General features: G+C 54.8%; 18 protein-coding genes across 18 annotated transcripts; 9 read left to right on the forward strand and 9 right to left on the reverse strand.

Annotated features, from left to right (window-relative positions):
* Positions 1–920: 920 nt before the first annotated feature.
* Positions 921–1675, reverse strand: BO70DRAFT_366475 (uncharacterized protein). The gene has a single exon (XM_025544342.1). It carries the CDS (start codon positions 1228–1230, stop codon positions 1012–1014), a length of 219 nt encoding a protein of 72 aa, XP_025394781.1. The 5' UTR covers positions 1231–1675; the 3' UTR covers positions 921–1011.
* On the forward strand, positions 1504–4153 carry BO70DRAFT_172300 (SH3 domain protein). Its single transcript, XM_025538380.1, has one exon. The coding sequence runs from the start codon at positions 1841–1843 to the stop codon at positions 3866–3868; it is 2028 nt and encodes a 675-aa protein (XP_025394782.1). The 5' UTR covers positions 1504–1840; the 3' UTR covers positions 3869–4153.
* A 637-nt stretch (positions 4154–4790) lies between these two features.
* On the reverse strand, positions 4791–7588 carry BO70DRAFT_390617 (OPT family oligopeptide transporter). The gene is made up of 2 exons (XM_025546168.1): positions 6583–7588; positions 4791–6531 (listed from the first exon to the last, which is right to left on the reverse strand). The coding sequence occupies exons 1-2, from the start codon at positions 7423–7425 to the stop codon at positions 4993–4995; spliced, it is 2382 nt and encodes a 793-aa protein (XP_025394783.1). The 5' UTR covers positions 7426–7588; the 3' UTR covers positions 4791–4992.
* Positions 7589–7622: 34 nt separating this feature from the next.
* Positions 7623–8934, reverse strand: BO70DRAFT_433102 (D-isomer specific 2-hydroxyacid dehydrogenase family protein). Its single transcript, XM_025548385.1, has 2 exons — positions 8401–8934; positions 7623–8345 (listed from the first exon to the last, which is right to left on the reverse strand). Exons 1-2 carry the CDS (start codon positions 8918–8920, stop codon positions 7834–7836), a joined length of 1032 nt encoding a protein of 343 aa, XP_025394784.1. The 5' UTR covers positions 8921–8934; the 3' UTR covers positions 7623–7833.
* Positions 8935–9165: 231 nt separating this feature from the next.
* Positions 9166–11349, reverse strand: BO70DRAFT_390618 (putative phenol 2-monooxygenase; the record flags this gene model as incomplete). Its single annotated transcript, XM_025546169.1, has 6 exons — positions 9166–10128; positions 10185–10411; positions 10464–10498; positions 10551–11008; positions 11059–11272; positions 11318–11349. 6 exons carry the CDS (start codon positions 11347–11349, stop codon positions 9166–9168), a joined length of 1929 nt encoding a protein of 642 aa, XP_025394785.1.
* A 1612-nt stretch (positions 11350–12961) lies between these two features.
* Positions 12962–14366, forward strand: BO70DRAFT_383080 (uncharacterized protein). Its single transcript, XM_025545566.1, has 2 exons — positions 12962–13133; positions 13204–14366. The coding sequence occupies exons 1-2, from the start codon at positions 13122–13124 to the stop codon at positions 14227–14229; spliced, it is 1038 nt and encodes a 345-aa protein (XP_025394786.1). The 5' UTR covers positions 12962–13121; the 3' UTR covers positions 14230–14366.
* Positions 14367–14577: 211 nt separating this feature from the next.
* Positions 14578–19199, reverse strand: BO70DRAFT_383081 (WD repeat protein). The gene is made up of 7 exons (XM_025545567.1): positions 19099–19199; positions 18825–19013; positions 16479–18746; positions 15989–16432; positions 15685–15931; positions 15383–15633; positions 14578–15317 (listed from the first exon to the last, which is right to left on the reverse strand). Exons 1-7 carry the CDS (start codon positions 19177–19179, stop codon positions 14778–14780), a joined length of 4020 nt encoding a protein of 1339 aa, XP_025394787.1. The 5' UTR covers positions 19180–19199; the 3' UTR covers positions 14578–14777.
* A 384-nt stretch (positions 19200–19583) lies between these two features.
* BO70DRAFT_270571 (uncharacterized protein) lies at positions 19584–20960 on the reverse strand (the record flags this gene model as incomplete). The annotated part of the gene is made up of 1 exon (XM_025538962.1): positions 19584–20960. A coding segment is annotated over one exon (1377 nt), but the record flags the coding sequence as incomplete, so codon positions are not given.
* Positions 20961–21598: 638 nt separating this feature from the next.
* Positions 21599–21928, forward strand: BO70DRAFT_366481 (uncharacterized protein). Its single transcript, XM_025544343.1, has one exon. The coding sequence runs from the start codon at positions 21666–21668 to the stop codon at positions 21903–21905; it is 240 nt and encodes a 79-aa protein (XP_025394789.1). The 5' UTR covers positions 21599–21665; the 3' UTR covers positions 21906–21928.
* A 272-nt stretch (positions 21929–22200) lies between these two features.
* On the reverse strand, positions 22201–25864 carry BO70DRAFT_345778 (Sfi1 family protein; the record flags this gene model as incomplete). Its single annotated transcript, XM_025541511.1, has 2 exons — positions 22201–25709; positions 25801–25864. The coding sequence occupies 2 exons, from the start codon at positions 25862–25864 to the stop codon at positions 22471–22473; spliced, it is 3303 nt and encodes a 1100-aa protein (XP_025394790.1). The 3' UTR covers positions 22201–22470.
* A 367-nt stretch (positions 25865–26231) lies between these two features.
* On the forward strand, positions 26232–26630 carry BO70DRAFT_366483 (uncharacterized protein). The gene is made up of 2 exons (XM_025544344.1): positions 26232–26321; positions 26388–26630. Exons 1-2 carry the CDS (start codon positions 26256–26258, stop codon positions 26580–26582), a joined length of 261 nt encoding a protein of 86 aa, XP_025394791.1. The 5' UTR covers positions 26232–26255; the 3' UTR covers positions 26583–26630.
* Positions 26631–26710: 80 nt separating this feature from the next.
* BO70DRAFT_324104 (isoleucine--tRNA ligase ILS1) lies at positions 26711–30215 on the reverse strand. The gene is made up of 2 exons (XM_025540607.1): positions 29726–30215; positions 26711–29602 (listed from the first exon to the last, which is right to left on the reverse strand). Exons 1-2 carry the CDS (start codon positions 30152–30154, stop codon positions 26798–26800), a joined length of 3234 nt encoding a protein of 1077 aa, XP_025394792.1. The 5' UTR covers positions 30155–30215; the 3' UTR covers positions 26711–26797.
* A 9640-nt stretch (positions 30216–39855) lies between these two features.
* On the forward strand, positions 39856–45364 carry BO70DRAFT_324111 (pentafunctional protein ARO1). The gene is made up of 3 exons (XM_025540608.1): positions 39856–39891; positions 40070–44890; positions 44949–45364. The coding sequence occupies exons 2-3, from the start codon at positions 40214–40216 to the stop codon at positions 45045–45047; spliced, it is 4776 nt and encodes a 1591-aa protein (XP_025394793.1). The 5' UTR covers positions 39856–39891; positions 40070–40213; the 3' UTR covers positions 45048–45364.
* A 7467-nt stretch (positions 45365–52831) lies between these two features.
* On the forward strand, positions 52832–55063 carry BO70DRAFT_301581 (stress-regulated transcription factor RPN4; the record flags this gene model as incomplete). The annotated part of the gene is made up of 1 exon (XM_025539714.1): positions 52832–55063. The coding sequence occupies one exon, from the start codon at positions 52832–52834 to the stop codon at positions 55061–55063; it is 2232 nt and encodes a 743-aa protein (XP_025394794.1).
* A 115-nt stretch (positions 55064–55178) lies between these two features.
* BO70DRAFT_172435 (uncharacterized protein) lies at positions 55179–55807 on the forward strand. Its single transcript, XM_025538381.1, has 2 exons — positions 55179–55278; positions 55326–55807. The coding sequence occupies exon 2, from the start codon at positions 55341–55343 to the stop codon at positions 55644–55646; it is 306 nt and encodes a 101-aa protein (XP_025394795.1). The 5' UTR covers positions 55179–55278; positions 55326–55340; the 3' UTR covers positions 55647–55807.
* Positions 55808–56417: 610 nt separating this feature from the next.
* On the forward strand, positions 56418–57488 carry BO70DRAFT_419133 (uncharacterized protein; the record flags this gene model as incomplete). Its single annotated transcript, XM_025547468.1, has 6 exons — positions 56418–56763; positions 56892–56893; positions 57077–57152; positions 57206–57237; positions 57351–57355; positions 57469–57488. The coding sequence occupies exons 1-6, from the start codon at positions 56542–56544 to the stop codon at positions 57486–57488; spliced, it is 357 nt and encodes a 118-aa protein (XP_025394796.1). The 5' UTR covers positions 56418–56541.
* Positions 57489–62446: 4958 nt separating this feature from the next.
* On the reverse strand, positions 62447–62804 carry BO70DRAFT_301646 (histone H4; the record flags this gene model as incomplete). Its single annotated transcript, XM_025539716.1, has 2 exons — positions 62447–62472; positions 62531–62804. Coding segments are annotated over 2 exons (300 nt in total), but the record flags the coding sequence as incomplete, so codon positions are not given.
* Positions 62805–63746: 942 nt separating this feature from the next.
* On the forward strand, positions 63747–64329 carry hhtA (histone H3; the record flags this gene model as incomplete). The annotated part of the gene is made up of 3 exons (XM_025546951.1): positions 63747–63771; positions 63879–63986; positions 64052–64329. 3 exons carry the CDS (start codon positions 63747–63749, stop codon positions 64327–64329), a joined length of 411 nt encoding a protein of 136 aa, XP_025394798.1.
* Between the last annotated feature and the right edge of the window lie 1738 nt (positions 64330–66067).

Here is a 66067-nt window from a genome sequence, read left to right on the forward strand (position 1 = left end):
GCCGCGAAAATGCGATCTACGTAGGTGGTCGGCACGTCTTCACCGCTTGCAGGCAAGTCTATAAGAGCTCGCCCCGGCAGGCATTGGGCGTTTCAGCCCCTCGACGGTCTGAACTTCCGGACATCCTCGTATCCAAGTCTGGGAGCCGCCGACGGTCCGTTACCGACCGACCGACAGGATGGACTGGGGTCTAGCCTCGGCAGCGCGTTTCATCATCACGAACCTATAGAAGATCCTCTGCGACTGGAGGATGACTGACACGTATAAATAGCAGCATGGATGTGGACTGATGTTCATAAGCTGGAACCAGACAGCTAGTTAGCGTTCTCTCTGGGCTGGACCTCTGGAGCCGAACGGAGGCCCCATGGTTCAAAAATGAGACGGTCGTCAAAATGCGGACCGAACGAATCCGTAGTAGTGCTTGCTACTTGTCGCTAGGCGTGAACGCTGTCCTAGACTCCTAGGAGCTTAAGACGTAGTAAAAGCATCATCGTATCCTCGTTGTTTCATCATCGCAGGTCTCCATGCGCGCATGGGGTGGCTGCATGCATGGTGAGGCTAGGTGGATGGTGGTGGTGTTGCACGGGGGGGAGGACAGGCATCGGAAGGCGGAAGGCATTTCCATTTGTTGGGTGGCGCTAGGAAGGCCGGAGGCCAGAGAGGGGCTTGGCTAATTAATGGGTGCTCGCTCCAGGACCACCCCATGGGCGAAGATCGCATTCAACCACCGGCGCACAACCCATGCGTATGCGTCCAGGAATCCCACCCGGAGGGAGTCTAATGCTTGGGTTGGACCACCCGCCGGTAGATATCTAGTCTGCGGCGCAAGTACCTCCCTTAGAAGGCGTAAGTATCTCGCCTTGGAGACACACTACTATGAAGGAGATGTCGCCAACTCCGGTAAGGTTTGCGTTTGGCGAGTCAAGCCTGCAAGTCCATTGGATTGAGGGGCATCGCAGAAAGATGCTTACCATACGCACCGGAGCAGGTGATGGAGGGGTTCCTGTCCATTCATCCAGCCTGGCCTGTGATCACTCTCCTCGTGTACGCGCTGACCGTCACAAAACCAGGCACCGTATCAGACCCCCACCAATCAGCCCGGAGTGGTCCCTGAGCTGGGTGGGGCTCCCCGAGTGATCCCCCCCTCAGTCGGTTAGTACGGTCCCGGCCATACCTGGCGATACCGGCGACTGATTGGCGGGACCCCGCTGATTTAGCCTTTGAACTCATTTCGTTTACCTGTGGTTCCTTCCACAGGGCCCGACGGTAATTACCCGTACGGGCAGCGATATACACCTGCGACTAACTGGTTAGGAGTTCCAACTTCTTGTCTTTTGGTCCCCTGGGTGGTACCAGCTGCTCTTCCTCCACAAGGAGTCACTGGGGCCTTTTCCTCCTCCTCCTCCTCCTCCTCTACTTCCTTCCATACGCTCTTTTCAACTTCGCGGCCCGGAAGCTCGCTGTCCTTCTTTTACTCATCTTCCTCGGGCGTGGCCCTGCTGTCTGACCATATCTGGGGTTACTCAGGTTTCCTTTCTTTCATCTCCCACTTTCTTTAACGCGCTCGCACTGCTAGGTTGACTCCAGTGCGCGCTTGCTTTGCTTCATTCCGGCTTCTTTTAGCAAACAAAGAAGAGAAATATCTCATCCACCGGCATTTGAAGACTTTGTTACGATAGGATCATCATATATTCTTATAAACTCTTTCATACTGTCTGGACTTCCATGCTTGTTTTTTTCCTTGTCTGCCTGAGCGTGCAGATCTGCGAGGTACTGTGGCGTTCATAATCTCAACTTCAAAGGTCACAGAAGGCTCGCCAGCCTCCCAACGACTTGCAAAATGGTGCACGCACATGCTCACCAAGACCATGGGGCTCACCTGGAGGCACGCGGTGATGGCGATGTGACGGTGGTTTATGTGACAATGACTCCGGATTTCGATGGGCCGATCGGAGGCTATGTAACCGGGGACCAGACATCCTCAACATCTTCAAGTACCAAGCGCAAGACAGCGGGTGTCGGCGCTGCAGTTCAACAGACACGGTCCTCGTCAGATGACACCGAAGCGACAACAACCGCGGCAGCAGCGATAACTACCGCGGAGACAGATACCACTGCCACTGGGGCTGCTGAGACGGAACAGACCACCCAGGCGTCAGAGACAGACCAAGAAACCGCATCGCCGGCGAGAACTACTTTCCTGACCAGCACCTCGTCCGCATCCTCTCTAGAAAACACCGACTTAGCAAATACCGCCGTCTCTGCATCCTCTGCCTCATCTTCCGCGTCGGCATCCCCAAGCGCGGTGGTTGGCTCCGAGGGGCTGTCTGGAGGCGCAAAGGCAGGAATTGCGATAGGCGTGCTCTTGGGACTTGGTGTGGTCGCCGGAGTGATTTTCCTCCTGATGCGCAAGAAGAAGCAGCAGCAGGAGAAAGAGAGACTTGCGGAGATTGAAGCCGAGAATGAGAAGTTCACCATCCCAGAGGACACCGCGCCACCACCGCCTCCTCCAAAGCCCATTCCAAAGGCTCCTTCTACTCCCCCTCAACTGAACATCCGCCCCGTCACTCAGTTTGCGCCTTTTGCGTCGGACTTTGGCTTCAGGGACAGTGTCTCTCGCTTCTCTACGGTTGGTGCCGGCGCGGCCGTTGCTTCAGGTGCAGTTGGTACACGCAGTCTGACCGGAAATTCGTCGTCGCCGCCAGCTACCCCAGAGTCAACTATATTCAGCAAAGATCCGTTCAGTGACCCAGTCAATCCATTTGGTGGTTCACCTGGGGGAGGCTCTCCTACGACAGGAATAGCTCATCGGCCTGTATCCGTTTCTGAAAGCTCCCATGCGACTACGGCTGCTGAGGCAGTGGCTGCTGGAGCTGTAGCCGGAGCTGGTCTTGCAGCTGTTGCCGAAGAGGCCTCAGGTTCAGAGGCGTCTGAGAAGGAGTCACCAAATCGTCCGGAAACCTCCATGTCACACGTGCCTTCCGAGCGTCGACCTTCGAGTATCAGTAATTTGAGCCACATTGGTTCCGAGATGGGGGCCATTCCAACAGCTGCTGCCGTTGCTACTGCCGTTCCAATCGTTGCATCTGCAGGGCCCGGTCCGGCACCATCCAACGTGCATCGTGTGCATATGGACTTCACCCCTTCGATGTCGGATGAGTTGGAACTCCATGCTGGTGATCTCGTTCGGCTACTGCACGAGTATGACGACGGATGGGCTCTTTGCGTTCGACTCGGCCAGTCGCAACAGGGCGTTGTCCCCCGCTCCTGTCTCTCTTCCCGGCCTCTGAAACCGCGCACTGGCCCGCCTCCAAGCGCTGGTCCCAAACTACGCGGGCCGCCAATTATGGGTCCAAACGGCCCTATGCCGGCAGGACCCACGACGCAGGCACCGCGCTTCTATCCTCCGGATATTCGGCCACTTTCGCCTGCGCGCCCGATGTCCCCAGCTCGTTCCATGTCTCCAGCACCGGCACCGCGCTTTTATCCACAGGAGATTCGACCACTCTCGCCCGCACGTCCCATGTCTCCCGGTCATCCTGGCTACGCCGGCCAACGCCCTATATCGCCGGCAACATTCTTCCCCGACGTTCCACGGTCACTTTCTCCCGGACCAGGTCCCAACCCAATGATCCCTAGATCCATGAGCCCTGGACCTCATGGGCCCCCAGGATTTCAGAGACCAGAACCGTCAGCAAGCCAGCGTGCACCTAACAACAGCAGTGGTGGCCCTGTTGCGCAGAACCCTCGAATAACAGGACCAAGCCCTCTGGGAGGTCCCGGGCGGCCGCAGCAAACAGCCAGGCTTTCCCTATTTCCTGCAGCAGCACCAGCAAAAGCCGAGATGCATACTCCCAGACAGCCATGAGCCCTGACATGAGATGCTATCAGCTGGCACAGACGTCAATTTACGGTCCACTCCCATGATACGTCCCGGATGAATCCTTCAAATCACCATAGGCTTATGTTGAATGCACATATCACACTTGCTTACGTCCTCCATTTATCTGATTAACGCTACCCTTTCCCACCTTCAGGAAGATATTCCATTTTACCAACCAACCTTCCAGACCTCCATCTCTGGTCTCATTCTTTGTCTACACTACTGTCACTGTCCCCTTTCCGTTCATGTGAATGACCCACCCATATACCACTTGATCTTGATTGAATTTCTGTCCCGTTTCTTGATACCTAAGACTTACTTCTTCTTCTTCTTCTTCTTCTTCTTCTTCTTCTTCTTCTTCTTCTTCTTCTTCTTCTTCTTCTTCTTCTTCTTCTTCTTCTTCTTCTAATCCTTTTTTTTCTTCTTCTGTTCATCTTATCTTCCTCCTTTCTCTTCTTCTGTTGCCAGCAACACCATTGTAACATAGCTGCGCTCAAGCCTTGACCACACCGTCACTTTCTTTCCTCCTCCTAGAGAAAAGAGGCTCCCAGATCATGTCTGTCACTGCCATTTACTTGATCATTTTGTGTATGTACGTGTCAAGGTCTTCTCTTTTCTTTTCCCCCACATTTGATTGGTATGGCATGTTTTTATGCGAGACTACCTACCTACCTACCTATCAAGAGTTAGTTAGTGGTAATGTCTTTTCTACTTCTATGTATTATTATTACTATTGTTAATTGATTAATGTATGTATGTTCACTATTACATGGTATCCAGGAAGGAGTTTGACCAAGTCTGGATGATTCGATGGTGAATTTAGAAGGAATATAATCCGTCTTTGATATACTACTAGTGATAGCAAGGTACTATGGGTAACGCTGTAGTTGATAGTACCTCGATGTAACTTTTATTTTATCATTCATGAATGGTAGTAGAATACTCTTGAATGTAGGGTTGAGGTGGGGTTGGAGTGATTTAATCCAGACACACTGGGATTTATCCCTCTCTCCTGAACAGATATATATACATGTGGGTATGTTATGCAAGTATTCATTGATGATCAGCCAATCATCAGTTGAGGCAAGTCTAATAATACTGAATCCTATTTAAAGGTGCGGAACACCTCCACTAGCAAGAAGGAGATTGACGATGCTGATGATTCCCTCGCCGAGAATTAATCCGGAAGCGAGAACCACGACCGTAGAAGAGGCCACGTCGGCGTCTTTGGCGGCGGCGGGTTGTCCGGAGGACGATCCAGCGAGTTGATCTCTCGCCTCAGAGCCAGGTATGTTCTGCTGAGCATGGGGGTCAGTTGCGGCGTGGGTGTGGGTGTGTCTGCGGGACCACCACCAGGCGATGAGGCCGCCAATGGCTCGGGCCAATGTGAAGGATGGGACGTTGAAGATGCCCACGGCGACGGCGATACCGCCGGGGATAAAGTCGCGCCAGGGGTGGGAGACGTCGCGACGGCCGCCGTTGGCGATGGGGGAGGCGGCGACAATGCGCAGGATAGTCACGGCGACGAAAACCAGGCCTGCGACCAGGGAAGCTTGCCATGCCATCGGGGGAAGACCTTGACCGGTGACGAGACGGGCGGTGAAGATCCACACGTAGGCTGTCGGGGTTTGGAACATGGGGCCGGGGACTTCGTAGACGCGCACGTACATCTTGTAGACGGCGGTGGAGAGGACGGCGCCGACGAGACTGCCGATCATTTGGCCGTAGAATTGGGCTTTGGGGCTGGCGCCGAGCAGGTGGCCGGTTTTCAGGTCCTGCATCATGTCGCCGGCTTGGAGGGCGCCGGATTCGGACACCGCACCGGCGAGGAGGTTGGTGACAAGCGCGGTGCGGCGGGAGAAGTGCGAGGCCGGGGTGGCGAGGGAGAAGAGCAGCTGGGTTAGCTTGCTGATGCCGGAGACGGGGTTCAGGTCTGTTTCGCCTAGCGCGCGGACGCCCATGATTGAGAGGAGGACGGCGAGGAGGGTGGCGAGGCTGGAGAGGAGAGGGGACATGATGTCGCCGAAGACCACGTGCATGCAGACGACGTTGAGGAGGAGGGTCAGGGGGAGTAAGATGATCACGGTCCGGGAGGAGATCAGCTGGGAGGGAGGCGCATCGTCATCTTCGACACCGGCCGTGCTGGGTCGCCCGGTGGAGGGGGCGGAGTGGCTTGGAATGGATGACTCTTCGGTGATGGGACTGAGGACGGAATAGTTGATGTACGACTGGCTGTGGGGAGGCGTGGATCCTCTCGGGAGCATCCGACGCCCGATGTGAGTCCGGAGAAGTCGGTCTTGCAGCTTGAGGACAAGGGGTACGAGGGGCCTCAGCACCAGCCAGCCAAGGCTGACGAGAGAGTCGGCCAGCATGATGGCCAGTGAGATCCATACAATCCATGCTTTACTTCCATCCTCCCAGCTGTCCACCGGCCCAGGGGCCCATCCACGCGCTTTGGCAAGTGGCGAGAGTATCCCCCAGCCGAGAACGGCTCCAAAGAGCATGTGCATACAGGTCGAGGGACCCATGATGATGCCTTGGCCGACATAGGCGGGCGACGGATTGAGGGTCCATAACCAATTTTTCGCGAGGTAGAGACCCAGGATCGGGATATCACGAACCTGCGGGACGAAATAGGAGAAGAGAGTCTGCAATAACGACATCAGCTTAAGCTCAAATGACTAGGAACGGTGCCTCACATAAACCCCGGAAACCGCGAAGGCGCCCACCAGGAGACGCATCTTCGATCTCCAGTCCTTTTGGTTATCAACGGAGTCATCAGAGCTATTCTGTTTAAGCAGAAACGCACTTTCCCCAGATTCTACAGGCGCTTCGTATTCTTCCTGACGCTGCTGAACGTCCTCGACGTCATCCACCCTGGGCTTCGCCTTCTCATCGCCGGATCCGCTCCCATGCAGCACCTTCAACATCAGTGCCGATGCCGTGCCGCTCGGGAACTTCAGCTTCTCCCGAACAATCACCTCCCGCCTCAAAGGGACGGCGAACACGACCCCAAACAGACACACACCCAGACTCCAGAGCACCAACTTCCAGAAGTTTAGCTTCAGAGGCCCACCCTCTCCTGAGCCGCCGTCACCAGACGGGCCATCCTCCCCATCCCTGATGAGGAACTCCAGGGCGGGGATGACTCCGACAAAGCCGCATCCCAACGGCATGGTGCCCACTGCGCCCGCCACCGTTTGTATGAGGACGTTCTCGACGGGGGTGAACGGGTAGGAGAGGTGCTTGGATAGGACCTTGAAAACCGAGAAGCCGATCAGGGCGGAGGGCATGGCCATGGTGCTGATCCATCCTGTCTGCAGGCCGAAGTAGGTGTTGGAGAAGGTGATGAGGGCGCCGACGAGCAGGCCGACGAGCAAGGATCGCGCGGTGAAGCTCTGGGGGGCGGGAGCAGTGTTGTGAAGACCATCGTGGCAAGCCCATCGTCCATTTCCGTCAACGGAGGACCTGGGCGATAGGCGGTCCTGTTGACGGCTGTTGTCGGGGGCATTATCTGCCATGGTGATTGATTGGTAATTCATCGAGGACCGACAACCGCGGGTTGTTCGGGAGGTCTACCCAGCAAGAGGGGACCGGTCTCCTGTCAATGAAGTTAGGGGAGGAAAGGGTCAACGATCCATCACGGAGATGAGGAGGAGGGAAGAAGTGGGGGAGATAAGAGGGGAGAATTGGTGGTTGTTGTTGATCGGAAGGAGATGATAGATAGATAGCGGTGGAGGCATCGCCGATGATGCGATTGATGATTAATGCTCAGGCTGTCAGGCTGTCAGGCTGTCAGGCTACCATCACCCGGCGCACTGGATCGCGGCTGAGTCAGCCGCGATAACAACGACCATTTCAATTCCAAGGATTCAGTCGAACATTCCTCTCGATACAATCATTATTAATCTAATCTATTCATTGGCATTCATGCATTAATGACTGGCTCATCAGACCACCGCATTCATCCGTTCTCCAACACACCACTTCTCCACCGTCTGCTTGAACATCCGCTCGCTGTTGATGAGCGTCCGCTGGGTGTACCAAGCCAAGTGCGGCGACAGAACCAGGTTGAGATCCTCGGTCCCCTCGGCCAGCAATGGGGAGTTCTCGGGTCCAGCAGGCTCCTTCAGGAATACATCCGTTGCCGCACCGGTGATCTGGTTTTCTTGCAATGCCTTGACAAGTGCCTCCTCGTCTACCACGCCGCCTCGCGAGACGTTCACCAGAACCGCATGCGGAGACATGGCTTCGAACTCGGCCGTCGAGAGGAGATTGCGCGTAGTAGGCGCCAGAGGGACCGCCAGGAACAGCACCGTACTCTGCTTGATGACCGTTTCAAATGGAAGTCTCTCCTGATTGCCGTTCGGATGGCCCAGCGCGCTCGGATCCTCGGGCTGCTTGCGCTCGGCAACGATAACCTTCATTCCCAGCCCGCGGGCCAGACTAGCGATCCGTTTCCCTAATTCTTGGGTCAGTCGGGTAACCGGCGACCATGGACACAACACAACACTTACCGACAGCGCCATTTCCGATAATCCCCGCCACTTCCTCCTGGCAAGTCATAGGCGGGGTGCCGTCGTGGGCGCGGCAATCAAACATCAAGGTCCGCCTCCGGGGCCACTCGCCCGCCCTGATCAGCGTGTGCAAGCGCAGGACCCTGCGCCGGGCGGCGAAGTAGAGTCCGAGGGCATGCTCCGAGACAGCCTCGGTATTGACGGCAGGACAGTTGCTCACAGCGATGCCCCTTTTCCGGCATGCCTCGAGGTCGATGCAATCGGTACCCGCGGCGACAACCATAATCAGTCGGAGGTAGGGGGTGACTTCGGGGGATAGCGTCTCTGCATCTAAGCGGAGGGCGCCTATGACCACGATCGTGGCGTCGTGGATGCGGGCATGGAGATCGGACAGCGCCGTTTGGCCGTAGATGGTTCTTTTGCATGTGTGAGGAGGTGGGAGTTCGAACTCGGGGGTGTTGATGAAATCGCCTTGCAGGGCCACGAGGTGATGCTCAGTGGGAGAAGGTGGGGGCGCCATGATCGCATTCCAACCACGAGAGATCTGGATGCAATGGGGAAAAGAGGAGGAAAGCCGACTATTTATAGGGCATCTTCTTCACCCCGCGGCGCGCCTTATCCATGACACCGACCCACTCCCTCATTCACTCAGGGCACACTAAAAACGCCCTCCCGATAAGCCGATCCTCGGATCTTGCGCGATTGCCGATAGACACAGTGCCGTTCTAAAGGAAGCTACAGGATCCGATATAAGCTAGCATCTATCTACAGCAAAGAGCGCGGGCGAACCTCTTGAAGAACCCTTTCAAAGTACTGGGTCAAACCGGCCACGTCTTCGATCTCTCCCATCCATCCGATGTACTGATCCGGTCGCAGGGCGACGATGGCCCCTCTCGACTTGTCCACCCCCCAAACCTCATACGCGTTGCCGACACACTGAGGCTCCCAAAAGCATTTGCTGTCGCTCCACACCTTACTATAATCCCAGCCCTGCTCCTCGTCGAACTGATGCACGGCCGGAGGGAAATCGCTCAGTTCGACCTCCAACCATGGCGCTGTATGGATGGCCTTGACCTCGATGATCGAGTCGAGCTTACTTTTGGGCGGCGTGAAGCGCATGAGAAGCTCCGTCAGCTTCTCGCCCAGAGACGAAACGCGATTCTTCTGGTCCTTCAGCCGCATATCGCCGGCCAGAATCAGGATCCGAAAGCGACCGTCACTCTCCAGGAGGCGCGTGGTCCAGCTCGGTCGACCACCGGCCTGGTTCCTCACAATGGCCGGGAGGAATCTCTCTCCCGCCACCAGGTGCTTGGCCATTGCTGTGCTGCCCTTGTGTACCAAACAGCTTTTCCCGTAGAACGAGGCGTGTCCCTCCGTGAAGAGTTCCGTTTCGCGGAAAAGACTGGACATGGCCGCCGAATTATCCTCGGGGGCCGAAGATGTATCGACTGCCTTCTGCTTCTGCTCCTCTTGTAAGAAGAAAGCAGACCATCTGCGATCAAAATCAATGAGCATTTTGGCGAGCTGATGACGCTCGGACGCGTAGGTGTCGAGAATGGAGGGATGCGCCACTCCGCGCACGGCCAGGGCTACTTTCCATCCGAGATTGAAGCCGTCCTGGAAACTCACGTTCATTCCCAGTCCGACTTTCGGGGAGTGGGTGTGCACTGCGTCTCCGGCCAAGTATACGCGGCCCTTGTTGACCGACTGTGCCAATCTCCGACCGACCTATTCAACCATGTCAGACATCAGTCACCCGCATAAGGATAGGGGCGATCACGTACTTGATATACGGTCCACCAGTGACATATCTTGAAGTCAAAGGAGAATGGCGAGAGGATCTTCTTCACTCTATTACGGAGCGTGTCCAATGTCACGGCCGAGCGATCGAATGTGGCCGAAACCTCGTCTTCTTGCAGCGGGACATACAAGCGCACAACGTTCCCTTCACGAGGAATGATGAGTAGATGTCCATTCCGGCTGTCCAGCGACGTTGTGCGTCGGATGTCAGCTGTGGCTAGAAGTCAGTCGACATGCTTTTCAGAGCGAAAGGATGAACTGACGGAAGTCGGTAATAGGGACCATGTCCACCACACCCCTGGTATATACAGGTTAACCACCAGTTAAGGATTATGGTTCAGGGGGACTACCATATGTGGTCTGTGTTCGATCCCTCAAAGGGAATGTTCAACTGTTTTCTCGTCCAGCTATGGGCCCCGTCACAGCCGATGAGGTATTTGGCCCGGACTGTCTCAACCGTCCCGACCGGGTGTTTGCGTTTCTGGATTAGATCTTGCTGGTCGTCCCGCGCTGCAGGGACTTTAGAGATACCAGGATGTGAGAATGGCGTTGCTTCCTCTTCACTAAGTGTGCGCAACTTGACCGTGATGGGGTATTTCTGGCCGTGATCCTCAGGACTCTGATCATAGCTCAAGGACTCTGCGACGACACCCCTTTCTACTTCGAGATCGGATGAATCCTTAATGGCATCGAGAATGAATCTCTCGACGCGCCCCTGTGACAACATGGCCATCTTATACGGCGAAGCCGTCCCGCTGGAAAATCCTGTGTTTCCTGCGCGTTTCAGTTCCCCTTTGTCGTTTGGTCTCTATCGTACTTTTCAGTTGACAATTCCCTGTACATGGCCGGTCAACTCACCCAGTACATGAGCTCCGCCGAGTGGTCGCCTTCCTGCATGACGCGATGCGCAATTCCCATACTATCGAACAGCTCAATGGTTCGGCTCCTCAGCCCGTCTGCGTGCCCTCTCAATATTTTGGTGTCCCGTTTGTCGACGACACGAGCATTAATACCGCATCGCGCCATCCAGTAAGCGACGGCCAGTCCAGCCGGACCAGCACCGACAATGAGCCTACATCGGTCAGCAGGAGCAGACGAGGTGGAACGTAGCATTTACACATCAGTATAAGATTCCGCGGAAGCCGCCATCGTGGGAAAGAATAAGAAAGATGGAGAGAACAGGCAAGTCGGAGAATATGGAAACGAGGATCAAGCCTATCCAAGGAGAACCCCCAAAGCCTGACAGGACAGGCTGCAGCGAGCGCTATTTAATGATTCTTGCCGTGCTGACTGCACCGCCGTCCAACGTCCACGTCTCCAACCCACTTACGCATTGTTGCTGGCGGCATGGCCAATGGGAAGTTGCGAGCTAGTTACTGTACAATTTCGCAGCTCACCCCGGACAGGTTGGAGTGCTGGAGTGGATCCTTGATCCCTGTCTGGCATTGGCTCGCAGACGTCTCAGAGTCTGTGCCACGGCCTTCCCCACAGTAAGCTACCTAGCCGATATCACCCTGAGTGTCAGCGCTGTGGCGGGCTGGGCAATATGGCAACAAAGGCTGAGCTCCGAGGGCTCTCCAGATCCCGGCCAGGCTTTCGGGGACTCGGGCATAATACAGCACATTTAACACTTCTCGTGGCATCTGCGGGCTTGGATTGCCTTCCGACGACCGCCGAACGAGCATGGCAGCCAATGGAACTGGCGAGGAGGATGTGGTTTGCTCGGGTAGTGTGAGCCTTATGGGGGGATGATACAAAGCATTTCTGGGATCTTCGACCATCCAAGAATTCAGTGGACTCGTTTACGGCAGTGGACCACTCGCTGGTACTGGTGGATGATGTTGATCCAAGAGAAGTGATTCCAAGTCGTCATCTCTTTTCGGGATTAAAGCCAAGTGATACACTTGAAGACACTCGCTGACACTTCAGATGGGAGGCCGTCATTACGATATTTTACTCCACTGAAGGCGCTCTACAATCTAGCCAGGAAGTAAGAATACTTTCTAAGGGCATATGACCTTGTCATAATATGCAGTATCAACACACACTTATCTTTGTGTACGGCACCTCTTAAGTCGAGTTGTTTTGTTTACACATCTCAACGTGACAGGGGACCCCTATATCCGGATCTGTCCATCACATGTCTTCGAATGGGTATGCTCGATACTCTCCTTATCAGAGCCCCACCTGAATGATCTTCAAGATTATGCCACAGATTGTCAACTTCTCCCAGGCTTCGAGATTCCAGGCTCAGCGGCAAGGTCAATCTCACTGTCTATGCCTGCATCTGTCATAATGCCTTCCGCATGCACTCCAGACCATGTGCTAGCATTCCTTGTATGCAGGTACGCAGTCTATCATATCCAGCCACTGGCCCGTTCACCAATCATTCTACTTTCCTGCCTCCAATTGTACTGCATCTGGAATGCCAGGGCTCATGGCAGATGACAACCACCACAGTCTATGGAGATCGATCCAGAATCCAGCTCACTGGAATGTAGATCCGTCCAGCCACAACTTATACAGCAGTTTTTCCGCGCGGACCGCGACCTCTGGAATGCGAGCCACCAGCGTCGTGGCTCTGGCCATCCACCCTCAGGAATGCCCGCCACTCCGAGCCACATAGCTGGGGGATTTCTGCTGTATAATGGGGAGGCTGGTCATTGAGATTGAAGATATAAAATGGTCGATGAGTTGGGGTCAATTCATCTCATCATCAGCTTCAGCATCAGCATCTCTCTGGTCTATCAGTCCTCTATCAGACAATTCAAACCAGCTACACTGCCTCTATCAGTCTCTGTCTACCAATCTCAGTCTACCATTTGATCATTTGATCCATCAATATCGGTTTACCCATCTCATATCTGAGCCAACAAAGCCACCTTTCAAACCCATTCAAACGCAATCAAAACACCATCACAATGCGTTCCAACGTAAGCTTCTCCCCCATCCCCCCAATCCATCCATCCATCCATCCAAACCCAACCAACTAACACACCCCAGATCCTCTCCCCAGTCTTCCTCCTCACCCTCCTCTCCGCATCAACCACAACCACCACCGCCTCCCGAACCGCCCGCATCTACCCAACCTACCAATCCTCCTGCTCTCCCTCCACCTCATCCACCACCACCACCTCTTCCTCGACAACCACAACCACCAACCCAGAACACACCCACACCACCGAACACAAATTCTACAAGATCACCGCGCGCACCCCCAACCACTCGCCCTACCACGACATCCACCCGGGAACCTGCCAATCCATCCCCCTGCACCACACCCAAGCCTACCCGCCCACACACATCTCCTTCTCCACCCAGCTGCTGGGCGACGACCCAAGCGACGACTCGAGCAACAACGCCCCCTCCCGTTGCAACGTCACCCTGCATGAGCGGCCGGGGTGCGTGGATCGGCCGCTTTTCGTGAGCCCCGTGCACTCGACCACCTCGCAGGAGTGTGTGCCGAGGACTCACGGACCGAACTCGGCAGTGGATGATGACGGTGTTTGGGCAATGATGGAGTGTGAGGATGATGGTCATGACCAGGGTAGTGAGGATGAGAGTGTTCCGTCGCCGTTTGGAAAACCTCATGATGGGGATGACGATGACGATGACGACGATGATGACTTCCCTACTCCATTCAGCAAGCCTCACAACAACGATGACGATGATGAGGATGAGGACGACTCTCCTTCATTCGGATCTCACAATCACGATCACGACGATGGTCACGATCATGATCAAGACCAGGACGACGATGAGAGCGACGGTGACAACAACAACAACACCACCAACGATGACAACAACGACGATGGAGACAACGAAGATGAAGATGATGACGAAGACAAAAACATCCAAAACACCCCCAAGACCCCATTCCCCAAGATTCCCAGCCTCTTCCACGGCTCGCTCCTGAACTCCACCTCCGGAGTCAACGCGACACAGGGCATCAATGCCACCACGGCGTCGGCGTGGCGGTTGGCTTTCCGGCGGGGAAGCCGCAAGGCGAGGGGCATGTGGATGAACTAGACTGACTACAATTGTTCTGTTGTTTTAGCTTATGTTGCAGCTTCTGTTTCTGTTTCTGTTTTTGCTTTGCTTGTTTGCTTGTGTGTGGTTGCATTACTGTCTTGTCTTGTTATTGTGCGTGCATGCATAGCGGTGCGGGTGTTTTTGTTTTATTATTGTTATTATTAGATTGCGTGATTTGGCATAGACTTGGACTTGGACTTGGGTTTAATTAGACTAATACTGAAGATTATTCAAGAAATTATTCAAGATAAGCTGTTCAAAAAAAAAACATCCGACTGTTTCTTAAGAAGGTTAAGTAGAGAGGAAAGATAGATAAATAAATATAACTAGTAATCAACGAAACGGCTTTGGTATTACACTCTTGACAGCAATCCATACGAGCTGACATAGAATAAACTAAAATACTATATGATACAAGAAGTAGTCATGGAAAAAGGACACGGACAGCGACAACCCCCAAGTTGATACTGCAAATAAATGCAAACACACATTATTCAGTAACTCACTACTCGCTCACCCAATCACCCACCACCCAACTACCGCACCTAAAACCCAAAGCTATCAAGCAACGAGTTCGCATCCGGCTCATGAAACATTGTCGGCGGGGGCTTCGGCTTCGGCTTCTGCGTCTGTGTCTGTGTCTGTGTCTGTGTCGACGCCGCCGGCGGCTGGATCTTCTGCGCCAGAGTAAGATTATCCCTAACTGGCAGATCCGCAACGACGAGACTGCTTCTCCGACGGAGCATCTTGCGGTAATCCAGCTCGTGGTCTTGCAGGTCCAGTGGGCGGTCCTGGCCCTTGGGGGGCTGGGGGGCGAGGAATTCCCAGTGGCGGACCAGGTCCAGGGCGAGCAGGTCGCAGCCCATGCGGTCGTAGAGACGCGCGTTGCGGATGATGAAGTTCCACTCGGACTGGGCGGAGACTTTCGAGGCGCCTTTGATGGTCTGTAGGGTCTTTTCGCGGAGTTGTTTGTAGAGGACGACCAGGGCAGGGTCGTTGGAGAGGTAGGATTTGGCTTGCAGGGGGATCATCCCTGGGCTGCCGGGGGAGGCGGGGGTTTCGGGGATGAGCGACTCGACGGGGGACTGTAGGTTTGGTTAGTGTGTGGGTGGTGGTGGTGGTGGTGAGGTGGTTTCAGGGGAAGGCTCACGATTAGTGACCGGACGGCCATGCCACGACGACCCAGCATCCAGAATGCCCAGGAGGCCATCCAGCGGTTTCCGTCTGAGGCGGCCTCTGGGAGGACCCTCTCTTCGAGGATCTCCTTCAGGACAGGGCCGTCATCTCCTTCGTACGCGCGGGTGATTGCGATGGCGAGTTGGAGATCGCCGACTTGGTTGATGCAGACGAGGGCGGCATCGCGGAGGTGGCCTGCAAGAAGGAAGAAAGTGGCGGCGTATTCTAGATTGATTAGCTATGTATGCACTCGTAGTCATCGGGGCAGTGACGTACCGAATCTTCGCTTCCCAAGCAAGGCGTAGGCGTTCTTCAACGCCGCCGTCTTCCATCGCTCCTCCTGGAAGTCGTTGGAGAGCAGGCGTTGCGTCGCGTTTTGCTCGCGGTGCCAATGGGCCATCCGCCAGAGGCCTTGGAGAACGTTCTTCTTCTTGAGGGCAAGGTAGTATAGCGAGCAGTCGATCGGGTTTCTTTCTTCTGTGCTGGTATATTCGTTGCGAGCAACCACCTCCAGTTGGGCTCGCTGTTGCCCGTTAGCATATGGCCAACACAAGGTATATATATATATATATTCACTTACCACTGCAGCAGGGTTCGACAACCACATAAATATCCCGCTCTCCCGAGCCGACTTCCACGTCATTTTGCCGCCAAACTGTCGTGACACGAGGTCGACCAGGATATCCTGGCTCCCACTGTAAAATGCCCAGACAATCTCTCGCCAGGAAACCCGATCTTTGTTCGCCACGCCCTGCGACCTGCGCAGCATGTGCTGTCGGAAAAAGAGAAGGTAGCGGGCCGCGTTGTCGTCCATCGAGCGTCGGTGTTTTTCAACTGTAGCAACACATTCGATCGTGTCGACAAGACGGAACTGCTCCTGGCTGGAAAGCTGCGGTAAGGCAAAGCGTGCCAGGTTTTCATTCAGGATCAAAGCCGTGTTCTCGTCCACTACCAGAGACTCATCCTCTATTGAAATATCCGCATAGGAGGAATTCATCTCCTTGGACGTGGCTTTCTGCGGCGTCTTCGGCTGTTAGCTACATATCCTGACATCTGCCGTGAATACTTACATCATGTTCCACCCAGAAGTCCTCCACCGGCATATCCAGGAAACCATCGAGGTCGTCCCCGTCTGTGTGGAATTTGAGTTTGCGGTGGAGGTTCATGAGCACCGAGTGCACCAGATTGGTTTTTCCGCTCAGGATACACTGCGCCAGAAACTGGGGATGGAAAACGGGCAGCGGCCCGTTCAGCCTGCTGACGACCTCAAAGAGATCCACCGTAGACGAGCCACGCGCTGGTATACGTAGCTGAGATACCAGGTGATCAGCAGTGTCGATTTCATTGCCATATACAAAAAGTTGGTTTCCAGCCCCAATGGCGAGGCAGCCATTGCTAAGCCAACAGGAGTCCCCGATGGGATGAGGCGTGAGATCGCGAATCCAGATCTCGCGGATCTGCGTCCACGACGGGCGGGAGTCAAGGTAGTCGTATCGAAGTTGAGACAGGAGTATCACTTTGTGGGGAAATCCAACGGCCAGAATGGACTGCATATCTGGTGTGGACGTCCAGTCAAGGTCGCGGATGATGTCTCCCTGCGAGAAATGCTCCTCAAACTCCAGCTGTGCATCGTTCATATCCCAGATCGTCAAGTGCGTCCGGTCTTCATCCACGAGGGCGGCTTTCTTGATGGAGCTCCCACTGGCAAGGGATGGGTTCGCAATGCCCGTCTCGGCCGTCGACGTCAAGAGCCACTCAACGCGGCTATGGACCTTATCGATCTTGGCCGTCCACGTCCGGACAATGCCAGTCTTGGTGTAGGACAGCGCTATATCCGGCGAAAAGAGGTCAAAGAACCCAGACATCTCGGATTTACGGCCTGCTGGGTCGACGGGCAGGATGTAAGCCATATCCTCATCCAGCCCTAGATGGAAATCACAGAATTTCCGAAGCTGGCATTGAGCCCCATCTCGCTTCCCGTTTGCTTGCTCTGCAGTCGGCAGTCGAAACTCCCAGACTATCCCATCCATGCCAGCCGCGATAGTAGCTATATACACGACCCCGTTCTTTTCCGCAGTCGGAATGGGCAACACGCAGAGGGGCTTTCCAGATAATTTGAACGTCGTAGACGCAAGCTTTTTTGCATGGAACGGACGAATATCCCAAAAGGAGATCCCATTGTGGTGAAGATTGACCAGAAAATCCCCGTCTTCGAGCACACAGCTGCGATGGATGTGTTCGTCCGAAAGCAGCGTGCTCTGCCGAAGGAGCGCCGTGCCAGTATCTCGCCGCTTCTGCCTCCAGATCAACGCCTTGCTGTCATCCGTGCGCGAGGCCAGTGTATGACCGATCGCATTTCGAACAATTTTCTTGATGGGCCCGTTGTGTCCGGTCCATGACGCCTTCAGGGAAATTCGGTTTTTGCGCGGGGCTGGATCGAATAGAACATCCACCGGGGACTCGTACCATTCGATCCGACCGTCAAAGTGATGGACTAGAACACTGATGGAGTCGCCTGGCTCTGCGCCCTGAAACGCACACAGCTGCGCATAGTCCTCCTCCACGGTGATTCCCGGCATCAGCGAGAAATTCAAGCCTTCCACATGCAGGATGTTGAACATATTCAACTCCGATTTGGCCTTGGATCCGACATCCTCCAACGCCCAGGCCGACATATGTCCCTGCCCGTCTAGCACCACACAGACTTCCGGACTCTTGTTCGCAACCTCAATGATATGCTCCAGCGCGTGGTTGCCTTTGTTCCCGGTGCCTCTCTGCACGGCCCGCTCCGTCGCGACGCAAAAGTCCCGGCTATCGACTATAAATCCATACCGACGGGTGATCTCATTCTCCTCCGTGTGTCTCGGCTGAACCGACGCAGCCATATCGATCTGCGCCCACAGCTGCAGGGCGCTCGGCGCGTGGTGGTCGATGGTCGCCCACACCCGGATCTTGTTGTCCGCGCACAACGTATAGAAAACATTCTCCATCGACTGTTCCCGATGGTATGGTCTGCGCCAGTGAATCCCCGTCACAACGGTCGGATGGGAAAGATACGACACCTCGAACCGGATGTCGGTGCCGAACGCGAGTCGCCGCCAGACTTTGGCCATGCGATCGTAGTGCCCCGTGGTGACCAAAATCGTCGCATCCGGCGAGAATTGCGCAAACTTGACCGGAGCGGCGACCTTCTGCTTCCACACCTGGCGCGGCGTATCGTTCAGGAACCAGAGGGTGAGGTGTGAATTGCCCAGGAGCAGCTCCTCCGAGGAGCCCCACGACAGGGTGTGGATCGTCTCGTCGTCATCTTCGCTGCGAAATGTTTGCACTAGAGACCACTACCCAGACCCCATCAGTATATCATCTCCCCAACAACCCCCTGAGCTTGCGGTGCCCATCTGCCATAGGGAACAGACCTTCAATGTCTCATGCTGGATTCCGTACGGCTGGTATATGAACACGTCGGGACCTCCGCAGACAGCAATCTTGCCCGAGACCTCATCGATTGTGACCGCCTCCAGGGCTTCGGTGTCGTCGACGTAGATGGTTTGGAGGAGCTGGTGCGGACCGCCGAGGACAACCAGTGCATGGCCGGATATGTACGCCTGTGGAACGGTCGCGGGGAACGCAGTTAGCCTGGCTGGAGATATAAGCTCGCATGGAGCTGCAGGAGGGCCCAGGAATACTTACAACGATGCGAATCCCCTCCCACAGCGCAGTGCTGAAGGATTGGAGCTTCGTCGGGGGTCTCCCCGGCAGTACCGCTCGCATCGGGGCGGAGATGGGGTAGGTGGGACGCTTGATGCGTTCGCGATGGCGTTACACCATTGCCCGAGGGAGCGGACGGGGAGGGTTTTAGACCAAGGACGGGGTGGAGGGAGAGAAGGGGGCTTGCGACACGAATACGTGGCAAGAGTCGCAGGTGGACAGGAAGCTGGAGGAGGGGAAGATGGGGGAAGATCGGTTGGAGACGTTCGATTCCAACGTTACGCTGTACCGTTCCGCGTGGTCTTCCGCCTTCCCCGCCGCCCGTTCATATTGGCTGGTCCACTACCTCCGCCTCCGTCTTCGGACAGCCGAACTATACAACTTACAACTTACAACTTACAACTTACAACTCACAACTCACAACTCCCCACTTATATTCTAGGCTGATCAGATCTATCAACAGCTTGAACCCACCGGAACAGCTCGTCTTCCTCCAGTCTTGCCAACACCTCCGATGGAAATGCCATGCGCACCTCCCACGGGACATCGGGCCCTCGCCCCTTCGCAGGCTTGATCGCACACTGGCCATGGAGCACCGACTCAAGGACCTCCACATCAACCACTCGCCCCAACGTGGGCCCAAAATCGAGCCCATAGAGCGGGAGCTTCCTCAGGCTGGAGACAGATACATCCACCGGAGTTAGGGTGCAAGAATCCCAGTCGGTGGTCGAATGCATACGAGCTAAGATGCCACTCACAAAGTCGTGGGCAACCGATTGTTTCGTGACAGTTGCCATGGATGCCAGGCGACGGAGACAGCGCCCGGTCTCTGGACTGACTTCCGGCCTTCCGTTTACCAAAATGATGTCGCGGTTCCCTAACCCACAGTCCTCAATGGTGCAGTGGGATATCCCAGTTCCGATTGCGTTTCCCATGTAAGTTAATGGAAGAGGCGGTTGGAGGGCCCTGCGACATTCCACGTATCGCATCAACGACGATGTCTGCAGCCCTGCGGAACTGACAGACTCGGATGCCTTGTGGCGCGCTCGCGTTGCGCATAACCAGATGAGGGTAGTAACCACGTCGTCGCTGGTCAAGGGAGCATGAGCATTCGACGACGGCGACGACCCTCGGGGGCCGTCATTGCAAACACTTTCCAATGTCTCGACCCTTTTCGGATTGAACACATAATTTACTGAAATCTGACTGGGGAGGTATCGATACCCGAAGGGTCCATAAGCACCGACGTGCGCTTGGGACTGGCTTTTAACACCTGAACGGGTACTCTGCTGTATCTGCTCTCGCATCGCCTTCTGCTCTCGTGGGCTCGTTAGGAACTTGATTCTAGCGGCTTGCGGGCTGCAACAGCATCGTGCCAAACACTCGATGGCAATAGCGCAGCCAACGCCGTCCATGAGCCTGTGGTGCCACTGGACACACAATACAACACCATCTTTCATCACGCCGATCTGGAAACGTAGCCCTGGCGTGGGATATCCGGTTGGGGTCTCGTATGGAATCGGAATCAAGTCTTCATGAAGGCCCCGGACACACGACATGTGAGAGATTCGTTCGCTGTGGTGTTTCACCTTCACGAAGGGGTATTCATCTAAGAATGCTTCAGTCGGTGGGCGAACTTGCAGCACATTGGACTTGTCAGCGTGGCCAGAGACTTTGGTGACGGTTCCCGCGAGAAACGGAAACTCCGCGAAGAAGCGAGCGATACCAGCCTCGAGGATTGGAATGCATGCCGACGGCTCTTTCACCCTAAAGATCGGAAGGAGGCAAACATAGGTTGGCATCAACAGATGGTCCAACGCGGTGAGAGTATAGGGCTCGAAGGTGATCATTTTGGCAGCTTGGAGAGATCTGGCTTGTGTCCCGAGTAGCGCGATTATGTGCGAGCACCAACATCGACTAAGGTTCTAATAACGTCAACTATATATGATCTCATCTGGTGTCTTCAATGTCAGCAACCTGGGCACTGAAATTCCTAGTTGCCCAATTTGACGCTTTGCATCATAACATTCTTCAACGGCTGGGGGCGTGAAATCAGCGCCTGTCCTGGCCCATCCGTGTATATCATCCTGTATGCGGCTACTACATACCAAAGCGCTGCGAGTTACAAATTGCCTTGATTCATTCTTCCAAGGTTCGGGATCGGCATAAACGCCTCTCTTGATTGATTCGGTTACATCTTCCTTATTTCGGCTTGTGAAATGGCAGCCAGATGTATCAAATTTGGAAAAAGGGGAGAAGAGAGGAATGCTTTGTGACGTAACGGTATACCTCTTCATTGACAATCGTCATAGAAGCCTGGTCACTTAAGAGCTGGCCGGCATAAACCCACCGAGTGATGGGGTCAATCATGACAGCTGACAGCACTGCGATAGAATGCCCTCTTCTACATCTGACAAAAGGATAGCGGTGGTAGGAAATGGCGCCGGGGCCATGGGGGCAGGGCACTGTTTGCCTTTTCATCCACGGCCCATCAAGTTCACGTTTTCAAAGTCGAATCCCGACCTGGTGGCCACTCCTATACCTATACAATGAACCACGATGGTCTATCAACAGGAGTGGACCTTGGATTTATCAGCTTCAACACAGTCACCTATTTGATCCAAAACATTCGAGGGATATCGCACTACGGAGCCTGGACGGGGTTCGGACTGCATGAGGACGGGTTCACATCGTGGCGGCCAGCGCATTTGAGACAAGCTAACCCTATCTTAAGTACCGTAGTCATTCCAGAGTCCAACCAGGGTATACACCCAAGTTGTCAGTCGTAGCATACATACAAGGCTGAGATCACTCGACTATAAGGCTATCCACAAAAGGTAGTGGTAATCAATAACAATAATTTCTACCCATCCATCCATCATGTCATGACATGACATGACATGCCCTATCTAACCAGGATGAGATGAGTCTCCCCATGCCAGCCCCATCCAAATCCCAATGACATACACAATTACAATTACAATCACAATCACAATCACAATCAAGAATGTCCAACAACTCCCATTCATCATCATTAAGATAACCCAATACAACCCAACCCAGCCCCGACCCAACAAAGCATATATCCAATCCAATCCAATCCACCACCACCACCACCACCAACAACAACAACAAAAATGGTCTACAGAAGTCTGACTGACTGACCGACCTACGACGCAAACGGGTATCACCAAAGCGGCACATCCAAAAGGTCACAAACAAACAAACCAACAAAAGAAACATCAAACATCAAAAATGTACATGCGAGAGTCATATACAGTCGTGGCAGAACCTGACCATACCATACTATAAGCAGGCCATAGTATGAGATGACGGCCACGGTCACGGTCACGGTCACGGTCGTCGACCAGCCGACTTCCTCCCGTCTGTCGGCGACTCGGGCTCCTCATCGACGAACCGAACGCTCGTGCCGAGGGAACTTCCCCGTCCGGCGCGACGTCTGCTTGACGCGGTTGGGGGGAGGATGGCGCCTGCGCGCAGCAGTCGACTGGCGAAAGGGGTATACAGGGGCGTGGCCGGGGTGGTGGAGGTCTGGACCAGAGCGCGAGCTCGGGCGGCTCGTCTGGACGGGGAGGCGAGGAAGTTGGGTGTGGCGAGCGGGGTGGTCGAACGAGCTGGGGGCTCTGAATCTGCCACCTCATTGAGACTGGGTCTGAAGGACGGGGTCGCGGCTTGATACCAGGGGTCGAAGATGCGCTGCTGGCTTGGGTCGGGTGCGGAGGTTCCATCGTAGTGTTTCGTCGGACTGACGAGCGGCCCTGGAGCATCGCGAGACTCGAGCTTCAGACGGGCTTTGTCCAGCCAGTTGCGGAACATCCCGCGGGAATGCTTCCTCAGGTTGCGCTCCTTCATGGCTTCCGCTGTCTCGGCGCTGCTCTTGACCTGGAAGACTCGGAAGCTGAGTTTCCGGAGGTTGACGTTGGCTTGGACGAGAACTCGTAGGCGATTGACGCCGTCGGCCTGCTCCTCCTGCCGCTGGCACTCGACCAGGGCCTCGGCCCAGCGGACCATATGCTCGTTGACGATCTGGCGCGCGTAATGGTTATCGGCATCATCGCAGTCCTGGATCCGGTCCATCGTCTTGTCATGCCATCGACCCAGGAGCTCGAAGGAGATGCTCAGGGTTTTCTCGCGCGATATCTGCATCGCCTGCTGGTCCATGTCGGCTATATACTGAGCCCTCGAGTACCAAGATGCCAGGGCCTTGGTCGCAAGGTTGATCTTCGCCTTCCGCCGAGTCCGCGCATAGGCATCCTGTCGACGTCGTTTCACAGATTCCACGGTGGCCACGCGCCATTTCTTGGTGAATTTGGTGGCGAGGAAGTAGAACCGGGCATTCTGGGCCCAGCCCTCGATTTGGACCACGTGCTGGTGCTTAGAGCGCCAGGCCACGAGCGATTCTTCTGCCAGGCGGGGGAAGTAGAACTCGTTGGCAATGATCTCCCGTTCGCGTTGCAATGCCAGCTGGTCCCGCCACCGGTCCAGCTTCGCCCGCAGCAAGTCGTCATTCCGTTGAGATTCAAAGACCTCCGCGCGGTCGAGGAGTTGAGAGTAGGTCCCACGGACATTCGTCACAAAAGCGGAGAACACCTCGCGTTTGATCCGTTGCTCCCTGATGCGCTGCATCAGACGGTATCGTTCAGCCAGAATCCATTTATACATGGCTTCCAACTTCAGGCGTTCCTCGATTCGTGCATGGAGAGCCCGGCAGCGAAGCAAATCATTCCAGTTAGTCCAGGCGTTGCGGATAATCCTCTGTCGGTCCAATTCCCGTGCCTGTTTCAACATCTGAAGACGCCTCACCCATTGCGTGTACGCCGCTTGGAGGATATGCCGGTCCACGGTACTGGAAACGTGGGAGGCAGCCGGAGCGAGGTGAGCCTGTAGCCTCCATTCTCCAAGCATTCCCTGCAGAAGCTGCCGACGCTCTGTCGAAACAACCTGCTGCTCAACCACCACAACATCCCGGGTTCTCTGCACCCAAGCCTGCCACACCGAGGCCACGGCGATCTGCTTATTCCTGACATCAATCTCATGCATGCACTCTCGATTCGTCCGGAACTTGCGCAGCCAATACAAAAGAGAGCGTCTCTTCAAGCAATGATCGTACCATTGCGGGGCACGCTGTTCGCAAAAGCTCCAGAACCATTGCCAGTAGAATGTGTTCTTCGACCTCTCTGCCTTCTGGGCATCGAGAACAACCGCCTTCGCCTCATCCTCCTTAATCTGCCTGGTCCTTTTCACCCAGGTGATGAAGGGCCTTCGTAAGGCGAAGCGTTGGGCTTTCAATTCATTAACCGCGGTGATCTCGCGCCAAGCGTTGAAATACTTGACGCTGAGAACATGACGCCGGGCGGCCGACGTTCGTGCGATTTCTTCGGATGTGAGCTGCGCCCAGTGCGAGAACGCCTTGGTAAGGAGGTAGAGATCCCGAGCCCGTCCAGCGCGCTCTTCCAGGTGTTTGAAGAATCTCTCCGTCCGTGCCGCCTGGCGCTTATCCTGGATGATTCTATGCCACGTCTCAAACGCCTGACGCAGCAGCGTGTGTCTGTCTCGGTTGATGGCGACAGTCTCCATATTCCGATTGCTCTGTCTGCCTTGGATCGCCTTCTTCAACCACTGAGTGAGAACTCGACGGTTGATCGCTCGTTGGCGGTACATGTTGAAAGTCGAGGCATCCCGCAGCAAATCCGAAAGGGGTGGTCTATATAGCATTTCGGGGGGGAGCTCGGGCCGTTCGATGGGATTGTCGGCACCTGCCTGAGAGGACACGGACGACCGTTCGCCCTCTTCGTCGGAGCCATGCGAAGACGCCTTGGGGCGTCGAGCGCGCGAGGTTTCGGCTATCCGCTCCGAACGATCTCGGTCCACAGCAGACCGGGCATATAGTCCGTTCGGAAGAGGGTTCTCGGCCGGAGCTGGCACGTGAGCAGACGATGGATTCGCAGCTAGAAGGTCCATCCGGCTCATCAGCCGGCGGCCTACGTCAATAAACTGCGCGATCAACTGGGTTCTGTCCGGAGACTCCGAGCCTCTCGCACGCTTCGGGAAGGGCGACGGTTTCGCGAACGGATACTCGGGCTTCCCGGTCTGCAGTCGCGACATGGATGATCGCGAGCTGGGACGATTGATGAAGCTCCTCTGGGTGGGATCGTCCCCGACATCGTACATGGAGTTGAACGAGGCTCGTCTCCGCAGGGGCGTCTGGGTCTGGGGCCGCGCTGCCGTGGTGTCGTCTGGAGTCTCGCGAGCCCGTCGTCTGAGTTTGCTATCGATCGAAGGCACACTGTCGGCAAACGTCGTATCGTCATATCCAGCACTATCGTCGCCAAACTCGATGACAATGCCCATGCGCTCCAGCAAGTTCTCGAACTTCTCAAAGAGCGAATCCCCTACGGCAGCTTTGCTTCCCATCTTGAGCAAGAAGCGCATGCAGGCGTAACCTGGATCCGCGTCGACGCCATGCTCGGCGATAACCTCATCGTAGGCGTCGAACAGCACTCGGTAGGGGAGGCGGTCGACTTCGGGGTCCCGCTCGGCGCGGGTGATGACTTGGAAGAGGAGGCCGACATCTGCGTCACCACGAGACGAGGGTTAGTCGGGGGAAGGTGGCCCATGAGCGAGGACGAGGGGGGAAAGTAAGGGGCATGTGAGGCGGCCTACCTTCATCAGAAAGCGAGGGGTCTTCGTGGGACAACGCTCTTCGCTGGAGGGGAACGGGAGGCATCGAACTGTCCGCGACCTAGGGCGCGTTCTTCGCATATGGGTCATGGAGGCGGGAAACGAAATCAACCATTGCGAGGCCCACGGTTGCGAGACGAGGTCGGATCCCACAGTGCGCGATGGGGAGCGTCGAGGACAGCACGCGAAAGATCCCTGATGGACCTGCAGACCCAATGGCACGGCCGGCGACAGGTTCATTGACTTCGAGGGGCGGCGGAGAGATTGTTTTTGCTCTCGTGTCGCGCCGGCCGATGGAATGCGCGGGTCACGTGGGGGTGGTGCTTAGGTAAGCCGCGGGATTTGACCGACTAACCAACTTACTTTCCTCGGAGTATTAGAGCGAGTATCTAGTTTGTTAGTACACCTCTGACCTCGTACAAGTGTGCGATTACAATATGCCCTCCACTCGCATCAGACCCGTCGAGAAGTTCGCCAGGGCCACCGCCAAGTGCTCGACAGAGGTATGCGCCTCTGTCCCGAACCCATCTGAATCAAACCCCCCCCCCAACTGACCCACGCCCGTCCAGGCGGCCGCGTATGGCAAATGCGTGGTGGCGGACTACAATGCGGTGCAGAAGGACATGTGCGCCAAGGAGTTCCTCAGGCTCAAGGATTGCTTTCTAGTAGGGCCCCTGCCATCCACGGGCCAGAAAGCACGGCCAGCTAACATGACTCCAACCAGGCGGCCTCGAAGAAGGCTTAATGGTGGAGAGCCACCGTGACACTCGGTTTAGGCGCATGGGGGAAGGGGGGGGTTAAGCATGCATGGCGGTCCAGGGACTCACTCATTCTTTACTATTTATATTTACATACAGACAGTTCAAACCCTTGTATAATTTCATCTGGGAAAAAAAAAATAGAGAAATGCACGTCTTGGGAATTGTATGATCTAAACGACTATCATTCGCGTTCTTTTGGCTTCCGGCCGAATCGCCGTCTACAGCTTGAGCAACCGCAGCAGGAAGGTCGCCTTTTGTACTTCTTGCTCCTCCTGGATGATCATCTCCGCCTCGTCGCCCGCCGGGAGCTTGCCGTCCACCAGCACGTACTGCTCGAGCGGTCTGCGCACAACCTTCTCGATGGCCTTGGACTGCGTCTCGAACGCCTGGCCCAGACCGATGTTGTCGGGGTCGGAGAGCACGACGTACTCCATCTTCACGTCGTCCGTGGGGATCAGGCCCGCCTTCTTGCGCAGGCGCTGCAGACGGTTGATGATCTCGCGGCCCAACCCTTGCTCGGCCAACTCGGGGTACAGGTTGGCGTCCAGGATGGTCAGCAGGTCGCTGTCCGTGTTGGGCTCCATGTTCTCGGACGCCGGGTCCTCCTTGAGGCCACGCTTGACGACCAGATCGCCCTCCACAAGCTCAATGCCGTCCACGAGCATCTTCTTGTCAGCGACGAACCGCTTGACGTCATCGCTGGTCAGGGAGGGCAGGGCCTTCTTGACCTTCTGCACTTCCTTCTTCAGCTTCTTGCCGAGCGTGGGCCAGTCGGCGTTCACGCTGTACTGGACATTGTACTTGACCTCGTCGGAGGACAGGACAAGCTCCAGAATGTTCAGCTCCTCCAGGATGTAGCTCTGCAGAGACTTGACATCGTCCAGGTACTGCTGATCCTGGTGGATCACGACGAGAGTCTTCAAGGGGGTCTTCAGTCCGATGTTCCGGCGCTCACGGGAGATACGGGCCATGTCAATGACCTTCTGCATGCGCGTCACCCGGCGCTCGACGACCTCGTCAAAGAGCTCCTCCCGGACCTCAGGGAAGGACAGGAAGTGAACACTCCGGCTGTCCTCGCTGCGGAGCGCCTCGGGGATGTGGGGAAGGAGTCTCAGGTAGATGGTGTCGGTGATGAACGGTGTGAACGGAGCCAGACCTCTGACCAGAGTGTAGATAACCTCGAAGAGGGTGTTCAGGGCGTGCAGGGTGTCATCCACACCGTTCTCACCCTTCAGACGTCTGCGGTTGAATCGAATGTACCAGTTGGTGGTGTTGTCAATCAACTCAAGCAGACGGGGAACAACCGTGTACAGACGGTATCCGGCCATCTCCTCGTTCACGAACTTGAGCAGACTCTGGCAACTGGCCAAGATCCAGCGGTCCATAACGTTCGTGTTGGTGGCCTCCGCCTTCGGGTCCCAGGCGAACTCGTAGCCCTGGGTCTTCTTGAACAGGGCCGCCTGGCCCTCAAAGAACTTGTAGCTGTTCCAGAGGGGCAGGAGGACCTTGGCGATGATCTCCTTGACACCCGACTCCTTGAAGCGGAGCGGCTCCGCACGCACAACCGGGGAGTTGATCAAGTAGAGACGGAGGGCATCCGAACCATACCGGTCCATGACCAGAGACGGGTCGGGGTAGTTCTTCAGTCTCTTGGACATCTTCTTACCATCTTCCGCCAGGACAATTCCGTTGACGACACAGTTCTTGAAGGGAAGCTTGCCGAAGAGGTGAGTGCCCAGCACGGTCAGAGTGTAGAACCAACCACGCGTCTGGTCCAGACCCTCGGCAATGAAGTCACCGGGGAAGCTGTTCTCGAACTGATCCTTGTTCTCGAAGGGGTAGTGCTGAGAAGCGTAGGGCATGCTGCCCGACTCGAACCAGCAATCGAACACCTCGCTGACACGGCGGAGGACACCCTTGCCCTGCTTGCTGGGGATAGTGATGTGATCAACCTTGTCGCGGTGGAGGTCCAAGAGCTCTCCCTCGTAACCGCTGAGCTGCTTGAGCTCCTCGGCACTGCCAACAGCCACAACCTCCTTGAAGTCATCGCTGACCCACAGGGGAAGCGGGGTACCCCAGAAGCGGTTTCTCGAGATGTTCCAGTCGCGGGCGTTCTGGATCCAGCTGGAGAATCGTCTTTCCTTGACGAAGCTAGGCACCCAGTGGGAGTCATCAATGCCCTCGAGCATCTGAGGGATGATGGGCCCGATCTTGACGAACCACGCCGGCACAGCCCGGTAGATCAGGGGGGTGTCGGAACGCCAGCAGAAGGGGTAACTGTGAGTAATCTGGCTGTCGACGATCAGGCGACCAGCGGCCTTCAGGTGCTTGATGATGGCCCTGTCGGCGGCCTTGACGTGCTGACCCTCGAAATCCTTCACCTCAGCAGTGTAGCATCCATGGTCATCGACCGGGTTGGGGGGGTAGCGAGTCTCGCTGATGACGCCTCCCTCCATGGCAACTCTGTAATCCTCCTCACCGAAGGCGGGAGACTGGTGGACAATACCGGTACCATCTTCAGCGGTGACATAGTCGGCGTTCAGCACCCGGAAGCCGTAATCCTTGAACTCCTCGTAGAAGTAGTCGAAGAGAGGCTGGTACTTCCAATCTTTCATGGTAGCACCCTTGAACCGGTCAACAATCTTGAACTTGGCCTTCTTGGGGTCCTTGTACAGTGTCCGGAGCAGAGACTCGAGGAGAACGTAGTGCTTGCCCGAGGCCTCGTCGAGGATCTTGATGTATTCGAAGGTGGGGTTGACCGCGAGCGCGACGTTCGAAGGCAGGGTCCAGGGAGTGGTCGTCCACGCAAGCAGGCTGGTCTCCGGGTCGTCCAGCAGGGGGAATGTGACGACGACTGCGGGGTCCTGGACGTCCTTGTAGTTCTGCTGAGCCTCGAAGTTACTGAGAGGGGTGTTGAGGGCGGTCGAGTACGGCATCACACGGTAACCTCTGTAGACCAGGTCCTTGTCGAAGAGCTGCTTGAAAACCCACCACACCGATTCCATGAAGCCCATGTTCATGGTCTATGGCCGAGTCAGCATTTTTTTTTTCGCTAGGCGAAGAAACACGGAAGAGAGAAAACAAAGCCATTGCGGCGTGCACCCCGATATATTATGTCGGATTGTGATAGCGGGGATTAAACCCACCTTGTAGTCATTGTCGAAGTCAATCCAACGACCAAGTCTCTCGATAGTCTGGCGCCACTCGGACGCGAATCTCATGACAATGGCCCTGCACTCCTCGTTGTACTTCTCAATTCCGATCTTCTGGACAGCCTCCAGGCCCGACATGCCCAGCTTCTTGTCGATCTCGTACTCGATGGGGACACCGTGGGTATCCCAGCCAAAGCGACGCTCGACATAGTGGCCCTTCATGGACCAGTAGCGGGGAATGATATCCTTGATAGTGGAGGCCAGCAGGTGACCGTAGTGAGGCAGACCGGTCGCGAAGGGAGGGCCATCGTAGAAGGTGTAAGGTTTGCGGCCTTCGGAGAGCTCGACCTGCCTCCGGAAGGCGTCGATCTCCCTCCACCGCTGGAGGATGACCTCCTCCTCGTGGGGAAAATCAATGGACATGACGGGCAGGGGGCGAGAGGGGGTCGCCAGGGAGGGAAGTTCTGTCTGTCGAGGGGGAGCGATCTTCCAGCGAGGATGGCCGCGGGGTAAGACTAAGTAAGTAGATTTCGAGAACCGCACGGCAGAACCGCACCGTGAGTCACCCCGCCCATTACTGGGTTTTTTTACCCGTCCTGGCCAATCACAGCTCGCCCCTGCTGACCGCCTGGGCGTACTACTTTTGTCTGTTATAACTACGGTACTCTCCTTATACTGCTTACACGCCAGATGCCTCTGACTCAACCCGGAATGTCTTGGTAACCAAGAGTCGGTGACTTCATTGTGTCTATGGGGGAGGGTAGGAATATATCCAAGGGGTTCACGGATGGTTTCTACATTCGACCAGAACCATCAGTTTTGATACTCTGATACTCTGATACTCTTCAGGCTTCCTCCTCGTCGTCCTCGTCTTCATCGTCGTCGTCGTCCTCATCATCGTCATCGTCGGAGACCTCTTGTCCGAGATCCTTCAAGCGTTGCTGCGGGATACTATGAGTCATCTGCCTGATAACAGCAGGGGCAATGAACTTACCTTGTCTTGGTCTCTCTTAGCCTCGAGATCCCCGAACACGATCAGCAGATCCTCCAACTCGGATTGCGCCGACTGGCGAGCTTCTTCCTTCGCATTGACCTCGGCCTTGAGCTTCTCAAGTTCCTTGCGTAGCTCATCCAGAGCCTGGGCAGACTTGCGGGCCTCTGCCTCTGCCTTTCCTACATCGCCTTCAGCCTTGTCGGCTCGCTCCTCCAGCGTCGCATACTTGGCGGAGTATTCATCCCGGGTGGATTGTAGGTCTTGCGTAGATTTCTCTTGAGCGGTATCCAGCTCGGATTGCAGCGCCTGGTTTGTAGATTTGAGCCCAGCAACCTCCGTCTCGCGTTGCTGCTTGGCGGCATCCATGTCGGACTCCAGAGTCTGGATGGATTCCTTGAGGCTGGATACTTCCGTTGTATGCTTCGTTTTGCTCTCATCGAGTTCGGATTGGAGTTTCTCGATGGTTTCCTTCAGGTCAGAGACTTCAGTAGTACTTTGCCCTTGGTTTGTATCGAGTTGGGATTGAAGTTTCTCAATTGTTGCCTTCAGATCAGAGACTTCAGTGGTACTTTGCCCTTGGTTGGTATCAAGTTCCGCCCGAAGCTTTTCGATCGTCTTGTTGAGATCAGAGACTTCACTGGAACTTTGCCCTTGATTGGCATCAAGTTCTGCTTGAAGCTTTTCAATTTTCTTGTTGAGATCAGAGACTTCAGCGGTACTTTGCCCTTGGTTGGCAGTAAGTTCCGCCTGAAGCTTTTCGATAGTCTTGTTGAGATCAGAGACCTCGGTGGCATTCTGACCTTGGCCTGCTTCAAGTTCTGACTGAAGTTTTTCAATAGTCTTGTTCAGGTCAGAGACCTCGGTGGCATTCTGGCCCTGGCTGGCTTGAAGATCCGACTGTAGCTTTTCATTCGCCTCCTTCAGGTCAGAGACCTCGGTGGCATTCTGTTCCTGGCTTGCCTCAAGATCCGACTGTAACTTTTCGATCGTCTTGTTCAGATCAGATGCTTGGCTTGCGTTCTGTCCCTGGCTTGCCTCAAGATCCGATCGTAGTTCTTTAATCGTCTTGTTCAAGTCAGCTACTTGACTTGCATTCTGTCCCTGGCTTGCCTCAAGGTCTGATTGTAGCTTTTCAATCGTATTGTTCAAGCCAGACACTTCACTTGCATTCTGCTCTTGGCTTGCTTCAAGGTCCGACTGAAACTTTTGAATCATCTTGTTCAAGTTAGAAACCTCGGTTTCATGCCGCCCGTTGCTTGCATCAAGTTCCGATTGCAATTTCTGAATCGTGTTGGTCAACTCGGCGACCTCGGCCGCATGTTGCGTCTTGCCCGTATGCAATTCCGCCTGGAAGTTCTGGATCGTGCTGTTGAGATCCAAAACTTCAGCCACATGCTGTCCCTTGATCTTCTCGGCTTCGGACTTCAGTGCTTGAATGGTTGTCTTCAACCCAGTAGCCTCGACAGAGTACTGTTCTCTGACGCGAGCAAGATCCGACTCCAGGGACCGGATCCTCTTGTGCAGGTCAGCCACCTCGGCTTCATGGTGCTCCTTGACCCGAAGGCTCTTCCTCTCATGGTCGGCCGATGTATCTTTCAGCTGCCGGTCAATAGCTCGCAGCTGTTCGCCGTGTTGCTTCAGCACCTCGTTGTGTGAGTGTCGCTGCTGCTCCTTCAGGGCGTTCAGTTCCTGTTCGTGACTTCTCTTGAGCGATTCACATATTTGTTGCAATTTGGAGGATTCCGTTATGGTTGCGTCTCTTGTCTTGCGGTGTTCGGCCTGCTCCTGCTCGAGGTGGGACTGCAAAGCAATCAGGTCCGACTCCAGCTTCTGCGTTGCATTGCCTTTCTCTTCGATTTCAGCTCGAAGGGAATCAACGAGTTCGCGCGAGACTCCTCTTTCAACGCCATTGGTGATCACGGAGATCTCCATTTCGGGTTCCCGGTCAATTGCACGCGTCAGACGCCGGAAGTGGTCTTTGAGGAATTCGATGAATGTCCGGTCGAAATAGATCTCGGGGAGGCCCCCTTCATACTGGGCACCCACCGTCTGCGGTAGGACCTCGAAATCACGGACTAAGGGGTTCTCTCGGAATCGGGCGACCCGGTCAATGTACTGTTCTCTTCCCAGCTGTTCAATCAACAGCTTGTGCAGTGTCTTGCGGGGGATTGGTGAATCCTTGGAGGAGAACTCATATATAATTCCCAGGAGGATGGTGCAAAGACCCGATACGAGCACGTTGGCAGTTCCGCGGTGCTTGATCTCTTGCAGTAGGGTCTGAATACTGCTGCCCTCACCCAGGAAGTCGTTGACGGCATCCGGCTCCTCGAACAGCCAACCACAAAGCAACATCAGGTACCCAATGGTGATTCTCTCGTCATCTCCTCGCTGAATGCCAGTGATGAGGTTGCCTACTATCGTCTGAATGCAAGTGATGACTTCCTCGCCTTGCTCAGCATCTCCCTCGGTCACTCCCATGGCTATCGCCTTCGCTTCTGCGTTCTCGAACAACAATTGGTACATGAGGACAGACGCCATCCACGTTTGATACGGGTCGGCATTGCCTCGATCTTCGGGCGAGGTAAGCAAGACGGACAAGATATTCGGGATCTGGTCCTCCCCGCTGACATGGCCCTGAATTGCTCGTCCTAAGACATGGATCCGGATCCCCGCGTGGTTTGCAAAGAAGGCCTTGACACATTCGCAGGCGGCAAGGCGTGCGTCCAGGAGCGATATTGGGGCAGGTTCGAGGGTCAGTTTCAGCAATGCCTCGATCACGTTAATGCGCTGGAGATCCTTGGGCGTCGTGTCACCGTTGGTGTTCTGGACAGGGGTTGAGCCCCAGATGACTTCGACATCCCCAAACCTCTCCTGCAATGGCTTATTTCCGCGAATCAAGTCGGCACATGTCGCCAGTGCCTAAGTTGGTTAGCAGGACGTCGGACAGTGATGCTGGTTGTCACGTACCTTGGATGTCACGTTGACTGTAAACTTTTGGCTAAATGCTGTATTCAGCACTTGCTCCATAACACCATTGTTCCAGAACGCCATTTGGTTGGTAGGGGTGTTGATCCCGCCCTTCACCAGGAAGAGCTGGACGATGACTAGGAGACCCCAAAGGTTCTTATCACGATGCACCGGAGCCCACTGCGGGATGGGCTCCTCCGACTCCTGCTCTTGGTTGGCATCGGTGAGGAGCTTGGCTAGTCTCTTCACGCAACCCGTCTCGCGAAAGTATGACTGGTTGGATATGTTGAGCCTGAGAAGGTTGGCCAGCAAGGAGAGGCAATCTTCGACGACCTCGGAACCATGCGACAGAGCCCCCTCTGCCTCGACCAAGGAGAAAATCAGATCGAAGGCGTTTTCAAAGGCGACAAGCTTCTGGAACTCCTCGGAGGCCGGTGTCAGGGCGATAAGAAGGATTAAAGCTTCTACTCAACCCACCAATGATCAGCACAGGTTCCCCCTTGTTTATTCAGGGGTCTGGAGGGGCGTCGCCTCACGTACCGTTGCGCACTGGCTCCCGAACATCTCCCAACGCACCGACCAATCTTGGAATCCCCAGCGGCGCGATCAATATACATTCTTGGGTTCTTTCTGGTCGCGCACTCGAGATTTGGAACATCAACTGCAGCGAATACAGGCGGGAGTAGAAGTCTCGGGTGTCTAGGAGGTCCAGGAGGGCGGTAATGTTGTCTTGTCGCTGTCATCCCGTCAGCGGAGGTAGGTCTCGGACACGTAGCCTGTACGAACGAACCTGGGTGAATTCATCGGAAAGCCAGAGGGCGATCTCGTCAGAAGCTTCGGGCTAGAACGCGCACATATCAGCACCAGCTGCGGTGAGAGACACTCAAAGAGACCACCAACACTATTCTCATCAGGGGTGAACAACATCAACAGGGTCTCCAAGACCACTTTCAGGGTGTCCACATCTTCGCGGTCATTTCGGAGGCTGTTGATCAACGGCCGCAGAGCGCCCGAAGCAACAGAGGCGGGAAAGGTTTTGGCAAAGCTCCTCAGTCCCTGGATGGCTGCCCGTCGGTCTTCGAGCAGGGTTGCACTCTGCAGTCGACTGGTGAGGGTGTTAATTGTGTCCGTAGCCGTTTGTTTGGCCGGCGCCTGCGACTCGAGGATTCGGAACATCGCAAGTGGTAGCTCGTAGTTTCATGGTCACCGCCGGCCGGGGGCGTAGCAAGTGATAGGCATTGGACGACTGGAGGGGGACGGGGTAGAGAGCCTCAACCAGTGAGTTGTTCAGCTGTTCTAGGCAGTCTCCGCAGCTGCAGCGGCTGCAATTGGGGGGGGGAAGTGACTGGAGTGGTGATAGTGGGACTCGGAAGTAGCCAAATAAGCCGCAACAAAGTAGCACTAGTAGGACAGTAAGAGTCCCGCTAGCTTGGCCGGAACCGCGACAAGAGAAGCGCCGAGATCTCGGATTTCCTGGTCGGCCGCCGGCCATTCTGAGTAGTCAGTCACTCGGCTTGCGATCGCAGAGCAGAGACTTCAAGCCTCCCTTATCGCCCTGCCACTTTTTGCCCGGGCCTTTGTCACTCGCGCCCTCTCCTTTCGCCTGGAAAGGAGCTTTACATTCGGAGACTCCCGTCAATTCCGTCACAGGGATCTCGTTCTGGTCGTCGAACAGGCACCGCTTGCCTGCAGTCACTCGGAGGTTGAAATAGCCGATGGGGCGCATCGACGAAACGGCTTAAACTCACAGACCTACGTACATCCATCCATCCCGACCTAATTCGCCCTCGTCTCCGCATTCCCTCGCAATCATGGGTGTCCCAGCGCTGTTCCGATGGCTCTCCAACAAGTACCCCAAGATCATCGCGCCCGTCATCGAGGAGCAGCCTTATGAGGTCAACGGCGAGGAGGTCCCCGTCGACACCACTCGTCCCAACCCCAATGGAGATGAGATGGACAACCTGTACCTGGACATGAACGGTATCGTTCATCCTTGTACGCATCCGGAGGGAAAGCCCCCGCCGGCGAACGAGCAGGAGATGATGATCGAGATCTTCAAGTACACCGACCGCGTGGTGAACATGGTCCGCCCCAGGAAGCTGTTGATGATTGCTGTCGGTATGTTGAACCTGTCGCGCTGGGTTTCTGATGATATTGTTTGACTGACTGGTATGGTTTCCCTTTTCTAGATGGTGTCGCGCCCCGAGCCAAGATGAACCAGCAGCGAGCCCGTCGTTTCCGCTCGGCCCAGGAGGCCAAGGAGGCGGATGAGAAGAAAGAAGAGTTCCGCAAGATGCTCGCCAAGCAGAACGGCAGCAAGGCAGATGCGGCCCTCCACGAGGAGGTCATCGAGAAGACTTGGGATAGTAACGTCATCACACCGGGAACGCCGTTCATGGATATTCTGGCTGCCTCATTGCGCTACTGGATTGCCTACAAGCTGAACACCGATCCGGCATGGGAGAAGGTGAGACCCCATGCTCCCCTCGTCGAGGTGCTGTTACTGACATATACATAGCTGAAAATCATTATTTCCGATGCGACCGTCCCCGGTGAAGGAGAACACAAGATCATGGAGTTCGTTCGGTCGCAGCGGTCGGACCCAGAGCACGACCCCAACACCCGCCACGTTATCTACGGTCTGGATGCCGACTTGATCATGTTGGGGCTTGGAACCCATGAGCCGTATTTCCGGGTGTTGCGTGAGGACGTGTTTTTCCAGGAGTCGAAGCCTCGGACATGTCGGCTGTGTGGTCAACCGGGCCACAAGGCAGAGGAATGCAGAGGCCAGGCCAAGGAGAAAAACGGAGAGTTTGACGAGAAGGGCAAGGGCACCGCACTGAAGCCGTTCATCTGGCTCAATGTCTCCATTCTCCGCGAATATCTCGCAGCCGAATTGTACGTCCCGCAACAGCCATTCCCCTTCGACTTGGAACGGGCTCTGGACGACTGGGTCTTCATGTGCTTTTTCGTCGGAAACGATTTCCTTCCGCACTTGCCGTCCCTGGACATCCGTGAAAACGGCATCGACACGCTGATTGCCATCTGGCGCGATAACATCCCGGTCATGGGCGGGTATCTGACCCAGGATGGTCACGTCGACCTCAAGCGGGCTCAGCTCATTCTCCAGGGGCTCGCGAAGCAGGAAGATGCTATCTTCCGCCGTCGGAGACAGGGCGAGGAAAGAAGGGCGGCGAACGAGAAGCGGCGCAAGCAGGAAGCACAGGCGCGGAGCGACGAGCATGCCCGGAAGCGGAGACGAAGCTCCCCTAATTACGAGTCCCACGATCCCCTGTCCAACCCGACCCCCAAGGCTCGCGGTGGCGCCGACGCGGCCCCTCCCAGTGCAGTAGAGCTGATTACTCCTGCCCGCGGAGTACTGACACGCGAGGAGAGACAACTGACTCACAATATGGTGACCAACCGGGGAGCCGTCTACAAGGCTAACCAGGCCAACAAGAGCGCCGCTGCTATCCTGAAGAGCAAGCTCATGAAGGGCTCGCAGGATGAGGAACCCACTGAGAACACGGGCGAGTCCGGTTCCGAGGCTCCCGAAGCTGCCGACGACAAGGCAGAAGAGCAGACTTCCCCCTCAGTCCTGGGCAAGAGAAAGGCTGGCGCCGAAGAAGAGGCCCCTGCCACTCCGAGTAAGCCGGCCCCTAACCAGGGTTCGAACGATGAACTGCCCCCAGACACCGTCCGCCTCTGGGAGGAGGGATATGCGGATCGATACTACGAGCAAAAGTTCGGTGTTGATCCTCAAGACAAGGAGTTCCGCCACAAGGTCGCTCGGGCGTATGCGGAGGGCCTGGCGTGGGTGTTGCTCTACTATTTCCAGGGATGTCCCTCGTGGACCTGGTACTACCCCTACCACTACGCGCCCTTCGCGGCCGACTTCGTGGACATTGCCGATATGGAGTTGACCTTCGAAAAGGGCACCCCGTTCCGGCCCTTCGAGCAGCTGATGGGCGTTCTTCCAGCTGCGTCCAACCACGCCATCCCCGAGGTCTTCCACCCCCTGATGAGCGAACCGGACAGCGAGATCATCGACTTCTATCCGGAAGACTTCGCCCTGGACCTGAACGGCAAGAAGTTTGCTTGGCAAGGTGTCGTGCTGCTTCCGTTCATCGACGAGAAGCGGCTGCTGGCCGCTATGGCAAAGAAGTACCCCCTACTCACTGATGACGAGAAGGCGCGGAACAGCGTGGGTCGCGAGGTGCTTTTGATTTCCGACGGCCACCCGCTATACCAGGACCTGGTGGCCAACTTCTATTCCAAGAAGCAGGGGGCTCCGAAGTACAAGATGAACGTGCGGGTGAGCGAGGGACTGGCCGGTAAGGTCGAGCTCAACGAGTCCTATATCCCCCACAGCTCCCTGAACTCGGCGCTGGAAGAATACGGCATGCCATCATTAGAGGACGATCGCTCTCTCACGTAAGTTGTCTCTCTCTGTCTTTCGTTCTTTGTCGTGGACTAACCTCCTTTTCAATAGGGTCAACTACGAAATCCCCAAGTCCACCCAGATCCACAAGTCCATGCTCCTGCGGGGAGTCAAGCACCCCACGCCAGCCCTGGACAACTCGGATATCCAAGCGGTCAAGTCCAAGGCGCAGCACTCGGGCCGGTCATTTGGCGGAGCGCCGTTCCGCGGTGGCCGCGGCGGTCGGATGAACTATGCCAACGACCGGCCCAACAACCACAACCACAACCACAACCGATCTGACCAGTCCGACCGACCCAACCCTTTCGCCGCACATCTCGACCCCAAGTTCATGCCCGCAGGGAATGCGCCCTCGGGCTGGGTGCCTCCGGCGCCTGGCTCGGGGGGCTACTCCCGGGGCCCGCCGCCTCCCCCCCGCGGAGGCATGTCCAATGCTTACCAGCGTCCCTACGGGGGAGACGCGCACGGCGCACCCCCGGCAGGGAACTACGACTACTATGGCCGGAGTCAGCAAGGGTACTACCAGCAGGGGGGATCCTACGGTGGTAGCTCGGGTAACCCGTACCGTGGACGACCCTCCAGCTATGGGGGGGCCGATCACCGCGGCGGTGGGTATAACCGCGGAGGATATCAGGGCCGGGACCACTATTCCTCCCGCAACTCTGGCGGTGGTGGAGGTGGAGGTGGATATGGACGATACTGATTTCGATGTTTCACTTGCACGGCCGTGTTAGATGGGTGTCGATCGCGCACGATCCGCTTTTTGTCTTTTCGCTTTGTTTTCGTTTTTCTTTGTATCTTTCCACACGGACCTTGGCTTTGTACTCAGGTCTGGATGGTTCCTCGTCGGCTGTCTGTATCTTACTTTCTCCGTGGCCGTGACACGGAGATTACAGCTAGGAAAAGGACCCTTGGGATGGAGTTTTACTTGGATAGGGCTGGGGACTTTTCGGCGCATGCACCTGGGAATCACCATAAAAAAAAAAGAACTCCCGAGAAAAGTGGACGATGAACCATACAATCCAATCAAGTACGTACATTACTATTACTCCATACAAAAACCTCTGTAGTTACTCTGTAGAGTCTGTAGACGAGCGCACAGTACATAGTAGAAGATCGCTGAATCGCGTCTCTCCACTCGAGAACCCGACGATCAGCTTCACGATCGCAGTCCACCGGCGGTTCGATCGGAAGAAGGGTGGATTCCCGGCAGCTGATCCTGCTGGATGTAGATGTTGGACGAGGGGATGTAACACGGGGATACTTTTAGCCCAGGACACTACGGGGTATAGAGTCCAGGGAGCACTAAGAGCAGCACTAAATGGTGTAGTGAGTTGGTGGTGGATCCGGTTTCTGCAGGTCGAAATGCCGACCGACGACATCGGAGCGGAAGGGGAAAAAGTGAGTCAACGACTCCTCCATCGCGACGGACGGTGGATCGTGCCATGCAACCAACCAACCCCCATAAAACTGCTGTTTGGGTTGTGAAGTCACTCAATATTAGCCCAGTGATCAGTAATTCCTCTCGTGTTCATCGCGTCGAGGTTTCAGCGCAGTCAGCGTTGACGGAAAGAAAGACAGAAAAAAAAAAAAAAAAAGGCTTCCCGTCCATTTACCGATTAGGGCAGGCAGCGAGTGCCTCTTGTCTTCTTCTCTCGCCCTCCCTGCGTCGCTCTCTCTCCCTCTCCCTCTCCCTCTCCCTCCCCTCCCTCCCCTCCCTCGCCGACTCCATCAAAGGAATCCTACGTGTTCACTTCGGTATGTCCTTGCCTCCAGTCCCTCCCTGTCACCCCCGTCATCCCCCGTCACCCTGTCATCCCGTCACCTCTCGACTCGATTCTCCAGCTTTCACCGCACTCGTTCCCTCCCTCTCTCATTCCTGTTCCTGGCCCGAGGTCTCGCACTGACTCACTGACTCACCAATTTCCCTCAACAGGCGGGTCGCTGCAATCGGCCCCCAATCCACCACTCTTGCGGGGAGCTTGCCATTCTGTGAGCATGAATTAGATTGGACACTGCTCTTCCCTCCCAACTTGACCACCACCTCTCCCGACTCCTCCGACCCCTCCCCCTCCGAACGATGCCCGAGCCCACCAAGATCAGTATTCTGGGCCAGGAGAGCATCGTCGCTGATTTTGGCCTCTGGCGCAACTATGTCGCCAAGGACCTGATCAGTGGCATGCCCTCCACCACCTACGTGCTCATCACTGACACGAATATCGGTTCCCTCTACACCCCGAGCTTCCAGAACTCCTTCGACGAGGCCGCCGCTACCGTTTCCCCCAAGCCCCGCCTGCTCGTCTACAATGCCGCCCCCGGTGAGGTCTCCAAGTCCCGCCAGACCAAGGCCGACATTGAGGATTGGATGCTGAGCCAGAGCCCCCCCTGTGGTCGCGACACCGTGATCGTCGCCCTGGGTGGTGGTGTCATTGGCGATCTGACCGGATTCGTCGCCTCGACTTACATGCGTGGCGTCCGCTACGTCCAGGTCCCCACGACCCTTCTCGCCATGGTGGACTCCTCGATCGGTGGAAAGACGGCCATCGATACCCCCCTGGGCAAGAACTTGATCGGCACCATCTGGCAGCCGTCGAGGATCTTCATCGACCTGGAGTTCCTCGAGACCCTTCCCGTCCGGGAGTTCATCAACGGCATGGCCGAGGTGATCAAGACTGCCGCCATCTCGAGCGAGGAGGAATTCGCGGCGCTGGAGGACAACGCCGAGACGATCCTGGCTGCCGTTCGCCGCAAGGTCGAGCCCGGCCAGCACCGCTTCGAAGGAATCGAGGACATCCTGAAGGCCAGAATTCTGGCCTCGGCCCGACACAAGGCGTTCGTCGTCTCCGCGGACGAGCGCGAGGGTGGTCTCCGCAATTTGTTGAACTGGGGACACTCCATCGGGCACGCCATTGAGGCCATTCTGACCCCGCAGGTCCTCCACGGAGAGTGCGTGGCCATTGGTATGGTCAAGGAGGCCGAATTGGCCCGTCACCTGGGTGTCTTGAAGGGTGTCGCTGTGGCCCGCATCGTCAAGTGCATTTCCGCCTATGGCCTCCCCACCACCATGAAGGATTCCCGCATTCGCAAGCTCACCGCGGGCAAGCACTGCTCCGTTGACCAGCTGCTCTTCAACATGGCGCTGGACAAGAAGAACGATGGCCCCAAGAAGAAGATCGTCCTGCTGTCGGCGATTGGCCGCACCCACGAGCCCCGCGCCAGTGTCGTCCCGAACGAGGATATCAGTGTCGTTCTTGCTCCCAGCATCGAGGTGCACCCCGGTGTCGCACCCGCGTCGACGGTGGTCTGCACTCCCCCGGGCTCCAAGAGTATCTCGAACCGTGCTCTGGTCCTGGCCGCGTTGGGTTCGGGCACTTGCCGCATCAAGAACCTGCTGCACTCCGATGACACGGAGGTCATGCTGAACGCTCTGGAGCGTCTGGGTGCCTGCACCTTCTCTTGGGAAGAGGAGGGTGAGGTGCTGGTCGTCAACGGCAAGGGAGGCGACCTTCAAGCCACCTCCACCCCTCTATACCTGGGTAACGCCGGTACGGCCTCGAGATTCCTCACCACGGTCGCGACCCTCGCCACTTCCACCAGCGTGGACTCGAACGTCCTGACGGGCAACAACCGTATGAAGCAGAGACCTATCGGCGACTTGGTCGATGCCCTGACGGCGAACGGTGCTTCGGTCGAGTACATGGAGAACAAGGGCAGTCTGCCCCTGAAGATTGCCGCCTCCGGCGGATTTGCGGGTGGCCAGATCAACCTTGCGGCCAAGGTGTCGTCCCAGTATGTGTCCTCGCTGCTCATGTGCGCCCCCTACGCCAAGGAGCCGGTCACTCTGAAGCTTGTGGGCGGAAAACCCATCTCCCAGCCGTACATTGATATGACGACGGCGATGATGAGATCCTTCGGCATTGACGTGAAGAAGTCGACCACCGAGGAGCACACCTATCACATCCCCCAGGGTCGCTATGTCAACCCGGCTGAATACGTTGTGGAGAGCGATGCCAGCTCGGCCACCTACCCTCTGGCCATTGCGGCGATCACGGGCACCACCTGCACCGTGCCCAACATCGGCTCGAAGTCTCTCCAGGGTGACGCGCGCTTTGCCGTCGAGGTCCTGCGTCCCATGGGCTGCACCGTTGAGCAGACGGATAGCTCCACCACCGTGACCGGTGCCCCGGGAGGTGTCCTGCGGCCTCTGACCAACGTCGACATGGAGCCCATGACTGACGCCTTCCTTACCGCCTCTGTGCTTGCGGCTGTCGCGCGCGGAGAGGGCTCGAACCACACGACTCGCATCTACGGAATTGCCAACCAGCGTGTGAAGGAATGCAACCGGATCAAGGCCATGAAGGACGAGCTCGCCAAGTTCGGCGTCATCTGCCGCGAGCACGATGACGGCATCGAGATCGACGGCATCGACCGCACGACTCTCCGTCAGCCCGCGGGTGGTGTTTACTGCTATGATGACCACCGTGTGGCGTTCAGTTTCAGTGTTCTGTCTCTCGTCACCCCTCAGTCGACTTTGATCCTGGAGAGGGAGTGTGTGGGCAAGACCTGGCCCGGCTGGTGGGACAGCCTGAAGCAGCTATTCTCCGTGAAGCTGGAGGGCCGCGAGCTGAAGGAGGAAGAGCTTTCTTCGCTCACTCAGGCTGAGAAGGCCAGCGCTTCCGTCTTCCTCATCGGCATGCGTGGTGCCGGAAAGACCACCAGTGGACACTGGGTCGCAAAGGTTCTGAACCGGCCCTTCATTGACCTGGACACCGAGCTGGAAAGCACAGAAGGGATGTCGATTCCGGATATCATCAAGCATAAGGGATGGCAAGGGTTCCGGGATGCCGAGCTCAACATCCTGAAGAGCACGCTCAAGGAGCGCGCAACTGGTCATGTCTTCGCCTGCGGTGGCGGCATTGTGGAAATCCCCGAGGCCAGAAAACTACTGACGGATTACCACAAGACCAAGGGCAATGTTATTCTCATCATGCGGGACATCAAGAAGGTGATGGACTTCCTGTGCTTGGACAAGACTCGTCCGGCCTACGTTGAGGACATGATGGGCGTGTGGTTGCGCCGCAAGCCGTGGTTCCAGGAGTGCAGCAACATCCAGTACTACAGCCAGACTGCCGCCTCCGGCGGCCTTGCACGCGCTTCCGAGGACTTCAAGCGCTTCCTCCACACAGTTACCGGAGAATCGGATAGTCTGAGCGTTATCAAGCGCAAGGAGCACTCCTTCTTTGTGTCCCTGACCCTACCCGACCTGCGGGTGGCCCGCGATATCCTGAAGAAGGTCTGCGTCGGTTCTGATGCGGTTGAGCTGCGCGTGGATCTTCTGGAAGACCCGTCCACGGACGGCGTGATTCCCTCGGTCGACTACGTCGCGGAGCAGGTGTCTTTCCTCCGTAGCCACATCGCCCTCCCCGTCATTTTCACCATCCGCACGAAGAGCCAGGGTGGCCGCTTCCCCGACGACGCGCACGACGAAGCGATGGAGCTCTACCGTCTTGCATTCCGGTCCGGTCTGGAGTTTGTGGACCTCGAGATCGCTTTCCCCGACGAGCTGCTGCGCAAGGTCTCGGAGAACAAGGGCTACTCCCGTATCATCGCCTCCCACCACGACCCCAAGGGCGAGCTTTCCTGGGCTAACATGTCCTGGACCAAGTACTACAACCGGGCGCTTGAGTACGGGGACGTGATCAAGCTGGTTGGTGTTGCCAAGAGCCTTGACGACAACAACTCCCTGCGCAGCTTCAAGAACTGGGCGGCCGAGGCGCATGACGTGCCTTTGATCGCCATCAACATGGGCGACAACGGCCAGCTCAGCCGCATCCTGAACGGCTTCATGACCCCCGTTTCCCACCCGGCCCTCCCGTTCAAGGCCGCTCCCGGCCAGCTCTCCACGGCGGAGATCCTCCGGGGCCTGGCCCTGATGGGCGAGCTGCGGCCCAAGCAGTTTGCGCTGTTCGGCACTCCCATCTCCCAGTCGCGGTCGCCCGCCCTCCACAACACCCTGTTCGCCCAGACGGGCCTTCCTCACCACTACGACCGCCTGGAGACGGCCAATGCCGAAGACGTGCGGGACTTCATCCGCTCGCCTGACTTCGGCGGTGCCTCGGTCACGATCCCCCTGAAGCTGGACATCATGCCGCTACTGGACGAGGTCGCGCCTGACGCGGAGATCATCGGAGCCGTGAACACGATCGTCCCGACCTGCGCCGGGAAGGGCCAGCCCACGCGGCTGGTTGGCTACAACACCGACTGGCAGGGCATGACGCTGTCGCTGCGCAACGCGGGCGTGTACGGAAACAGTGGCAACGCCAGCGCGGTGGTGGTGGGCGGTGGCGGCACGGCTCGCGCCGCCATCTACGCGCTCCACAACATGGGCTTCTCGCCGATCTACATCATCGGACGGTCCCCCGCGAAGTTGGAGAGCATGATCTCGACCTTCCCCACCAGCTACAACATCCGCATCGTGGAGTCGATCGACAGCCTGGACACAGTGCCCAAGGTGGCCATCGGCACCATTCCGGCGGACCAGCCCATCGACCCGGGCATGCGCGAGACTCTGTGCAACATGTTCGCGCGCGCCGAGGAGGCCGACGCCGACCTGGTCAAGTCCGTGGAGAAGTCGCCCCGCGTGCTCGTCGAGATGGCGTACAAGCCGTCCGTGACGACCCTGATGCAGCTGGCCAATGACGCGGGCTGGCACACCGTGCCTGGTCTGGAGGTTCTGGTCGGCCAGGGATGGTACCAGGTAAGCCTCCCAAATCACCGATGCTTCTAACGCGGAAACTAACGAAAGAATGATCTAGTTCGAACGCTGGACCGGCATCTCGCCTCTCTACGAAGACGCACGGGTATTTTATCCCCCCTCCCTCATCTTAGTCGGAAATCGGACCCAGAACCCGTGACTAACACTCCTATAGGAAGCCGTAATTGGATCGACCGACTCCGCCTAATTTCTTTTGGGGTAGGATGATGGATGGATGGGGATAGATACGATGGAGCAGCTAAAATCTTTCGGCTGATGTTACAAGCCAGTATGAGACTAGGTCGGCCTGATCAACTCGGGTTGTAGTAGATGATTTTTTTTTTCAATTCACCCTTAGGTCTGGTAGAGAGTAGTGTGTCGAGTGGGTAGAGCTAGTGTAAGCCTTGTTGCGGTTGTGGTCGTGGTGGTCGTCACATCTTCCTGATAGTTAATATCCATCAATCCAGAGACAGTCACAGCATGAGTCAGATAAGACTGGCTAGTAGTTAGTTCACTGACTAGTTCAGTATGCAGATAGTAATGGTAGGTAGGTAGTCATGACTCCAACCGATAGATAACGAACCGGCCACGTCAAGAAACCGCCCACACCAACCCATCACCACCAGATCAATATCAACCAGAGTAAGTCAATAAGTAAGCACCATCAACCTAACACACACATACACATCTACGCGTCCCATGAAGTAAAGTATCCACCCCCAATATAATACCCACCTATCTACCTACCTACTTTACCTAAAAATAACCATAACTACCCATCCATACCTACCTTACTGTACCCAGTACCCAGTACGGAGTACATACCACCTACATACCACCTACATACCACCTACCTAGGTGATATGTAGTAGGTTAGGTCGCACGAATGCAAGAATCCCTCATCGATTCGCAATCGCAATCAACAAAAAACTGGGAATGGACAACACTGCCCCCGATCCCCATTTCCATAGATTGATTGATTGCCGATCAACAGTCAGTAACTACGGAGTAGTCAGTCAGAATTTGATAATGGGTTGGTTGGTGAGGTGTGTGCGTGTGCGTGTGTGTGTGGGTGGGGGGGGTGGGTTCGATCGATCTAGACCGCGACCGACCGACCGGGCGACCCGACCGGGGCCAAATCCGCGATGTTCTAGATCGAGTCGATTCGATCGACTGACTTACTGATTGCTGGCTGGCTGGCTGGCTGGCCGCGTGAGATGTGGGTGGAATGGGGATGGGGATGGGGATCTGGACCGTCTCATCTGGTTCTTGTTTACTTACTTACTTATTATCTATTTATTTACTATCGACTAGGATGTTGGGATTGGGATTAGAGCTGCAGATGGGATGGGATCTAGATGGGTCTCTGGCAGGCTGTTTGCGCTCTGCGGGCAGAGTTATTCTGGGATTCTGGCACTTGGGTATGGTTGATGGGTGCTTAGTTGGTACACTATAGGTAGGTAGGTAGGTAGGTAGGTAGCTGAGAAGAGAAATCCCATATAGATAGATAATAGATAAATAAGTACTATCTATCTAATTTAATCTTCTAATCTTATCGCTCCTCGACACGATAATTCTTCATATACCTAGATATCTACCTACTGTTCTCCGTACGGAGTATACGATACAATCCGCGGGGTCGAATCTATTTTTATCCGTAGGACCATCTAATTTAGGACAGTAGTAGCATTTAGATAGCCTCTAGCCTCTGCTTCTGTCATGTCCGGTCTGTCAATTTGCACTTCACTAGATAATACTCACTAATTACTACTAGCAGTAGTACAGTATAGCAGGTCAACTGACAACTCGTTTAAACTAAGACTGTCTCACGCTGCGCTGCGCTGCGCCGCGCCCGAGTAAGAAGTAAGCAAGACATTGTCCGGTCGGACAAACATGCAAGTTCGCAACGGTCGCGCGTCGGTCGGTCGGTCGAGAACCTTCCACTTCCACCTTCCACCTTCCACTGTCACTGCATACTGCATACTGCATACTGTGTACATTAGCGCTGAGCTGAGGAATCTTCAGTCCTGTCCAATAGATAGTAGATAGTTCATCATCCAGCAATTCTGGTGGTTAAGTTCAATCAAAAAATGAATCCGACCCAATCAGAAACACCGCAATGCGATGGACGCCCATCCAGCATCTAGATCCCAACCCGATCAGTATGAGGCCACGAGACTACAAGACCATGAGTAGAGTAGAGTAGAGTAGAGTAGAGTATGACCTAACGACTACGAGACTTTCCGATTAACTTTAACCACACTTTCATTTTTTTACTTTCGCTTCATTTTTTTTTTTTTTTGCGTTTCTTGCGACAATCCCATTCATTATTAGGTTATAGTTATGGTGAAGTTTAAGTTGTTGAGTTCCAGTTTTCGGTTTGAGTTTCGGCGTTTTTTTTTTCTTCTTTTCTTCTGGAATGGAAGTCTGTAGACTTTGGATGGCGATGTCATGGACACGCGATCGGAAAGTATATCTATTCCTCACTGCGGGTGGTGATGTTGTTCGGGGGGGTGGAAAGTTAGTATGTACCGTGTACTATGTACCTTAGGGTGTAGATTGGTTGTTCTTGATATCCGAATATCCGATCTGATCCGATAGATAGACTGCAGACTGCAGACTGCAGACAGAGTTCGACGCACGCACGCGATGATGACTCGTGGGCTGGGCTGCTGGGCGGGCTGCTGGGCGGGCTGCTGGGCGGGCTGCTGGGCTGACCGGAGATCCCAGCCCCGAGCCAACCGAGCCTGGCAGGTAGGTAGGTAGGTTGGCAGGCAGGTAGGTAGAAACCAAGATCCATCCTCAGCTTGCTTCAGCGTGGGCGTGGGGCCTGGATGAAAAGAGAACAGTGCAGCCGCATAGCGTGTAGCCAGCCATGTACAGGGTAGATCGGTGAAAAAAATTTTCTCATTCATCTATCTAGTAAGGATATCAAGATGCATTAGTCTGATCTACTAGGTATCTGTCTAGATACATCTCCGGTAGGACCGTAGGTAACATCCCACATCTACAAAGTAAGATGGATGGATGGCTGTCTGGGCCGGCCTCCCGAGAAAACAAAGCCCACTAGCGCCGCCCCAAGAAAAACCCTGCAACTCACACACGTCTACGGACTAGATACTTACTTTAGCACTACGGCGGTAAGAACAAATCCGCGCACCAAATATAGAAGGATTCTAGAAGGGGGGATCGAAAAACTCTAATCCATGTCCAACGGAGGCCCCGACACCGACGCTAACCCCGATCGGAGCGAGGATGCAGTCTTGACGTATCACGTATCGACCATACCACCGGTACGGGGATACCACCCGACTTACCTTCATACCTGCCTAGTGTGGTAGGTTGAATACGTCCGAAACGGGGTAACCGTAGCGAATTAGTAGGTACCTACTTAATACGTAGCAGGACCCACTTTTAGGGATGAATGGATGGATGGAAAGGAAGACTGCCCGTCCATCCATGCCTTACCGCGGAGATCCCTCCAGGCTCCATGATGAACAACTGGCACACCACCAACTGGCACTACTACTCGGGTGTGGCTGTGCGGTCGGACCCCAACCAATCATCGCGCCCGCCCTATCCCACACCTGCAGGGGGAGCGAAGAATGAACGGCGGACGGCGCTAGGGGGAAACACGCATTGAAGCCATTTATGCAAGAGAAGAATTTTCCCAACCCTTCCATGCATTAGGTCCGCGCTAGTGGGGGTTGCGAGCATGTGGCAGGCAGGGAGGGTGGCTTGCGATTTGCGACTTGCGATTTGTGACTTGTGACTTGTGACTTGCGACCCGTACGGCTGCTGTATCAGGTATCTACTTGGTATCTTGCCCTGACGGTAATGTACGGAGTACATTACCCTGTACCGGTACGACTAGTAGGTACAGTAGGTACGTGCGACCGACCAACCGACCGAGGGAAGCAGACTGGTCACCGATCGGCCGTGCGAACAAAACGCAACAAGACAGAAAAAAAAAATAATAATAATAAACGAATGGATTTAAAGTGCTTACTGGGCAGATTCTGCACCAATGAAAAAATTTTTCATTCCACGGTCGTCGCATGCCCTATACCTCATCATGCAGTAAGTATGTGGTGCCTGGGGAGGAGATTGGTCCGATCGTAGACGTACACATGGTGGCTTGAGAGTATTGGGTTTACTGTTGGCTTTTTCTGTACTTCCCAGTAAACAGTTGCATCGGGTTGTTGATCTTGATCGTGCCGGCAATGCGAGTGGTGGTGATGTACTACATTACGCGAGGAAACTCTCGCTCGGATGGCCCTTTTTTTAAGTAGCGGACCATCTGTCAAATCAGGAAGAGGGCCCTTCGTGTCGGATCTCTGGCTCCCTTTCCCCCGGGGAAAGCAAGATACCCGTTCTACAGACCCGCCGGGTTCCATCGGTATTGGATACCAACGCCCAGGGCAACTGGGGGCCGGGGCAAAGCTACTTACCCTACCTAGATTCAACCACCCGAATCTTCCCTGCTAGATAGACTGAGGGAAACTCTCCTCGTAGATAGGCGCCAGGATTGGATTGGACCTCCCCGTGGCTGAAAACAGGGTATCCAGCCGGCCCGGCCAGCTGGGTCATGGGCGGCTCCGCAAGTACGAGAGAGAGGGAGAAGTCGAGTCTTGCCACCAGTTTCAGCTGTCTTGCTCCCATGTGGGTGGGCCTGCAACTGGGTCTCTGGGGTTCTTGACAGGCTCCGGGGCACTCAGCTTGGACTCATGGATGATGGACTACTGTCTAGTGGAGTCGGGATGCTCGAATCCAAGCTGTAGTGGCTTTTAGCTATCCCCAATCACATTGTCATGTCAACAAAGTTGGCCAACCCATGTGGATCGGAACCGACATGCCTATTCCCACCCATGCTGCAACGCATGTGCGAGGCGGCCACGTTCGGGGCAACTCAAATGGGGACTTTTTTTTTTTCCCAGGGTCAGAGGAAACGTGTCCGTGTCCGTGTCCCAGAGGGAGAAAAAAAAATCCTCTTCCTTGCATGTGAAGCGGCATAGACTTGCTCGTTGACTCAGGAACTGTCAACCAACCAGTCACACCACCTCATGTCACCTCATATTCTGTCGCGCATGGCGAGGTCCAGTCCAGGGCGTCTGGGGACGGGGAATCTGTTCGATATTCCCCGGGCGTATTCGTAATCGTACGACGCCTAGCCCATATTTCCTGCTATCCTACGATGCATGCTTTGACAATGACTCAGTTCCCATCCATGGGGGATGGGGCATGGACCGGGCGTGACTCCCCGATATAGGACCAAGGAACCATGGAACTGCACGAAACACAGCCTGTCATGCCACGGCCGAGGCGTCAGCTGACCCTATCACGCGTCGATAATTTGCATTTCATACGCAGAGACATCGCGGTTGCAGAATCGGACTCGGACTCGAACTGGAGTCTGCATAGTACATACACGCTTCGCTTCCTCGCATCCACGGCCGAGAACGTTCGGATCAGACGTGCCGTAGGAATCAGGCTGCTAGCGCGGGCAGGTCACGCTAGTGCTGCAGCTCGACCCAGCCAGAACGTTCAAGTTTGCAGTGGGCAGGTTCCGAGCCCGGGGGGCCGGCCTTGGCATAACTCCGAGTCTCGACCGTCCGTCCAAGGGCTGAGCATTCAGGTTCTCCGGGCTTCCAGCTTCTTAACAGCGATTCATTATCAATCATTCTGAACGGGGGTGGGGAGAATGCAGTAGTGCATGCCCGAAGCATCTGGTGATGGGGGATGGGATGAGATGGATGGGTCCGGGCAAGTCCGTCGGCGTCGCTGGCGGCCGGTCTCCGAGGGCTGGGTTTACTAATGTCTGACCTTGACCGACACTAGCCACATCACGGATGGAGCGGATGGGAGGCGCAGCCCTATGTGGCTTGTGGGGGGGAGCCCGTTCGCGTTGGCCGATCAGCACTAACTACGGAGTACTATCTGTATCTGCGCAAGACCCTGACGCATTCAGCCAGCGTAAATTAAGTACAGGTACCTAAGTACATGATCTTCGCCCCTCCCCTCCACAGTACCTTTTCTGCTTTGTCTCGCAAATCCCGCCCTCTCCGGTTGGTACATGTCACCTGTAAGGGCTTTCGATATTGCGGCCCGATGGAAAGAAGGACACACGGGGATCGGTATCTGGCACGGCATCAACTGGGGCCTTACTTAAGCGGGATTTTTGTGGCTGAGTCGCTGGAATCCGCCGTCTCATTGGTTGCCTTGGGACGGAGGGTAGAAAACAGAATCAATGCTCTGACACAGGTGGAGCGACCGATTTACTCTATCGGGCGCTTAGGTATGGGGCCCGACAGCCAAAGTTATCAGATAGATACTACGGAGTAAGTATCTAGTTACTACTGTACTACTATTCCTCACACTAGCTGAGGTATCCCTGCTAATTTTATTTTTTTATTTATTTTTTTATTTTTTTTTATTTTACTTAGCTGATGGAGGTTTGCTGCAGCTGAGCTTACTTACTACTTACAGTATACTTAGTAGAGTAAGGTAACTATCTTATGCGTAATGGTGGACCAAGCTAGGAAAACTCTTCACCCTAGGCACCTGGCAGGCATCTGCCGGAGATAGGATTGGAAATCCATCGTCGGGTCATCCGGCATGACAGATGCTCCATGAGGTGCAGAGGTGCATCCATCCTAGCGGAGGCTAGCGTGTTGTTGTCGCAGGCAGGTGTGGTGTGGGTGGGAGTACATTCGTCCGGGAGGGCAGGCCGCAGTAGGGCAGCAGGGGAACAGGGACAAGACAAAGGGGAAGAACAAAAAGAAAAAAAAATTTTAAAAAAAAAAAAAAGAAAAAGAAAAAGACGGGGCAGCCACAGGTAATACTCGGAGATGCCAGACACGACAACGCATTATTATTGGGGCAGATTGTGGCTTGTGCCAGTAGTCCAGCCCGGTGAAGACAAGAGTGAAGGGTGAAGATTGGGTCAGCCGGGGGTGGGGACGCAGGACGAGCAAAACTGCAGACTACGGGAGTCGCAGGAGCGACTTGTCCAGGTCCCCGGAGATGCAGATCGAGTCGCTGCGGTGGGTCTGTAGGTACTGTAGGTTAGCAGCAGCAGCAGTAGGGCGAAAGTTACTCCCTCGGCCGTACGGCTATGACGGAGAAGTATGGTTACCAAATACCGTACCAAGGGTTACGGACGGGGGTTGAGTCAGGATGGATCGTCGGCCGGGTGGGTGAGTGGTGAGTGGTGAGTGGGTGAGTGCCAGCCAGTATGGTCGGGAAACCCCGTCTGTACGACCGTGAACGACCGGCACACCAACGTCATGGGGGCTTCATACAAAAGAAGGGACCCTCCCCCCCTCCACCTCCACGCTTCCAATCTCAACTTCACTCTCAACACTCCCTCCAAACAATCAACTTCACACCATTGCTTGAATCAACCTTCTTCTCTCTCACTCTGGACTCTCTCTTGTCATCTCTGGCCTCCCATCAATCCATCCCCTCTCCCCCCCCCATTGCTCGCTACTATAGTAAGTTGGTCCCGTACCAATCTTCTACTTCTACTATACTTCCGCCTACGTCCTACACTCCCCTCCTTCCACCACCTACCGACCCCCCCCCCAAAAAAACCTTGAGTTGATCTGATCGTTACATCATTGGATCAGATCAAACTAACCGGTCATTCTCGAACTTTAGTCCTTCCCTACCAAGGATTGCAAATCCCTGTTCCTCATATCGTCTCGACGTTTCCAGACACTTCGACTGCCCTGTTGACCCCCCCGAACGATTCCGTTTCGTCTGTTCCCCATTGACTCATTTTCCCGGTTGAGGCACTGCTCAGAAGCCCGACGGATTCGACGTCTGGTGGTCGCCGGTACACACCTATATTAACCCTCTCGAGCCATCCTCGGTGGCAAATCGCCTACATCTCCTCGTCGGCGTCATCTCTCCCTCGCACGTCCAATCGTCGAGAAGCACATTATGTTCATGCACCCTTCGATACGTAAGGGTTTGATCACTGAACCAACTTCCGCCGCCGCCTTCCTCAACTATCAAGATCCCGTTTGCATACAGGACGATCAGCTTCTCGCCGATTACTCGCACGAGGCCGCTCTCCACTTCTTCGACCAACAACAACCCCAGCTGCAGACCCCATTCCAGTACCAACCGGATTTGCAGATCGTCTCTCCGGCCTCTTCCGCGCCCTCCTCACCCACTTCCTCCCCCGCCTCGACCATCTCCCGCCGTCCAGCCACAACGGTGCCCACTGATTACGCCTCGACCGTCTCCTTCGAGGCTCCTTCCATGACACCTTCCTCCTCCTACAACCCTTCCATCCACAGTTACCACTCCGCATCGCCGCCCTCGCACAACTACTTGCCTCAATACCCCCAACAGTCGTACTACTTCAACAGCAATCCGATGTTGGCACAACAGTCCGTCGCAAGCAACCACGGCTGGGAGGGCAACCTCCAGGTCCTGGGCCCGCGCCTCCAGAACAACATCTCGCGCATGCCTCACTTCAACAACCAGGAGCAGCTGAAAGCCTCCGCCAGCCCATCTTCCAGTCGGTCTGCACCAGCAGGCAACAACTCTTACCAGAGGGCAAACGGCCTGTCAAAGCCTCTGCCCACGCCCGCACATACGCCCGTGCAGCACTCGCTGTCCACTGCACAGTACGATGGCAATCAGGCTGATGCGGACTATGCTATGAGACAAGCTGTTATCGAGCAGCACAAGCAGCAATTTCAGCAACAGCAACAACAACAACAGCCCCATCACCAGCACCACTCCAGCGACTATTCGATGGTCTCGAGTGTGAGCCACAACTCGCCTGTGACGCCACAGACGGGCTTTGAGGACCTCGACGACGGATCGAAGACAATGGTTAATGGTGAGAACCGGTATCCTGGCGTGGAGAAGTGGATGGATGATTACTTACACTTCGATGCGTTTTCAGACTACAACAACAACAACAACAACCACAACGCCAACATGTCTATTGGCATTCCCAAGCTCAACCGCACTATCTCAGACATCTACCAGGACGAGCTCTACAACCCGGCCCTGGTGCCTACGCCGCAGGTGCCCAAGCAGGCGAACCAGCAGAATATGCTGGCACCGTCGTATCGCAATGTGATCGCCGATCGACTCCAGGCTGCCAACCAGGGCCACTTGACCGCACGGTCCCAGTCCCCTATGATGAACATGCAGCGGGATCGCTCTCCCTTCCGGCAGAACTCGCCTCTGGCGGCGGAATACCACACTGCTGGTCTCCAGCAGCCCCAGATGGCGACCAGTGCGCCCACCTCGCAGAACGGGGTGAATCTCGGACAGTCATCTCACGGAGAGTCGAACACCATGTCCCCCAAGGACGCCCTGTTGGACTTCAACGAGGGAGACGACGCCGGACTGCCCCTGTTCCCGCCCTCGTCGCAGCCAGACTTCAACCTCGGCGATGCCCTCAGCGGACTACGACGTGAGAGTTCATCTTCGTTCCAGCCGTCCCAGAATTTCACCACCATGGAGAGTTTCCCGACTCAATACACTACGCAGGGACCCACCCAGCAGTACTCCTTTGCTCAGCCGCAGCAGAGCCACCGCCAGCCGCAGCAGCAGCAGCAGCAGCAGCAACAGCAGAACAACCTTTTGCACCACACCCCCGAGTTCCCCGCCTCTCTCCCTCAGTTTGAGTCCACCGGAAGCGATATCCTCCCGTCGACGGAGATGACCTCTCCCCCGGCACAGCCGAAGATGCCCCTGCAGCCGCAGCCTATCAAGGAGGAGATCACTCGGCCGGTGAATACCTCGGCCGACAGTGGCACCTACACCTGCACGTACCACGGCTGCACGCTACGGTTCGAGAGCCCTGCCAAACTCCAGAAGCACAAGCGCGAGGCGCACCGTCAGACCACGCCAGGCGGCCACCTGGTGGGGCGGGACACTAACGCCCGCAACTCCCAGGCGGGTCCGCATAAGTGCGAGCGTATCAACCCGTCTACAGGCAAGCCGTGCAACTCGATCTTCTCGCGGCCCTACGATCTCACGCGGCACGAGGACACGATCCACAACGCCCAAAAGCTGAAGGTGCGATGTCATCTGTGTACGGAGGAGAAGACATTCTCGCGCAATGATGCGCTCACCCGGCACATGCGCGTGGTGCACCCCGAGGTCGACTGGCCCGGCAAGCAAAGGCGGAGGGGCAGGGAGTGAAGCTCGGGTGGATTTGATTACCCTTTGGTCCCACCTTCGGGTGGAGGACAGAACCCCCCCGTTCGGCTTTTCCCCAGTTGTGACAGCAAACAGCAGCATGGCGTTCCACCGTGCCGGGGGCAGCTTCAGCCTTCGTGAGTCAAGATGACGCGCGACCGCCTTTGACGTCATGGGCTAGGCCCGATCGGGCAAGGACTCGCTAACGGGCCCGGATCGCCGGAGCACGCTGCCTGTTCGGGCGCAAGGGCCTCAGGCCGTGCAGCCCGAAGCAGCGGCGATGACGTCATGGCGAGTCTTGATCGGGACTGACGTATTTGCTGGAGCGCGACTGATCGATCGGTCCAATTTCCTCCATCGCCGGATGACGTACATGTTGTCCCCCCCCCTTCTATCCCCAAAGAGCAGGTCTTCTTTGCGATTCTTTCCTTTCTTTGTCATGTCGTGCGTGCATGCCGTGGGTCTTAGATCTCCTCCTGTTTATTATTATTGTTTATTGTGCTTGTGGAATATTCGGATTTATTGTCATTGTGTCATTGGGTCATTGGGAATTCGGTTGCATCAAAAGAAGCATCATCATTACTAACTCCCCTTCCACGGCGGGGACTCGGTCTGTTTTCGAGCCAGCACGGCCTGGCGGTTACGAATCCTTTTGTTTGGTTACGCTGTACTATACTGGGACTTTACCGTGTATGATTGTTACGTTGTGATGTGTCGCACGTTTTGATATTTTTTTATCTTTTCTTTTTGGTCGGTTTGCATTGGGTTGGCATGGGTGTGGATTTGTGGCTTTCGGCGCGCAGATTGTCTGTCTGTCTGTCTACTGAGACTTATTTATTTTTTTCTTACATATGGGCTGGGCTTGTACAGTATGGAAAATGTATACATACACTGAAGATATTTGACTTATGTTTAGAGAACTGTTGATCTCGTTGGGCATTCACCTATCCATCTGTTCTATCTATCTATTCATTCATTTATTCCGCTCTCGTACCCGTAGCAACCAAACCAAACCAAACCCACTGCTACCCAACACCCGAATAGGGGCTGGGGCTGGTCCGCCGCTGAAGCTATTGCGATAGTCCCGTGTAGCTAACTAGCTATAGTAAGGTAGTCTTGACTAGACAGTGGAAGTAGACTACGTCTGTAACACTGGGACTACCACTAACAGCCAGACTCATAATTGGGCAGGAGAGCAGTCGATCTCTCTCTCTCTCTCTGTCTCTCTATTTCCATTTCCAATTCCGCTCTGAATCAATAGGCAGTAGTGGTAGGTAGGTCCCAACCCCTAGATAGTTAATAGTTAAGGCAGCAGCAGACCAGGCGGGGGGGGGGACAGCGCCCAACCCACCAACCCACCAGCCAGCCAGTCAACGAACTAATGAACGAATGAACGAACGCATACCCTTGGGGACTCTGGGGCGTTCAAATCCCGCGTATAACCATCCACTGATCCATCCACCCACTCCCCAGCCCACAATATGCAAAACGCACCTGAGACAGCAACCCCGTCGGAGTTGAGTTTCTTGACATCATCCCCACTTTGGGGGGCTGGTGTGTCTACCGTCTACCTACCTATGGGTATGATGTGCCTGGGAGAAGATGGCGCATGTGTGGTGTGGTATGGTGTAGTGTACCTGTACCTGTACCTGTACCTGTACCTGTACCTGTACCTGTACCGCTGGCTGCATGCATGCATGTATGTATGTATGTATTTATGTATGTGTGCGTATGGTGTTTCATACATATATGCCTATTTACTACCTACCTACCTACCTACCTACCTGGGTACATGGTACCTATGTACGTAGGTACTTACCTATATTGGTAGAGGTAAGTACTTAGTTACATATGAAGTACCTACATGCCAGCGACATTCCATTTTCTTCTTCGGGGTTTTACTTTATCATCCAGATTTATTTTTAAATTCTTTTTTGCTTCCTGGAAGGGATAGGGATAGGGATAGGGATAGGAATATGGTTACCTGTAGTTGTGGTGTGGCTGTGCGGAATGCAGTTTTGCTTCTTCTAATGTGCTTGGAGTGGTGATTGGTGATTGGTGTCATGGCTTGGTGTTTGATCATGATCACCGGGTGGGTAATCTCCGATTTTTTTTTTCTTTTTTGTTGGCTTGATTTGGGTATAGATACCTATTCATGCTAGGAGTACTGTGGTAGAGTAAGTTAGGTAGGTAGGTAGGTAGGTAGGTAGATAGGTACCTGACTGACTGGCTAGATAAATAGGGTATCTATCTATCTATCTGTCTATCTATCTATCTATATTCTATACAGATACAGTATGATAGACTGTGGATTTATACTGTCTATGTATTATGTATATTACACTGTCTAAATCTATATTCTATCTGCTATAGTTGGCCTTAAGGTAGTAACTAGACATCTTACTTAGTTTGTCAGATGGATAGATAGATGTACTCTGTCTATATAACCCGGGTAATAAATAGGTACACAGTACCTACACCTACAGTATCTAGCCCAGTGCCTACCAATCCATACATCCATCGCCAGATACAACCCCCCCCATATTAAAACCACAACATAGCACCAGCACGGAAATCCCCAAAAAGGCATTCCCGAATCCTGAGCATCACCATCCATCCATCCATCCATCCATCCACAAAGAGCAATCCACCTACCTATCTACCTACAACTGACGTAAATCCCATCCAAAGTACTTGAGTACTTTACCAATCCCCCTCTCATTCGTCAATGGCTCACCCCCCCCCCTTCTCAGAATGAGAAGAATCCTGGGCGTCATTCCTCACCGGACCGCGAAAACAAATTTGAACAAATGAAATCACTGCGGGGCGGCGGGACGGGTGCGTGTGGGGCCTTCCTTCCCTGTCCACTTTGTCTTTTAGGGTTAGTGTCTGCTTAGTGTCTGCATGGCGGTGGGGTGGGGATTTGAGTTCTGGATTTGATTGACTGCTGCTGACGAGAGCTTTCCTGGATTTCGATTTCCGAGTTCTGGTGCGGAGGATCTATCTAGTACTATTATGTAGTGGGCTGGGGGGGAGGGGGGAGGGGAGGGGAGGGGGAGGGGAGGGTGGATCGTACTTTGTGGTGGCTTGTGAGATGAGGTTATTCCGTACGGGGGGTTACGGGGGTGGTTTGTATGGGGTTGGGTTGGGTTGGATTGGATTGGGTGGATGTTTGGGGGGTGTATGCTGTAACTATCTATCTACTAGTTACAATCTACTATCTATGTGCCAATTGAAGGTGTATTGTGTACGTACAACTAGATTTGAAAAGATCTCGTACACTTATGGTAAGTGGTATACTACGCCGTACTAATGTCAACGTCAACGTCAATGTCAGAGCCATTTCTTATTATTATTTATTATTTATTATTGTCGGGAGTGATCCAAGGTTTGTGGGGATGCGAGTCCAATCCGTACACGGTAACAAAGTGTGTGGTCGATCTGTAGAAGGAGAATAGTTAATGGGCCGGTGTACTTTGTAACGGTGCACAGTCCATCTTATGATCGGGTGCAAGGACCAGGAAGGCTACCAATGGCTCTGATTGAATGATTGAGATTAAGACTGCACAATGGACGGCTGTGGTGATGTGCTCCTGCTCCTGCTGGGCTCTCCGTCTCCGCGATGGACCGACGATCGGGAATCTCTCATTGCAGGAATTGTCCCGAGTTGCATATCTATCGACATGGATCCGATCACTCGGTTTGGTTTGGAGCACTGGTACTTACCTTACTTTACTAACTTACTGACTTACTTACGGACGTACCTTTCCAACGGGCCCGGATCATGTTGTTTGATAGCATGACCTGCAGTGTCGATCATGACAGCATGGCGCCATATCCAGCAGGGATTCCGTCCGACATCCTGGTCGGCGACCAGCTAACTAGCTAGCTGCTGACCCAGATCGAAGATGCCAGATGGTGTCATTATGATCGGGATCTCGCATCACAGTAGCAACCATCAGTTCTGCCGAAACTAAAACTGAACAACCCTGTGGGGTGCCGCTATCTGCATCCACTACCGTGGTGGTTTCTTGGCCTGTAATTTCAAGTTTACAACGGGGGAAATCTTGCTCGTGGGGTGGACGCTCGGTCGATCGGTCGGCGCATCAACTACATGCTACGAAAATGGGATCAACCATGCCTTTCCAGGCAAGGGGTTAGTTATCACACGTCCTGCAACTCGAGCGATTTGGCTGTCTGCGGCGGGAAGGGCCACGGGGTCGGTCATTCCAACTTTGTTTCGGTGTCGTGGGCGCGGAATGGTGCGCTTTTGCTTTTGCCTCGAATGAGGTAGGTTCTGATATCGTCCAGACGTCAATGTTGAGTATCCGCTGTCCGTCCAAGACCTTGTCGTAGCATGCTCACGCGGTCGGAGCCATGTCTGATCTTCACAATATGGCTGGTATCGTTGGGTCAGTTGGGCGCTATTACGTCGACGGTGGCCTTCGATGGAAGGTGCCCTTTCAATGGCATTCCTCAACGTTGTGTCCGAGCCTGTTCCAGTCCATTGTCCAGGCCATGATCCCAGACCATTATGTCATGAATTCCCGTGACGCTGGACCCTTTGCCTCCGGTAGCAGGATGATATAGTCGGTGATAACTGGAGATCGTGACTAGTTGCCAATCTGTTCGGTTTTCATTCCTATAGCAGATTGTCGTTCGATGATCCCCCGCTCGATACGCGTCTGTTGTCGACCGATGGTCAGCGGAGCGACAATCCCTAGAACCCAGCTCGTATCAACAGGCAAGGCTCAAGTAGGCAAGGCACGTTCGTATCCCGGTCTATTGCTCTTGTGGGTGGGTATTGTAGCTCGAATGCCCATCCATCGATGTCTCCTCTGGTGTCAAACGGCAGTCCCCCGGGTGTCTTGCATACTGCAGTGCTTGCTCGCGTGGCAAGGCAACGACCCTGTGAGCAAACTAGTATTCTCAGCGATGTAAACCAACGTGTCTATCCCCAGTCTTTCCATTACCCCCATTTCCGTGGTATATTCTGGTCGATTTCTGGTCCAGGAATGACGATAATGGTATCCTGCAGGTTCGTCAACGACAGGTTGTGTGTCGAGCAGATCATTCATCCGGTCGACTTCGTCTTATGGGTCTGGGAGACATGAGCTTGGTGCCATTTGAGACGGACCTGTCGCTTGGGGCCGATGTTATACGAATCCGGTGAGTCTTTGTTGTCGCGGTGGGTCTGTCTGTCATCCGTGATCATTCATGTAACAACGGCTGTATAGCAGGGTAGACGACCACCACACATATGTCTGGTTTCTCGCTACAGGGGCAGCAGGTTGTATCCATAATCCAAAGGGGAGCGACCAAGGTACGAAGCAGAATCTGTCGTTCTTCCACCGTTGGACTGCACTGTTCCAGGGACGAACAGTTCTCCGATGCTATACATCGAGTCCTCGACATTCCATTCACAAGTTCGCGAGGCATGAATTCCGAACCCTGCGGTCGCAAGATATTGCCGTTGGTGAGCCGGTACCTGGAATCAGAGGTCAGACCGGTGGTTATCACGTCACTATGAATTCCTCCGCGGTCCATCGGCGGTGGTCTTCAAGTCTCCCCGGTATAGATCCTAGCGAATCCAGGCGTCGGAACCGTCTCGCACAGCTGCATCTCAAATTGTTGCGCAGAACATAGCAGAGGCTCGGCAGGATCAACACATCAAGCGGCGTCGTGAAGAACCCAACCCAAGACGCGTTGCGTCCCAGCCAGCCCCGTGACCGTGACCGTGACCGTGGTTCAGGCAAGCCATGTTGTTGGCCTGGGGCAGCGCACGCGGGCAGCGGCCATCCCAATCGGGACCCCCGACAACAACCACCCACCCAACCACACCGATCACAACGATGATTCGCAGCCAAACCACGCTCGTTTACTTTTATTTGCCATATATATATATTCGTAGACATATCACCATCTCCAATCTCAACTTGATCAACAGCTTACCCGACCGTGGAAGCGAGCATCATGTCCCCGATCTACCCTGATCTTGTGGTCGAGTTGAACCCCGTCGAGCTCGATTTGAGTTGAACCCCCCGGTTCAACCCGCAGTTGGGTTCAAGTGTTCAAGTGGTAGTACGGAGTAGAACTAACCTATCTATCTACCTACTGCGACTGATTCTGGTGCACGGATTAGCTCGCTTTGAGGCTAGGCGAGGCTATGATCTTGCGTGTGGTTGCTGAGGGACTTGTGATCTCTAGCTGGGACTTGCTTCTGGGATTAATCTACATGCGTAACTGTGGTCGAATGGTCTTCAAGTGTTTCTGCTGCTGCGCGACCGTCGTCGGCTGGGTTGTACGATATTCATGCTTTTGGTGGTTTTTTAGGATTTACTTCGAGTGATGCTGGGTTTTTCGATTCTTGTAGTGTAGTGCCGTGTTGTATTTGTATGTCTGAGGTACTATATGTACGTTGTATATCAAGGTGGGAAGCGTGTGTGTTGGTGGTATGGATAGTACTAGTATATATATATATATATATATCTGGAACCGTGGATAAGTAGGTAGGTGTACCCGCATAGAACTGCCGGCGTATTCTACGTGATTTTTTTGGTCATGAATATATATATATCTCCAAACACCACCATAATATTAACTAGCATATTACGATATTCTAACTAAGCTTGAATTCCTATCAATACCGAATATTTATTTTGATTTATTTTGATTTATTTATATTGTGCATGGAAAGGCACTTGGTGATTTCTCCATTCGCATCGAATGCCGAAGGCCGCCGCAGCTCGACTGCCGGGAACGCGTCAGGTAGTAGCGCGTACATCGTCGACGTGGGTACAAGTGCACAACAGCGAAAACTACGGGTTCAGATCAACTTGCACCAGCACTATGCTTAGTACGATGTTCGTTTTATTTATTGTGAGAATAATTTAGTCATGAGCCGGAGAGGGGACTGACTAATGGAGGAGAATGGGTAACATGTATTGTAAGATAGCCAAGGTCACACCGAAGATTAAAAGACAAGATACACTGTGCCGACGCGCGTAATCATAACAAACTAAACGCGATAATTCGAAAATAATACTTTTTTATCGTCTTTCGACTGTTCGTATTCATATGAGATCGCGTCGTGGACCGCGCGATCTTCTTTAGCCTATGGCACCAGCCGAAGCATAAAGGCCGCTATGATACAGAGATTCAACCACGAACACTAGCAGACCAGTAGTGGACGCGTAATAGTAAAATAAAGTGCGATAAAGCAAACCCAGACCCATGATACTTGTAATGAAAAGATCAAGAACACCCCAACGTCCCAGTCATACCATGAACCAACCCGAAAAAGCAACCCGTCGCGTCACCGCTGCGGAAGGACTGACGCGCCGACCGCGCAGGATGGCTGAAAGAAAGAAGCAAAAGGAAAAACGCTTAACCACCGAAACCGTACAGGGTGCCTGAGAAGGAGAATGTTAGACGCGTCGTAGGATAGCCTGAAGGACAAAAAAAACTTACGGCCCTGTCTCTTGAGAGCGTAGACAACGTCGAGGGAGGTGACGGTCTTGCGCTTGGCGTGCTCAGTGTAGGTGACGGCGTCACGGATGACACCCTCAAGGAAGGTCTTGAGGACACCACGGGTCTCCTCGTAGATCATGGCAGAGATACGCTTGACACCACCACGGCGAGCAAGACGACGGATAGCGGGCTTGGTGATACCCTGAATGTTGTCACGCAAGATCTTGCGGTGACGCTTGGCGCCACCCTTTCCGAGACCCTTTCCACCCTTTCCACCTGCAGACGCGTCGAGTTAGTTACCTGTTGATGAGATCGATGATGTGGTGGAATGCTATCCAAGATCGGAAAGGTGGATCGACTTACGGCCAGTCATTGTGACGGTTGTTTTAAATGAGATAGAGTAAAATTAGAGTTGAGGTGAAGGAGGTGAGGAAGGTGGAGATAGTTGGGCGTTAGTGAGTCGATGGATGTAAAGGGAAGAGGGCAGAGGCATCCATGGGACGGGCGATATTTGTATATCGCCAGGGCGCGCGGGGGGAGGTTGTCGGAATCACACGCTAGAGCGCGGATCGACCAATCAGCGGCCAGGATCCGGCCCGGCGGACTTGATCTGTCGGCAACGTGACCGAACCATGCTGATTGCCAGGGTATGGCATTGATCCCCCTGGGAATGCGCCCAACCCGCCAGATCAAGGGCGAGAGGGGATCCGAGACATTCCTGACGATGGCTGCCAGCCTCTGGAAGGTGCCAATTGAGGCACATTCCGGGCCTGAGGTTGGGATCAGGAGGAGGCAGGGTGAGGCAGGGCAAGGATGTCGAAGCCTGATCCTGCGCTGTGATTGGCTGCCGCGCACTAGGGGCTCGCTTAGCGCTGTCCGCCCGACCGCCTTCCGCGTTGGTCAGTCCCGCCCGCGACCTTTTGATTTTCCCAGCCAAAGGAGCGCCCCGAAATCACGGCTTATGGTGTGCTGCTTTCCGAGCGTTTTTTTGATCAAAGGACAGGCGCGCTAAGACCGCCCTTCCGCTGCTGGCAAACCCAGATCACCACCCACCTCTCGCTTACTACAAATACCGCCCCCCACCCGCCTCCTCCATCCTTCTTCCATCTCCTCATCCCGTCGACCACCTATCTATCAACCAACCATCGACCTTTCATCAACAACGTCATTTTTCCATCTTCAACTCGACAAATTCCATCAAACCTGATCCACTACAATGGCCAGAACCAAGCAGACTGCCCGTAAGTCCCACCTCACTGCCCCGTCCTCTCGTGGCGCCTCCCCGCGTCACGGTCGCGACACCCCGTGTCTCCATCCCCAACATCCATCGCTAACTATATGACTACAGGTAAGTCCACTGGTGGCAAGGCTCCCCGTAAGCAGCTCGCCTCCAAGGCTGCCCGCAAGGCCGCCCCCTCCACCGGCGGTGTCAAGAAGCCTCACCGTTACAAGCCCGGTAAGTTATCTCTGACCTCGTGGCACACCTGTCGTCGACGCATCCAACTAACATCCCGCCCCCAGGTACCGTCGCTCTCCGTGAGATCCGTCGTTACCAGAAGAGCACTGAGCTCCTGATCCGCAAGCTGCCCTTCCAGCGTCTGGTTCGTGAGATTGCTCAGGACTTCAAGTCGGACCTCCGCTTCCAGTCCTCTGCCATCGGTGCTCTCCAGGAGTCCGTTGAGGCCTACCTTGTCTCTCTCTTCGAGGACACCAACCTGTGCGCCATCCACGCCAAGCGTGTCACCATCCAGTCCAAGGACATCCAGCTCGCCCGCCGTCTCCGCGGTGAGCGCTCTTAGATTAATTTCTAATGAGTCGATGCTTTTTCTGGTTGGCTTCTATGGGAAGGCGATAACGGGGTTTTCTTTCTGTCTTTTTTTCATGACTACTGGCGATACATGATGGGTTTGCGAATTTCAAATGGGTCTCGGCAATGGGTTTTCGTTTCTTTGCTGCGCAAATAAATAGTAGCTGCCGATTCAAGCGGCTGGGGTGGAATTGAATCATCGGGACGCATCCGAATATGTACATTAAACACAAGGCTTCTGGCTTCTATTCGACGTGACTGACTTCTTCGGAGGCGCCACCGGATGGCATAGACGCGAAATTCAGTATCTACGATGAAACAATCCAACCCGGTTTGAAATCGTCTTGTTTTCCCCCGTGTAGTTGTAGGGAGTAGAGGTGTGACTAGACTGGCTGTACGTACGGTCGCACTCGATTTCTTGCTGTCTGGTCGTGGTGGTGATACGACGCGAGCATGCCACGAGATTTACGGTCGCCTTTTGGGTCTAACCATCTATCTACGTCCTGCACAGAGGAATCATGATACTGTACAGACTGCCAGTCTTCTACCCCCCCGTATGAACACGAGATGGTCGTTGAGCGAAGGGTGCCTGATCTGAGTGATGATCTGCTGCGACCGTGCAGGAGTCCCAGAGTCCAGGAGAGGAGTCTCCCGATGTAACCTCAGGGGTGGTGAGCACTTGGTCTCAGCCAGCTAACCTTACCGGGGGTTACTTTTGCAGAGTCTTCTTATCATGGAGTTGCGTACGGCTACGGATGTTTCTGCAAGAGAGAGAAAGAGAGAGAGGGGGGAGGGAGAATGGGAAAGAGAGAGACAGAGACAGAGAGAGAGAGAGACTATGTGTTATCAGGAATAGAATGGTTGGAACTTGTCAGAGAACGATGTCACCCCTATAGTTTATCTACGTAGTCTACGAGACAGGATCCCCTGCCGAAATCAGTATCATAAGAAGCGCTTCAGCAGAATAGATACAGATACCACGCACGTCTCTTTTATCCAAAATCCCTACCGTAGGATAAGAATCCAAGTAGAGATGAAGTGGTGGTGTTGGTCCGGATATAGTTCGGGCGGAGAAGGGGGGGGCCGCATTGGGCACTATCTCGGATGGGATGGGTGAGGAGAACGACCGACGGGATACAAAGTGGGTAGATGGGCTATCGCTAGATTACCAACATCAACCGGGTCGCTATATGGGCTGAGTGTGTATTGGAGGGAGAGTCATCTGTTCTCGATTAATCTGACTCCGTCGAGAGTGTATTTCGTCTCGGGTGTATATCGGACGGGCGGAAGGGAGATATATACATCGATCGGCTCGCGGGGAGTCTACCGGTAAGAGAGATATCATGGTTAGCATGCACCAACAGTTAGAAGTTTTCTTATGAATTGTAGATATATCGATATCGACCTTACTGAAGACATCCCTCTCATACGAGAGTGCTACATCCTCCGCCCTGTAGAATGGCTCGCTCGAGGCCGGGTTATCGAATATCTCGATTCTCGCGCTTGACAACATACGCCCGGGTGTCTGAAACCGTCCGGCACGTAAGTTCCTAGTTCTATCCCATCAACCACCGGTCGGTCGGCATTCAGGACAACATGCGCTCGCTCGTTATATCAAGGGATGGTGATGACTGTAGCGACATCGGGGGCTCGTTTTGGGCCATAGCAGACCGGAGGATCGGTATGGTATCTACTCGAGCGACGAGATTAGCGACATAGAAGCATCCGAT

The sequence above is a fragment of the Aspergillus heteromorphus genome (assembly GCF_003184545.1).
Source record: "Aspergillus heteromorphus CBS 117.55 chromosome Unknown BO70scaffold_44, whole genome shotgun sequence".
Lineage (NCBI taxonomy): Eukaryota > Fungi > Ascomycota > Eurotiomycetes > Eurotiales > Aspergillaceae > Aspergillus > Aspergillus heteromorphus.

Bases quoted from the DNA above. Each gene is read 5' to 3' on its own strand.
- BO70DRAFT_366481 (XM_025544343.1), top strand. From the start codon at position 21,666: ATGAACCACGATGGTCTATCAACAGGAGTGGACCTTGGATTTATCAGC.
- BO70DRAFT_366475 (XM_025544342.1), bottom strand. From the start codon at position 1,230: ATGAGTTCAAAGGCTAAATCAGCGGGGTCCCGCCAATCAGTCGCCGGT.
- BO70DRAFT_390617 (XM_025546168.1), bottom strand. From the start codon at position 7,425: ATGAATTACCAATCAATCACCATGGCAGATAATGCCCCCGACAACAGC. The intron at 6,532-6,582 runs GTGAGGCACCGT...TCGTTATTGCAG, and splicing joins TCGCGGTTTCCGGGGTTTAT to ACTCTCTTCTCCTATTTCGT.
- BO70DRAFT_433102 (XM_025548385.1), bottom strand. From the start codon at position 8,920: ATGGCGCCCCCACCTTCTCCCACTGAGCATCACCTCGTGGCCCTGCAA. The intron at 8,346-8,400 runs GTAAGTGTTGTG...CCCAAGAATTAG, and splicing joins TATCGGAAATGGCGCTGTCG to GGAAACGGATCGCTAGTCTG.
- BO70DRAFT_324111 (XM_025540608.1), top strand. From the start codon at position 40,214: ATGCCCGAGCCCACCAAGATCAGTATTCTGGGCCAGGAGAGCATCGTC. The intron at 44,891-44,948 runs GTAAGCCTCCCA...AGAATGATCTAG, and splicing joins TCGGCCAGGGATGGTACCAG to TTCGAACGCTGGACCGGCAT.
- BO70DRAFT_324104 (XM_025540607.1), bottom strand. From the start codon at position 30,154: ATGTCCATTGATTTTCCCCACGAGGAGGAGGTCATCCTCCAGCGGTGG. The intron at 29,603-29,725 runs GTGGGTTTAATC...ACTCGGCCATAG, and splicing joins ACTTCGACAATGACTACAAG to ACCATGAACATGGGCTTCAT.
- BO70DRAFT_172300 (XM_025538380.1), top strand. From the start codon at position 1,841: ATGGTGCACGCACATGCTCACCAAGACCATGGGGCTCACCTGGAGGCA.
- BO70DRAFT_383081 (XM_025545567.1), bottom strand. From the start codon at position 19,179: ATGCGAGCGGTACTGCCGGGGAGACCCCCGACGAAGCTCCAATCCTTC. The intron at 16,433-16,478 runs GTAAGTATTCAC...TAACAGCCGAAG, and splicing joins ACTTCTGGGTGGAACATGAT to ACGCCGCAGAAAGCCACGTC. The intron at 15,634-15,684 runs GTACGTCACTGC...TAATCAATCTAG, and splicing joins GCTTGGGAAGCGAAGATTCG to AATACGCCGCCACTTTCTTC.
- BO70DRAFT_366483 (XM_025544344.1), top strand. From the start codon at position 26,256: ATGCCCTCCACTCGCATCAGACCCGTCGAGAAGTTCGCCAGGGCCACC. The intron at 26,322-26,387 runs GTATGCGCCTCT...ACGCCCGTCCAG, and splicing joins CCGCCAAGTGCTCGACAGAG to GCGGCCGCGTATGGCAAATG.
- BO70DRAFT_172435 (XM_025538381.1), top strand. From the start codon at position 55,341: ATGACGTCATGGCGAGTCTTGATCGGGACTGACGTATTTGCTGGAGCG.